Raw genomic sequence first — 69891 nt, 5'->3', positions numbered from 1 at the left:
ATCAAACAGGGTCAGTAGTTGATAGAGTTTTGACTGATGTTGATTTCAATTTCCGATTCGCGATCCAAGGTTTTAATTTTTCTTTATGCAGCTTTGTTGATATCGGTTTTAAGGTAACATTTTTATATACTGTGTAGACAATACGTTCACGAAAAGCATTAAAGCAAATTGAGGAATGATAACCTCTTCTATATTCAAATATATAATAAGAATGCGCCAAACCCCAAAACTAGGTAAATATTTCATTCTGGTAATTAATCCGCAACTCCCCAAAAGTATCGGTTGCACAAAAAGCCAAATTTCAATACTAGCCCTTTGGAAGGTCAAATCTTAAGGACGTTTTTGGAAGGCAGCCACACATGACCCTTTGAGACTTTACCTCTCGGCACAGCTGAAAAACCTCAACCCTACTGACCACACTGACCTTTTTGGAAGCAAGTGAATCAAACTTCTGTCTCTTGCCAAGAACTTTCCAACCACATTTTTATCATCATATGTATTAAGTTGAGACCGAAAAAATGTGATTCTAGCCAAAAATAGCAGATATAAATGCGGGGAAAACAGGAAAATGCGCCAATAATGTTTTCATTGATATATTGTAATTTGATAAAGACCAAAAAAGTGTCTCGAGAACTTTGTTTAAGTCAACTTTTGTCAGTGTTACTTTGCAAATATTCATTATCTGAATGCTTTTTTATGTGTCCAAGATGCAACAGTCCAAGAAATGATTAAAAGAGATGATTTCACGATACTAACAATTAGCTTCTAATAGGAAATATAACTGAGATTAGCGACTTTTCTTTTGATTTCCAAAACAGAAAAGGAAGTTGAAATGCAATATATATTGTAATGAGGTTGAAAAAAGTAACAAGACGTAGTTTAACCTAAACTAGGCTGTAATCAACGCATAACCACTAGTAACTCAAAAACAATTACGCTTCAATGCGCTAATAAGTTTGAACTAAATAGCAATGTGTTCTTTGTTGAATGTCAACACAATCTGTTCAATTAATTCTAAGGAAGGTGTCAACCAAACACAATGCGCCAAGCAGAATATGTATAGGCTAGTTTCACCACATTATCCCCCAGTAGGAAAAGTTACTCATGGACTTGAGGATCCATATCTCTCAGGTTTCTTTCTAAAACGAGTTGACCGACGAAGTTGCTCAACTGGTTCCACCATTTCACACCTAACATTCTCTGTTATTGGAACTTCGACGGTATCTAATTGGCCAGGAGGGATGGCATTAGCCCCGTTAAGCTGGTCTGAATTGGTTCCATCTTGTGCATTATCTGTGTTCCTTGGGCGAGGTGCAAGATCAGTAAGAGATACTGACGTTTCACGGGCACCTTTAAAGCGAATACAAGCATACATTGGATCCAAATGAGTCAGCTCAACTTCCTCCACCAAATCATCGTTTTTTTGAACGTACAAACTTTCTCAGGAAAATTGGCCCTGGAGATAGACATGAAGGTAAAGATATTCCTTGACTAGATTTCCTTGGGAAGCTGAAAAATCTGTCATGTGGGGTGGCATTTGTGGCGGTTGAAAGAAAGGATCGGATTGAATGAAGTGCGTCTGGCAAAACGCTCTCCCTTTGCCGATCTGGTAGCTTAGCAGAGGCCAAAGCGAGCCTCACAGTTTTCCACACAATACCATTGTATCGCTCTACTTGCGAGTTGCCAGTGGGATGATAAGGAGTGTTGTTGCTGCTGGCAATTCTTCTGCTTCTGAGATAGTTGATGAGTTCTGCGTAGAAAATGGCAGGTTCTTGGCTTTCACAAAATGAAGAAAACGAGTGATACCCGGATGACATAGCCGAGGATAGATTTCATCTAGACTTATCGAAGGTGCAGCACAGTGAGGGCGAGTAAAGGAATCTGGGCGACATTGTTCTTTCCTTCCCGGTATTGAATCGTATAACTGAATTCCGCAAGTTCCATGCGCCAGGATTGTATTTTGCTATTCTCAATGTTTGGTCGTTTCCTATTGTCAAACATGAAGGATACTGACCGTTGATCTGTTATTAAGATGAATGGCTGGCGAGATAGGAAATGGCTCTATTTCCTAACTGCTTCAAGGATGGATAGAGCTTTGTTCTCTACTGCAGAGTAACGACGCTCAGCACTGGATAATGTATTTGACATGAATACGGCAGGTCTCCCATTCTGGTTCAAAGATACAGAAATTGCAACATCAGATGCATCACATTTAACAACAAAAGGTATATCCTCATCAATCGGAGACAAAGCAACATGAGAAAGTTCGTCCTTCAAGGCATTGAACGATGCAAGAGCGTTTACCGTGTCTGCTAATGGACGAATTTTGTCTCAAAACTGTGGAATCCACTTAGAGTATTATGCGAACATCCCTAGAGCTCTTCGTAAAGATGAGACATTTGAAGGTGGTGGGTATTTCTGCACAGGTCGTAACCGTTCAGGATCTGGTTTAACGCTATCATGACTAATTCAGTGACCAAGTATATCAATAATAGGAACCGAAAAAACGGTTTTCGATTCATTGAGGGTAATATTCCTTTGTTTGATCATTTGAAGGAAGGCAGCTACATTTCTGTCGTGGTCGGCTTGATCGACTCCAGCTACAGTAACATTATCCAGGTAGGGAAATGTATCCTTTAAACCTTCTTGTGTAACTAAATTGTCTATGATTCTTTGAAAAGATGGGACTCCATTTGTCACTCCGAACGGTAAGACAACGAATTCGTACAGTTCACTAAGTGCTTGGAACGCGGTAAACTTTGTCTCAGACTCTCTAAGAGGTATCTGGTGATATTCACTCTTGAGATCAAAGGTGGGAAATTCTTTGTACTGCGAAAGGTATATGTTAGAGGTTTCTGTGCTGTTTCTGAAAATCATATCCTAATATGACATCACTGCCAAGGCTCTGTAGAATATCTAGCCTGACATTTTTATATGTATTTTCATTCAGCACTACTTTAACTGGCCGATTATATGAGACTTCATTGATGTCATTGCCATCGCTACTTTCTTATCTGATGGTGTTGCTGGTATTTGAAAACTTTTTGAATGCCTTCTCGCTGATGAAGTTTTCAGAGCTGCATGAATCAATTAAAGCTGTTAGGTTAAAAATATTATTGACTTTAACTGGAACTGAAGCATGTCTAAGACTTGAAGGGCAGGCGGCTGAAATCGTGCAGAGTGAAGGCTTATATATGGCATTAACAGTAGCACTCTTCTTTGAGGATTGACAAACTTTAGCAAAATGTCCTTTTTTGAGCAGTTATGACAAACAGCTTCACGGGCGGGACATGAACCTCGATTAGCATGAAGGAAACCTCCGCAAAAGTAGCAGGATTTTTTTGGAGGAGTTTGCTTTTTGATTGCAGCCAACAATTCTCGATTTGGATCAATAGGTAGACTAGCATGATCATTAGAAGAAACAGCAGCAACATTAGTGGGTATTAGTTGATGGCTTTGCTGCATGTGTAGTTCAGAGTTCTTCTGGGCAGTATGCAGTGTGCGAGCTATTTCATAAGCCCTGTCCAGTAATAACTCAAAATTTTCCAGAAGTCTTTGACTAATATAATAAGATGTAAGCCCATTAATGAAAGAATCCCTTATCATCTCAAATCGGTAAGTTTCAACGTTTCAACTGAGACTGCAGTGAGTTCACAATGTTTACTTAATTTCTTCAGCTCTTCGAAAACTTCATCAAGAGATTCAGCAGGCTTATGTTTACGAGTAGCAAGTTCATGAAGAGCAAAAATATTGCTTGGGATTTTCACGTATAAACTTTCAAGAGTAGTAACAACCGCATCATAGGTTGTGCACTCCTTGACGCAATCAAAGACATCTGCAGAAATGAATTTGATAATAGTGCGAAATCTATCAGGAGCTGTCTCTCCACATTCAGTGATAAAGTTATCGAACGTTCGTTTCCAATGTTTCCATTGTTTTGCAGCATTAGGAGCGTTCGGGTCGACATCTAGTCTTGATGGCTGCAGCGCCTTGCTTATTTTTAATTTATGCGTTGATTAGACTGTCACGAGGTTGAGAAAAAGTAACAAGACGTAGTTTAAAACTAAACTAGGCTCTAATCAACACATAAACACTAGTAACTCAAAAACAACTACGCTTTCAGTGGCGAATCCAAAGGTCCTGCTTGTCCTGTTGGGCAGGGCCACAAATTTCCAAAGATAACAATTTTTAAATAAGAAAAATTGATTATATGCCTGATTCAAAGGCATTTCTTGTCTTATTCTACACTTATACTTCGTGCCTGTGCCCTTTTTTGTAATTTTGAGACACTAGGCGACTGGAATGAAATTTCGTGTATCCCGTTGGTAAGTTTATTTTTATTTCGAGAAATTCTAGCCCTGTGGCCAGTCCTACCCTACAATCGTAGGCAGGACAAAACCCTATGTTTGGTCCTTCGGGTAGGAAAGGCCTGCACTGTCGTCACTTGATTTATACAAGAACTGATCGTTTCAAGACGAGTGGTACTTATGGAAATCAAATTGTTTAGAGTCGTTCTGTTGGTCCTATTTACTGTTCAAGTTAGGAATATCACAGACATGGCGAGAAACCTTACATTCATATAGTTTTCATGTAGCAGGAAAGTCGAGATGGAGGGGAGTTGGGGTGTACATGACAGAAAAACGGGCTTGCTTGAATTTAATTTCAGTTCGTCATCCTGCTTTAACAGGAACTACCATAAAATTCATAGGTCCCGATGAAAAGGATGCCTGCTTAAACAATGGTAATTATTGGGACCTTTGTACTCGGTGACTCAGATTATATTGTACAGGCAAAATGTCAGGGGTCTCGGCTGATGTTCAAACAAATAAATTCAAGACCCTATCTACCATGCATTATACCTATCCACGTTGCGACAAAATATTTTACTTTTTAAATAATTTGCATCAATTATGTTTCCCGTATGTATTACAACGTACAAGCAATTTCTTTTTAGTTAATGATTTCAAAAATTTTCAAATATTATTTATTTTAGAAAGACTCTTTGTGATGCTCTTTTGACTTCTTTAATGTAAGGCTGGAGGAACTTGAAAGAAACCGAACCCTCGTCCGCTTTTTACCAAAATGCGGCAGTGAAAAAGGTCTCACTGCAATCTTGATTTCAGCATACCCAGAAAGGCTTTTCTCCTTTCCCGATGTCTTTAGGGCGTGGCTTCACGCAGTTTTTCACCCAGACCCCCTTTCGGTGGGGCCGCCTTATAATGGCTTACTTCGCCACTGTACGCTTCAATGCGCTAATAAGTTTGAATTAAATAGCAACGTGTTCTTTGTTGAATGTCAACACAATCTGTTCAATTATTTCTAAGGAAGGTGTCAACTAAACACAATGCGTCAAGCAGAATATCAATAGGCTAGTTTCGCCACATATATTGATCATAATAATCTTGGACCAATCAGGTGATTGAAAACATATGACTTACTTTGGGACAAGGTAGGGGAAAAGGTTTCCGTCGGAAAAAGCTCAATCACATAACGTATTAATACGCCTCTTGTATTTTAAAGAATTGTTTTGTAATTTTGCTTACTAATCAAAAATATATTTTTGTTGTAAAATTGATGCCGAAAAAACATAATTTGGGTGAAAATTTTTCAGGTTTCCAGATGACAAGCAAGAAAGAAATGACGGTTGCCCAAATTTCACCTGCAAAAACTTTAAATGGCACTCGCAAAGTAAAGAAAGATTTTCTACTTGAGAAGGAAAAACACAAATCGTTGATCATATTACTTTCTGTCATTGGGCTTATAACATTGTTGCTTATGACTGCGTGCGCACTTGTCAAGTATCTTATCAAGAGAAGAAGTAAAGGAAAACCAAGAGAACTAAAGTATTTAGAGAAAGAAATATTTTGTCCATCCCAGGATAACGAACTTTTTGAGCTCGAAGATGTGGAGCCTAAAGCTTTAATATGAACTGTTTATGATTATTACAAAACAAAGCCTCCATCCATATTATCTTATTCACTTTTTTGTTTAAAAAGTATTAAGTATCTGTGCTAAATTCATTTTGTTTTCATAATACTTTTAAATGACTGTAATTTGCTTGCATGGACTTTATAAGTATATTCTATAGAAACGAAATAATTTTGGCAAGTTGTTTTGTCAAATGTTAGTCGTTTGATTGTCAACTGAGAAATTAATTTGATCTAACTTAACTTGATTCAAAAATTTTCTATTTCACAATTACCTAAAATATCTAGAATCTAAGTGCAAAAATATAACTCTTGTTTGCTATTTTCAAGCAAAGAGGACTGAATTTTTCAGCAAATTTACAATTTTGTTTTGATACAAACGAAGCATTGAACGTAGCACATATATTGACAATCTTTAAAGAATTTTATATTTGATGCAAATGTTATCAAGATGTCTTGCAAATGCTTTTGTAAAAGATTAGATTATAAAGTAGGACTCGAAAATTTCAAAAACCTTTCTCTGTCTCATCATTGCTTTATAGCTCCTCAACTCAATTGCCATGAGACAACTGGTCATCGGCATCAAGGTTCTCATCCTGTTCTATCTCTGTATTCACGTCATTGACTTCTTCATTTTTGATTTCACCTAAATCTTTAAAATAGACGCATTATCATATGCAAAGGCATTTAACTATCTTTTTTCCTTAAAGCTTTTACTAAAGGCAAGAATAAAGGCATCACGTAAAACGGCCGAAAATAATCTCAAAACAACTATTTTTTCATTACTTGTAATTCTTTTTTACATACATTCATTTTTCATACAAGTCTCATTTCTAATGAGACTTGTAATCCTTTTTTTCATAGGATCGAAATCAATTAAGCAACAATAAAGCTAACTGACTACCTGCCATCCATTTTGAGAAAGGAGGTTTGTTCAGGAAGTTTTAACTATGCATGAAACTTACAATGCATTATAAACTTTTCTAATAATTGACACAAAAAGATACAAACCATGCAGCGCATTTTGCCCAAAACAACGCAAAGTCAACATTTTCAAAGCCTTAGTGCATAGGGCACTCAGTATCTGCACGAGATCTAAATTTCTCGTTGAACAGGAAAAACATAAAACGACATTTCTGGACAACAGCTATCAAGAAAATGTCATTTTGCCTTATACTTAGCAGAAGATCGCAAGCTTTTCACCTGTTAAAAAGTTTGGTCCGCAAAAGAGCCCAGTTTATCTTAAAGTACCATGGGCTGAGGCAGCCTTTCCACTAGCCTGGGTTAAAACATATCCAGGTTAAAAGTTATCCGTTTTTAAAGTGAGTCAATGGAAACGGCATTTTGAACCCGTTTTTGATCGTTCACACTAAGCCGGGTTAAAATATATCCGGGGTGAAAATTTGTAAGAGAAATCAGTATTTGCATCAATAATCCTTCAATTTCTATCGTTGTTGGCCAATGGAAGCAACATTGACATCCAGGATTTTGTTTTTTGATTTTTGGCGCCATCTCATTTTTTAAACGTTGCTGTTGTTGCAAGTGGGTCAGAAGTTCTCCGGGTTCGGCGTTTTCATTAACTCGCAGGTGAGTCAAAAGATACCCGGGTAAAAACTGACCTACTTTGAGACCCGTTTTCAAACTTATCCGTTTTTCAAGTGGGTTAGTGGGAACGCGACGCAGAAACGAATAACTTTTAACCCGGATATGTTTTAACCCAGGTTAGTGGAAAGGCTGCCTGAGTACTCTTCCTTGCGATTCGAGAGACAAACAATCACAAATTTTTTAGCTGTTAAACCCCGTATTGTTTACAGCACTAGGAGAGCCCTTCCATCCATTCAGAAGGATTGCATTCCTACCACCCAGAAGAGTTCCATTGTTTATGAATTTTCGTGCCACTGTGATTCCGGCTATGTAGTACGCACTACCCAAAGATTGTGGGATAGGATAAAAGAACATGTTCCTTCAAAAATAAAAATACAAAACTGCCCCTATAAAGGGAACAGCTTCCTAGATCTGTAGGTCTAGAAACACCGTTAAAACAAGTGATTCTGCCATCGGTCAACATCTTTTAGATAACCCAGATTTTGTAATCGTCTTTTCATCTAGAAGTTTAGAATCGATATACATACAAACGAAAAAGCCGCTATTGTGTAGAAAGAAGGAGCTCGTTTTCTTTCTTGGACCCCAGTGGCAAAATGTGACCCCCCCCCTCTCAATCTTAAAAATAGCCGATTTCGCAGGGCAATCGAAGATTTCGCAGGGCGCCAAGAAAATCTTTATTGGCACGCAGAAACGCCACCTCTTAAGTTCGAAAAGGGCCGTTCACGAATTTTGAAATGGAAATATTATATTTGTTATGAACCTCCCTTCCTGACATTGCATTTTAGATAACGGAACAGTTATGTCAGGAAGAGCTCCGTTATTAGCAGAGCGAAAGCATTCCTTACCGAAAGTCATAGCCAATGGATGCATTGATTGATGCATAAGTTTATGAGGGCAAGATTGAGTCCACACAAATTAATTTAAGTTTTAAATTATTTTCATGACAGGTATGGCGCTTTGGTCAAGAGAAGAATGTTTTATCATTTCTTCTATAGCTTTTTAACAGTGTATGAAATAAAAGGAAAATAAACGTTTAAGATGCCGATTTTGTTTGATCTAATTGCTAACTTATTCACGTATATTTCTATTACTTTTATTTGCATTAATTCTGTAAATCACTTTTTGTATCATTGCAATATTGTCATTTTGGAAGTGTAAACATGGCCTTCTCGGGACAGGAAACTGCACATTTCTGTTCAGGAAATAAAATTCTCCCAATCAAAACAACATTGCTCTGTCATTCACAACTATGTGCAATCTGAAACGAAAGGTTACCGTTTCTTTCCTTCCACAACGTCTATCACCAGAGTTTTAGCATACCATCCCCCTCCCTATTTTTTCAACAAACAATAATCAGTTTTTTAGCAGTATAGTATTTTACTAAATTTTAATCTGAAAGATGCTTTTTACCCCTATTACCAGGTATAATGTCAAAAATTTTCTTCACGTCGGACCCAACCATGGTGGTTCCTCCTATATCACTAAACTTGATACGCCATTAAATACAAGCTTTATCACAAAGGAAAATCAAATTCGACATTTAATTTAAGCTCGCGTAAAAAAATGGATATTTCATAGGCAATGAAGTTTCAAGTTTGTTTTTATTGCTTAGAAGTTTGTCCTTGGTAAAGACTAATTTACACTGGTAAAGCTTTCACTAGTAACCTATAGACAAACCTTTGCTACGAGGTCTGCAGGGCAACATTCATTTTCGCAGGGCAGAAATCTTTTTCACCCCCCTCCCCCCAAACAAAACCTATTGGCCAAGTTACGCCCCTGAAAGCTTGCAATTCAGAATTTGCAAACGGTACTGACAAATATTTGAAAGCTTTAGAAGATACGAGCTTCTGCATAATCAGTAAATGAAAGGAGAAGTTGATTTTTTCAGTCGTATAAAAAAGAACAATTTGCAAACGGTACTGACAAATATTTGAAAGCTTTAGAAGATACGAGCTTCTGCAAAATCAGTAAATGAAAGGAGAAGTTGATTTTTTCAGTCGTATAAAAAAGAAAAATTTGCAAACGGTACTGACAAATATTTGAAAGCTTTAGAAGATATTAATTCATTCAAGTTGCTATTTATCAATGAATTCATCATTAAAAAGCAGATCATCACAATTTATAAATAAATAGAGCAGCATAAACAAACAAGACATGTTCAAAAAATTCATTTTTTCTCAATCAACATCAAAATACACAGACCAGATGACTTGAATCACAGATGGAGTAGCGAATAACCATGATCTTTTGAGTGTTTTTTACAAAAACAGTTTTTTGAGCTAAAACTAAAGGAAGAAAGTGCCTCTCTTCATTTTCATTATGAAAATATGTTTATAACTACAAACCCCTGCTTATTCAAGGTGAACTGACTACTGACTCGTGGTAAGGGCTAAATTCATGAAAATATGTACACAGCCAAGGAAACTTCAAATAACAAAATTATATGGAAAGCAAGGACTCAAAACAAATCAGAAGACCCTTGGCAAAGCCTTAGAAAAATATCACCAGCAATATATAAAAAAAAGCTACAACGTGACACTCAATCAAATTTATTTTTTTCCCTTCCATTTGTTTCAGGAGAGTAAACCTCTAACAGAGCTGGTTTTCAAGGGGTCCTTCACTATTGCAACTTTTAAAATCAAGTAGGTGCTATGACAATTCTAGTAAAAAAAATAAAAATTCCTTATGCAATCATTACGAATTAATATTTATGTACTTTTTGAGAGAATTACTCAAAGTATTTTATATTGAGCAGAGCAACATTTCTCGATTTCTCAATTAAAGGAAGGCCATTTTTGTGCAAATCATTGACAAAATTAATTGTTTTCAGCGTGCGTCTCAGCGTAAAAACTGCATTATTTCCACACTGATCACCTGCAATTAAAAGCATCCAAATGATATTCAAATGATTGCACATTTTACCTCATCAGAAGACATCTCGCTCATTTGAATGTCATACTTGTGTTAAGTAGGGGAAAACTTGCCTGGACTTGAACTACAAAAAGATCCTTTTGATTCCGTACCTAAAATAGCTGTAAACGTAACTCTATGCTTCCTCCACAGCAGAAGGGTAATTTTCTTATAAAAAACAATTGCTTTATGCGAAAGTAAAGAAGAGGGGACATTTTGAAGTAAAGATTTGAAGATGATTTATGGCCATTTAAAGGGTTTACAGATATCAGAAGTAGCAGAAGGACATATGAAATCCACATTTTGCTTGGAGACCCAACATTCAATGATTTGAGACCTGGAAGCTGTAGAAAAAGGCCACCTGTCTATAGCAGATAAAAATTGTTTGGATGGGGAACACATAAAGAAGGGATGGAACAAGTCAAACCTTATCTCGTCAGACAACAAATGAAAAATGTAAGAAATTATACAGTTTAGATTTGCTAGGCATAGACGACAGAAAGGAGCAGGACCGTCGAGAGGAGGGGGGGGGACCAGGGCAGTTACCAGGGGGCCCAGGGCCTTGAGGGGCCCAGGGCCTTGAGGGGCCCGTAGAAAGTAAGGTTTGTATTTTTGGCTATGAGTTTTCAATTAGCAGCATTGGCAGAGCGGGCCCATGACCCGATTGATATTCGAAATTTAATCTTTCAACATGGAATCAACAAGCTGGTCTATGATGAGGGCCTTTTCTTGTTAAGGTTTATAATTAAAACATTGACGATACGATCATAATATACTTCTCCGGAAGCCGAAAAATTCGATTGCACTGACATATATCTACTTTTAGGTCAAATGTTTTAATTATTCCTTGTGTGGACTTCCTTTAAACGTAAAAGTAAATCTTCCATTCACGTCGTACACCAGAGAAAAGGCACATGCGAAGAACCAAGACAAATCCAAACGCTATAAAAGTCTTTATCAAAATCACTAAGCGGGATCACGATCCAACCAACCCCTGCGATGTCATCTTGCAGGCACAAGTCTGGTGCTCAGAAAAGGCAGGAAAAAAAGATACGAGAAAAAGAAGCAAAGAAGGCCTCTCGCACATTGTTTGAGGTAGGTGCTTACAAAAGAGACAAGGAAGGTGATTCAACTTTAAATATACCTGGCGAAAGCTCTGTTCAAAGCATTACTGAAGAAGAAGAAGACACAAACGGCTTGGCTGCTTCGGTAGACCATGACACCACAGAAAGTAGAGAAAGCACTACCGATTTGTCATTAAATCAAGATACTGTTCATAGTGGATCATCTAGTTTTGATGTCGGCATATTGACCGGATTTCCAACGATAAAGGAGTTTGAAAGGGTTGTTAGAACTGGTCATTTGCCTCATCCTAAAGAGTTTCCCAAAGATTGCGACGGCCACAAATTTCCAACAACGGTCCTAAATGTGAAGCAGCAAAATGGGGAGGTAGTAAGAAGCTGGCTTGTTTTCAGTCCTACAAAGGCTGCACTCCATTGTTTGCCATGCAGGTTATGTTAGAATATACAAAAAATAGAGCTATTGTTTAGTTACGAACAATAACGTTTACTTCCGCTTTTATTGCACGCTGTCATGCTGTGAGCTGTAAGATGATACTTCGTCTAATTTTTTCGTTCGAGTTGTAATCGCCGTTATGTTATGGATGAATTTATCTTAAATCGCTTGTTTCTGTGCGTAAAACTCCTGATTTTAACAGGTTATGGGCCCAGGAGTTTTGATAAATTCGAATAGAATTTGCCACGAAGCTGACTTTCGACGTTTTTAAATTCAGTGCGAATTATGGCTGCGAAACCGATGGAGTTTATGTCACAGCACATTGATAAGTTCGATGGAACGAATTTTCATTTATGGAAGTTCAAAATGCAAATGGTTCTCGAAGATAAGGATCTTTGGGGTATAGTTTCTGGCGAAGAAGTGGAACCTGCAGGGGAAGGAACCACGGAAGCTTCTGTGCAGAAATTTCGAAAGCGTGCGAGGAAAGCACTGGCGACCATTTGTTTATCGATAAGTGACAGTCAGTTATCTTTGGTTCGATCAGCGAATACAGCTGGCGAAGCGTGGTCAAAATTAGAAAATCACTATGAAGTCAAATCACTGGCTAACAAGTTGTTTTTACGAAAGAGGTATTTTACTGCGACAATGTCAGAAAATGATACAACGATGGAACACATAAACAAAATGAGAAGTTTGGCAGAGCAAATGGCTTCAGTGGGAGCGCAAGTCTCTGAAGAGGATCAAGTGGCGACTCTTTTGTGCAGTTTGCCAGATTCCTATAATAACCTTATTGTTGCACTTGAATCACGGGCAGATCAACTCACCCTAGAATTCATTATTGCCAGATTGCTACATGAAGAAAGAAAACGATCTGAAGTTTCATCTGACCTTGGAATTGCGATGGAAAAGGCACTTGTTACCACGATGGAGATGTCTAGAGTTGCTGGACACCAAGTGAAATCCACCAACAAGAAAAGGAAATGCTACAATCGCGGTTTAAAAGGACATTGGGCAAGAGACTGTAAGAAACCTAAGAAGTCAAGCGAAAGGCCGAGACAGCAAGCTAATGTTACAGAAATGGAAGCCACGCATACTCTCTTTTGGATAACAGCCAGCACAGACAAGAAAGAAGCGAATACCTGGAATATTGACTCTGGTGCATCTCAGCACATGTCATGGTGCAAAGAAAGAACAGTGAATTTTCGTGAATTTGCTGTACCAGAGAAAGTACGCTTGGGTGACAACAGGCACAAGGTACAGGGTCAGTTTGGGTTAAGGTCAAAGTCGAAGGGAAATGGAAGCCTTTTGAATTGGCTGAAGTGCTGTTTGTTCCAGATTTGGCAAAGAATTTGCTCTCAATCAGTGCAATTGTCAAAAGGAATTTGTCAGTGGTTTTCAACGAGGACAAATGTCTAATCCTAAATAGCGATGGAGAAACCTTGGGTTTAGGAAGAAAAGACAGAAAGTTGTTTATTCTTGGCTGTCTACCAATGAATGAATTAGCACATGAAGCTAACAGTGCAGCTGATTCCTTACAACTATGGCATCAGAGGTTTGGCCATTTAGGAGTGAAGAATTTGAAAACGTTGCAAGATGAGGAACTAGTTGAGGGACTAAAGTTCAATGATTCAAAAGATATGCAATTTTGTGAGGCCTGTGTCGAGGGAAAACAAACACGAAACTCATTTCCTAAAGGTCAAGCTACACATGCTACTGAGCTTCTAGAGATTGTGCACAGTGATGTATGTGGGCCAATGCAAACAACCAGTCTGGGTGGACATCGATATTTTGTTACCTTCATCGATGATAAATCAAGATTTACTGCAATATACTTTGTAAAAAACAAAGATGAAGTTCTTCAAAAGTTCAAAGAGTTTGAAGCCATGGCAACAAATATCACTGGACAGAGAATCAAAAATCTACGATCAGATAATGGTGGGGAGTATAGTTCCAAGGAATTTAACGATTTCTTGACACTCAAAGGTATTTCAAAGCAGAGAAGTGTCCCAAGAACACCAGAACAGAATGGGGTCGCAGAGAGAATGAACAGAACCATTCAAGAGACTGCAAGGTCAATGCTGCATGCTGCTAAATTGACAAATGATTTTTGGGGAGAAGCAGTTGCAACAGCAGTCATTTTGAGGAATCGTAGTCCCACTAAAGCAGTGAAGGACATGACTCCATATGAAAGTTTTTATGGAAGAAAACCTGATGTTGCACATTTGAAAGTATTTGGATGTGATGCTTACATGCACATTCCAAAAGAGCTCACAAAGAAATTTGATTCAAGATCTAGAAAGTGCATCTTTGTTGGGTACAGCCTTTACAGAAAGGCGTATCGTCTATTTGATCCAAGAACAAAGAAACTTTATGATTCTAGAGATGTTGTTTTTGTTGAAAATGAGTTCAGAGGTCGTATTCAACATCAAACAGTGGAAACAAAGAAGATAGATTCTACTGTTAAACCAGTTTTCAAATCTGATGAAGAACAACTAGAAACTGAGTATGATGAAAGAGTTGTAGACCTTGAAACAGATGAAAACAATCGAAATGCGGAAAGTCAAGATGCTGAAGACTTGCAAGAGCCTAGACGCTCAAACCGTACAAGAAAGCCTCCAGAAAGAGACGGTTTCATTACTGGTGATTGGTGGGAATTTGAAGAGTCTTTAAATGCTGATACTTTAAATGAGAATACTGAAGAACCTACAACAATTCAAGAAGCATTGAATTCATCTGCAAAAGTAAAGTGGAAAGAAGCCCTTGATAGTGAATACACATCACTTATCAAGAACAGAGCTTGGGATCTTGTTGAACTCCCAAAGGGACGTAAACCAGTTGGATGTCGTTGGGTCTTCAAGATTAAACATGATGCTAATGGAGCAGTTGAGAGATATAAAGCACGTCTCGTTGCTAAAGGCTATTCTCAGGAAGAAGGTATTGATTATGAAGAGACATTCTCTCCTGTAGCAAGATACACATCAATTCGCTCAGTACTTGCTATTGCAAATCAGTTGGATTTAGAACTGCATCAAATGGATGTCCAAACAGCGTTTCTTAATGGAGAACTAGAAGAAGAGATTTACATGTTACAACCAGAAGGCTACAAAGAAAAAGGCAAAGAAAACTTTGTTTGCAAGTTGAATAAAAGTATTTATGGACTGAAGCAAGCATCAAGATGTTGGTTCAAAACAATGGATGCATACATGAAGAATAACGACTACGAGCAATGTCAAGCTGATTCTTGTTTGTATGTCAAGCGTGTGGGAGCAGAATTTATAATCATTGCTTTTTATGTTGATGATATGCTGTTAGCTTGTAGCAGTAACCAGCTTTTGCAAAATGAGAAAGAAGCATTGCAAAAACGGTTTTGCATGAAAGATCTGGGTGAAGCTCGTTATTGTCTTGGAATTCAGATTGAACGTAACAGAGCTGAAAAAAGGATGTTGCTGCATCAAAGCACATATCTTTCAAATTTGCTACGGAAATATGGAATGCAAAATTGTAAAGAAGTATCAACACCACAAGTGACAGGTTCAACACTACTTGCAAATGAAGGCGATCCTGTTGATAAGCAGAGATATCAAGCACTTATTGGAAGTCTTACTTATGCAGTTACAGCAACAAGACCAGACATTGCACAAGCTCTTGGATCTGTCAATCGATTTAGTTCTAACCCAAGTGGAGAACATTGGCAAAGTGTCAAACGTATCTTACGTTACATTAAAGGTACACTAGACTGGGGAATTCAATTTGATGGTTCAAAAGAAGAAGGAGTACAACTTAGTGGATTTGTTGATGCAGACTGGGGAGGTAACGTAAATGGGCATAAATCTCAGTCTGGCTACATGTTTACAATCTGTGGTGGAGTTGTCAGTTGGGCAAGCAAGAAGCAAACAAGCGTAGCTCTCTCCTCAACCGAAGCAGAATACGTTGCAGCCTGTCTAGCTACCAAGGAGGCAGTATGGCTTCGCTCACTACTTGCTGACTTGAATTTTACTCAAGAAGAGCCTACAGTTGTTCAGGAAGACAATCAAGGAGCAATCGCGATGTCTAAAAATCCGAAGTTTCATGCTAGAACAAAACACATAGACATCAAGCACCATTTCATCAGAGAAAAAGTGGAGAACGGTGAGTTAATTTTAAAGTACTGTCCTACTAACGATATGATTGCTGATATGCTAACTAAGGCACTACCAAGAACACTGTTTGAAAAATTTCGAATGATGATGAACATAACAAACAGAGTTTGAGCAGAGACTCATGAACAACCTTTTTTAATTGTTATAATCTATTTTTTGAGTGGGAGTGTTAGAATATACAAAAAATAGAGCTATTGTTTAGTTACGAACAATGACGTTTACTTCCGCTTTTATTGCACGTTGTCATGCTGTGAGCTGTAAGATGATACTTCGTCTAATTTTTTCGTTCGAGTTGTAATCGCCGTTATGTTATGGATGAATTTATCTTCAATCGCTTGTTTCTGTGCGTAAAACTCCTGATTTTAACAGGCTATTCGGGCACACTATTAATAATGGTTCAAAATCAAAATTGGCTTCTCCTGAATGTTGGGGAGAGAACGACAGCTGGAAAAGATTGTGGGAAAAGATTAAGGATTTCGCCTTGAGGAGAGCAAGAAAAGCAGTTTTTAAACATTAAATTAACTGTGATTTTTAAACTGATTTGTTTTAATGATTTGTTTTATATAGTCACTAATTACATGTTCTGTTAAAGACCTTAAAATACAAAATGAAGTATTTCAGGGGCGTTGATTTCAAAATTCATGCCTTTTACAGTCCATCTAACTGCATTGCTAAGGGCGTAATCCAATAATGGTTTTTGCAGCCTTCGACGGTGGGGCCCCATGACAGTCCCAGTCCTGGGGCCCGGCCCGTCTCTCGACGGCCCTGGAAAGGAGTATCAAAAGAAAGAATAACAAAGGAGTTTATTGAAAATTTGAAACACACCGAAGATTTTCAGTCAAGGAACCTTGAATAGATGGAAGGATACCACAAACCTCAAATGAAAAGAAGGAGAAGATTACGAAATATATTGTCAAAGATAAAGGAAGGAAATAGAGAAAGGCATCAGGAAATATTCAAAGAAAAGTTGTTTACATACCACATAAGCCAGAAATCATAGAGGAAGCCATAAGTACCAAATTAAGAATGGTCTTTGATACCAGTGCAAAGTCATAAGTTGATGTCTATTCCATCAATGAATTTATGAATCCTGGCCTCCATCCCTAAATAAAAGATGGAATGGGATTTTCTGATACGATCAAAAATGACAGCAATTTTTATTGTGGCCGGATTTGTGGGAGATGCAGAAAAGGCATTCCTGAAAATAGAGTTAAATAAATCTGACAGACAGGGTTCTAGATTTCTGTTCAAGATAAAATAAGGAACTGAGAAGCATTTCATATTTTTAAGAGCTCGATTCGGCGGAGAGGGCTTTTCTTCAATTTTGGGGGTATAAGTCAATATCATCTAAAAACAGTAAAAAAAGATGATGATATCAAAGAAACACGCAAAAGGACTAGGTATGTAGACAATGTAATGAGTTGAACCGATGCCAAATGCAAGGCCGTTTAAATGTATTTGAAAGTGGAGAAGGTCTTGAAAGGGCATAGGAAAGACCGCCACCATGGATGACGCGAAGAAAAATTCTAGAATTTTGGTGTCTTATACATGTTTATCATATGGTGATAAACAGAAACTGTGTCTAAAATGTATTTTGACTGATGGAATTTCCAAGGCAATTTACCTGAACATTGCTTTATCAACATGCCACATTATGTCATCTATTGTAATGTCTTGCTAAGTTTTGGAATGACCTTTGTAATATAGCTCGTGATGCTTTTTTTAGATCTTAAAAGGACCAAATATAAAAATAAAGAGAAAGATAAATGAAACAAGGTTTGATAAAAAATATTAATATTGATATTTCAATAGAAGAAATATCAACTAAAAATAAAAAATTCAAGCTATTTTGTACAGTTAGGATATTATTTTGTAACATATGATCTCAAATTTTTGGAAATAATGTGCTTTTTACAAAAAGACCCTAGATTTGAAAAACTTTCAAAATGGACTGATCAAAACGAGTCTTAATAGAATTTATTATTGAGCCTAGATTTTCTCTTTCTTAATGGTGATGGAATATCGTTACAATCAAACTTCGCAGTCTTCTTAATGATACTTTTGAAGAACAAATCCGCCGATTCTTGCTTTCTCATATCTTCAAAAGTGTTTTTTCCAGATGTCTCTTTTCCTTCAACAGCTGATTTCTCTCCTTTTGTAATGTTTCTCAAAAAGTTTTTGTAAACAATTAGACCTCCTGTGCCAATCTCAGCCCATTGAAAAAATGAAACTCTGTCAATTTGTACTAGCACCAAATTATTCTGGATCAGGTTTCTGGATCTATTTCCTGAGCCAAGCTGAAACTCGCTGTAAACATGCAAAATGACAGATTTCCTTGATCAAATCTCCATATTCAACTTTATATGTGTCTTCTATGGTTAAGACATAGCAACCAAGCTAAAGCTAAAGACATATTTAAGGGGTTACTAAGCAGTGTTACTTTCTGAATGATAAAGTACATTTCTTTTCTCTTTGCCTCAAAAATTGTTTAGCTGTTAAGAAAATTGATGGACCATGGCTCTCCAGTTTCGCTGGCTCTAAAAAATGATAAGGAAATATTTGTAAAAAAGGCCACCGAAACAAATGAGCAAATAAAAATACACCTTAGAGAAAATGAGCAAATTTTTGGCATTGGATGGTACAAGAATGAAGATATATGCTTTACAGATTGAACAGAAACGACGTTTGTCTGTCACAAAGAGAAAACTGTTGAAAACATTGTCTTCAATTTAAAGGCTTTGTCTTCAATCTAGGGATTTTGTTTGAAACAATGTTTAGGGAAAGCATTTGTTCAGATTAGCAGTAGACGAGAAATATTATTAAGGTTAGTCAAGAGTTCTGAGAGAAAAGAACAACATTGTTAAATGATCTGCAGAATTCTGAGGTGCCAGGAGCAATTGTACCATACCTGAAAGACGTTACAATGATTGTGCTACATCACTTGACGGATACAAATAAAGTATCTGCTTAAACAGTTGCAAATGTAGGCTAGTGCAAACAAGCGGGAGATATCAAAGGTTTATTATTTTCAGAGAAAAGAATTTCAAATAGGGTGTTTATCTTTGCTAGACAAGAGTTGCTAGCATGTCATATGGGGATCAAAATTACAGAGAGAACAAACCGAGCATCGAAAAGATGGCCAAACCGAGAGAACTATTGTTGGACAGAGAGCCAAACGAACAAAATCGATATAATCAGAACAACAAGAGAGCAAAATGAATGAAAGAAAAAACAGGAGAATTAAATTTATGCTTTCAAAGAAATTTGAACCATGCCTTTTACGGTACTAGGGGCACCACTGTTAAACAAATACAGAAAACAAGATTGGTGGAAAGGACCTGATTAGCTTGTAGATAAATGGAATTGGCCCGAGGAAAGGATTACTTTAAAAGATTGCAATCTAGAGATGATGAAAATTAAGCAAAACAGAGAATGTTCTGGTAACAATGGAGTAAAATGGAATTTTTAATGTTGCCTTCAAAAAAGGGTCTCTCAAGAAAGCTTAAAAGGTAATATTCAGGTGCAAAATCTCAGAAAATCCAACATCAGATATTTTCAGGGCCTTTGAAAACGTTGAATGTGTTAAACTATATTCATTTGCAAGATGGAAGCGATTTAGATTGATATCAGAACGCATGAAATAAACGCCATTTTAAAACAACGAGAATCATAAGTCAACATAATTAGCATAACAATGCAACACAAGGAAACAATGAGATCACAATCTAACAGAAAGTAGTCAAAGTAGCCAAGTGCTTGACAAGGTGATCTTAAGAATATGTTGATTTCCATTCAAAAGAATCACAGCAACTAGCGTTAATGAAATTTATAGACCGAATTATAAGATGTGTAGGTAGAATTCCAGATGAACAGCAGAGCCAGTTAATATACCTCAGAGATAGGAGTATGCAAACAAAGGTATGTGAAGAAGCAAATAAAGATATAAGCCATGAAGGAGCAACCATTGCTATGGCGAGAGTCAAAGAAAAGCTTTAGGTTTCAAGATTGAGAACAAGTCTAAAGAAAGTAAGAGGGAATAGTGAAAATGTAAAATTACACACGCTAATCAAAATCCTGCTCCGGACCTAGCTATTTTACTAGAGAAAAGAATAGCAGATATTTTTTCATTTACAGTTACAAGAATTGATTTCGGTGGAAAATTCAAAGTTAAAGAAGGAATCTGGCTTGCCTAAGCTTATGTTACAGTTTTCTTTTGTGCTCCATCAAGAGCCGTTTATTTCAAGGTATCCAAATAAGCGGAAGCAAAAGGGTCAAAATAAATAAAATTTTGCAGTTCAATCTAGGCTACAAGAGATTTTAAGTGACAATGTAGATACTTTTAAAGTTGTAGCAAATTTCATGAAAATCCTTCGAAAGAATGAAGAGTTACACGAGTACCTGGCAGACTTTATCTCAGCAAAAATCCCCTGAAGAGATACATTTTATGAGATTCCCCCAGAAACTTGGGAGAAGTCAGAATTAGCGATACACTTCAATAACAGACCGATGTAGTATGTTGTGGCAAAATCGGTTCCAAAATCCTAGCACGGACTGTTATCAATCGAGAAAGAAAGGAAAAAAGAGATGGAAAAAACATGTGTGTGGAAGAGATAGCGTACAGAGTGGATAATAGCACTAGAGAGTGACATTATATTACGGTCCATCTAAATTAGGTGAAGTTGTTCTGGTTCCCCAGAGCAGGACGGACTCTTGAAAACGAAAATGATTAGCCATAAACTCATTTTTCTTGCACTACACAATTCCAAAAGTCAAACAGCAAAAAACTAGTAAGGCCCTATTACACTATCACATTCAGGTACAATTTGCTTCACATTTTTTCTGTGGTTGCGGAAAACGAGAGAATGTAATAGTGTACGCTTCAAGTTGCTTGTATTTGCTTGTTGAGTGGAAATTTAATCCATCTTGAGGAATTTTAATCCGTCTTGAGGGGAAAACTTTTGACCGCTGTTCAAAAATATTTCCATCATCTTCAAGTTTTTTAAAATGGTCGACAATTAACATAAAATATTGCTCATATGATTAACACTTTGGCCCGCAAGTTTGTTTTGAGTAGGAGTTGAGTGAAATTGAAAAAGTGGAGGATTCGGAAGACGATTACCGAGAAAGAAGAAAGAAGAAGCAAGGCTGCAGCAGCATTGATAATTTATTCTTTGGTCAAAAAGGAGGTCAAAAATTCCTTGAACGTTTCTTTGGTGGGCCTTCTGTTGTTGTTTGCAACTGTGGCGTCGCTGTTTCCTCAACATCTTCATCCAGAATATCTGGATCTTCATTTCTAAGAAAAGCAAACAAGGATACTTGTCCCGTACGTTCAAGGAATTTTTGAATCGAATTTAGAATTGATCATATATCGTTTTTGAAATAATTTTTTTCAAAATTTAACTGATATCTTACCTGACATTTTGATACTGGTATCACAACTAGCAGCGAAAGTATCAGAATAAATGCTTTTAGGACCTGGGATTTAATACAACGGTTCTAAAGATTGGACTTGGGGACATTTCTCAGCTGGGATCTGCATCTTATCTTGCTCAGCGCCCAAAACTACCCTTGTGGACAAATTTTCATGCTTGTATCCAGTGGCGGACTGGCCCATCGGCCCATCGGTCCATCGGCCCGTGGCCGGTGAGCCCCCTTTAAAATTTGGCAAAGAGGGCCCCATCTTTGCAGAAAAAGGGCCCCATTTAAGGAATATGGGGCCTTAAGATGTCCCATTACGAATAATAAATATCATGGATTACATCAAAACTGAGGTTGAATGAACGTCATAGCATGTGGTTATAAAATGAATTTGGTCGACATTTTAAGGCCCCCTTCACACGGGAACGCAATCGTTCCGTTCAATTTTTGTTCCAGTTTCTTGAACGAAAAGGTATACTGTTCACACGGTAACGGAACGATTGCGTATCGATTTTTGTTTATGTTCAGACGGGAACGCAATCGTTCCGTTCTGCATTTTGCGCGCCAAAAAAAGCGAATGATTTTTAATGCGCATGTCTATAATGGAGATAGATTTCATCATTTCGATTTATCTCTGAGCCATCTCTGAATTTTTTGAACAATTTGAATAAATGGAGAATACAAAAGCGCCCCAAAATAAGCAAGCTCGTGGGAAAATTGAAGCCAACCCTAAAAGGAAGGAATTTCAATGTTTGCAGGATGGTGTTGAATCTTTTAAATGGACTAACGGCGAGATTCAACCAATAGTGTTTTTGAAATCCTCCATTTTCTTCGCTGAGTTTATTATTGTCACCTTTTCCTTCCCTCAACAACAACACAGACGCATGCGCCAAGGGCAAAACACTTATCGTTCCATTTTCTGGACCAGTTCTGCGCGTTCACACGGGAACGGAACGGAACAATTGCGTACCGTTCCACTTTTCGTATCACTTATTTTATCGTTCCAATTTTTGGAACGGAACGATGTCGTTTGAAGCGTTCCCGTGTGAACACAACCCCTGAGCGTTCCGCTTTTCGGAACGGAAAAGAACGGAAAGGAACGATTGCGTTCCCGTGTGAACGGGGCCTAAGATAATGGAATTTTCTGAATTTTTTTATTTTTCATAGACCCAGGTTCAGTTAATCTACCCGGCATTAACTGAAGAGTTCACTTAAATTTTTGCCAGTTAGCAAAAAAGTAAGGAGTGATTGAGTAACAAACTCGGCGTTAACTTTTTCTTTGACTCAAGCCATAGCGTTAAGATAATGCGATGTGAATGATACTTCAACGGGGTTTGCTGCATCGTCTTAAAAATTCGTTTACCGAATAATCTAGCTTTTTGCTTGTGTTGGACTGTCTAGTATAAAACATGAACAGGTAAAGGTATTGCCTCATGGAATGAAAAAATGACATAAAAAAGATGTCAATAAAATTACAAGAATTAGCCAAATTGCACATAATGGACGAATAAACTTCGAATCGCAAATGGTTCTCAGAAAGGAAGGCAAGTTGATGCAAAAAGGGGACAGGACTGATCACTAGTTTCTTGGAAAGCAAATTAAAGAAATGCAACTTCTGGTAGCATTTGATTGAAACAGTCTTCGAAATGACAAACCTAAAAGTGTTTTGTGAAAAATATAGTTTGTAAGCACGTATTAAGTCTAAAATACGGACAGCAAACCAATTTAGCGGCTGATTACACAAAAATTAAAGGGAACCTTCTTGCTATGATTTAGCTGTAACATCATGATTAAGATATCAAATTTTCGTATATAGAAACGATTTGGCTTTATTTGTCGCTGAGCACGTTTTTCCATTTTGAATTTTTGATAGAAATTTGTACAATCCAATAGACGTTCAATGTATTCCGCATGTGAGCCACAACTTCTAAAAATCGAATCAGTGCACCTTCCTTTCTAGTTTGCTATTTCTAGGTCTGCCATCTTTAGTTTAAGTTTCAGTAAAGATAAGGCTTCCTCACACCTCAGATATCCTGTAATTTAAACTTACTACCCTTTACGCATCTTAGGTTAGTTTTCTTATAACTTTTAACTTTGTTTCTTCGAGAAAGTCTCTTGTGCAAAATTACTGAAATCCAAATCAGACAGAATTTTTATTATTTAATGTTAATTTTCAATTAGTGTACTCAGCACCCATTTATAATCAACAGCTCAACTTTGCTGTTAGTGCTATATATGTTATGTTGCTTAGAAATTGATCGATTATGATGAAATGCTCACTTGGCCACGCCCTGATTTTCAGACCACACCCACCTGGGCCCCTCTAGGTTTTTGTGGCCGGTTAAAGATTCTGAGCCAGTCAGCCACTGCTGGTATCCGATTTGACTAACAGCCTTGAGAAATTCGCTTCAGTTTCTTGCTAATTATAGCCCTGCCTAATTATCCATCATGCTTTTTTAGAGATAAAAACGGAAGAATGCTTACGAATGAGAATTTAGTTCCATTTAAGACACAAAATTTTCCAGGCTAAGTATATTGCTAAAATGTGGATACAAATTGATGAAAAATGGCATCTAAGTCTGTCTATACGTTATCTTTGTAGTAATAGCATTCGTACGGACTTATCAACTACGCACATGCCAGTGCCGTGTCCATAGAGTTAGCGGACGAACTTTCCATGAAGGAATTTAACCGCCATAGGCACGGCGGCGGCGGTAATAGAAACGACGGCGGCGCACATAGGCAACACGGCGGCGGAAGACATAGGCACGACGGCGGCGGCGGACAAACGAACGATACCATGCATCTGCAAGGAGATTAACTTCATATCAATTTATTTTCAAAAGGTAATACATTTCATGATTTGGATTAAAAAGGAAACAAAAAAGACCATACATTTAACATAATTAAACTCGTGATTGCTATTTTCAAGAATAGAAGACAAACTTGAAGAACATTTCAGAAAATTTACAATTGTGTTTGCTACGAACGAAGCATTAAACGTAATGTTAATGCAAAACATATATTTAACTTTTTGAAATATTTTATGTTTGATACAAAAGTATTCAAGATGTCTTGCAAACATTTTTGTAAAAGATTTGATTATGAAGTAGGATTGGAAAATCTCAAGAACCTTTCTTTGTCTCATCATTGCTTTCTAGGTCCTCATCTCCATTGTCACGAGACAACTGGTTATCGGCATCAAAGTTCTCATCCTGTTCTATCTCTGTATTCACGTCATTGGCTTCTTCATTCTCGATTTCACCTAAAGCTTTAAAATAGACACGTTATCATAAGCAATGGCATTCAATATGAAAGCTCATGACTGAAGAATAAAGGCATCACGTAAAGCCGAAAATAATCTCAAAATAACTATTTTTAATGCGATTAAAGAAAGAAAGTCTGCTTATATCTATGTAGAGAGAAGTTTGTGAAATCTTTGTCAATAATGAACGGCGCTCATGACTGCTTAGTCACCAGGTGGATTCTCCTTTCTCGTTATCTGTTGGTTCGGAGAGACTTGTAATTTCTTATTCATAAGATCGAAATCAATTAAGAAACAAAAAAGCTAACTGACTACCTGCCATCCATTTCGGGAAAGGAGGTTAGGTCAGCAAGTTTCCACTATGCATGAAACATAAAATGCATTATAAACTTTTCCAATAACGGACACAAAAAGATTCACGTGCATATTGCTCTTAAAAAGTAACTATGGAAAGGACAGATATCCTTCAGAAGGGACATTGAGATAATTCAGGTCGTTGATTATTCTTTAAGTTAGAGGAGTCACCTAACTCCTGGCACAATCTTCTACTGTACAGGGGCTATACCTCAATTCATTGTAAAGCATTTGCCTCTTGATGCACCAGAGACAGTAAGGGCTGCAGAACACTAGCTTAATATTTTTTTCATTTTTCAGGGTTAGATCTTACCTTAACACTGGTCACCATAGTTGATGTCGGACATATAGTCGAGACCTGACAAGTTGAGGCCAGAAATATCGTTTGTACGTTAGATTAAGAGCATCAAGTTAGGTTAAGGAAATAGTTTGAATCAGATGATTCCGCGTATGCAAACTTCATCATGAATCGAAAATCAACTCGAGATATTTTGCTTGCTTCTCTTGTAAATTCGTTCTTTTTTGTAGGAGAGGTACCTTTTTTCCTTCTAAAGGTATCAAAATTCATTGCGTTGTCAGGCTCATATTATCTGGAGAATTTAATTAAATTCTTCGCTACCAATAATCTCATATTCAATCACTGCAAACAAAGTATCGACTGGAAATAGCCAAATGACAGTTTTCAAGTTGATGCAGAGGTCATTTAAATGGGAAAGAAGACATAAAGGGACCCATCACAGACCCTTGAGGTACTCGGGAATAACATCCCTCCACCCTGGAGACATCAAATTTAACACCATCCTTAGTTGTCAATTCTTCAAAAAGTTGCACAAAAGCAAACATAATACAATTACTCTATTACATCTAGACCCCATTGTGATGTACTCCAACAGAATCAAATCGATAAAATGTACCTCAAATCATAGAGTAGATGTTTTAAATCCATTGCAATGTTTCTCGCGAATAAAGTAATATAGAAAATTCCTCAAAATTAACATCTCATTACCTAATTTAAAGAAAAGACCAAAATATACTCGAGAAGAAGTGACGCTTACCGTTAATCTTCGAGTAAGTCCCCACGCTCGAATAAGCCCCCCCCTTTCGAAAAAGCCTCCTCCTAAAAATTCATCTTTGTTAAATAAGCCCCCATCTCGATAAGCCCCCATGGAAATAATAATTGCAAAATAATATCTTATTTCAAGAAAGCCCTCACAGGACAATAGCTATACAGTATTACTTCCTTCGACTGGAGACCAAAATTGAAAAAGGCCTTTTTGTAATTTCTCAATTTCTTCCATTAAGAAAATTATGTCGATTTTATGTCGACCTTTAAAGTGCCTATGCAGCGAAATTTACCATTCCAACATTTTAAAAGAAATCTATAGAATCCTTCGCCTTTGTTCTTATACAAAAAAACAGAATTCCGATAAGTTAAATGGTTCTTTTTTTATTGAGTGTCAAAGTATGCATATTTTGCAGTTGCATTGTGAAATTTTATTTCCAGCTGTGACGTCACAGTGATGAGTCGAGGCGAAACCATTCATTCAGACCAGTTAAATCAGTTATTACGTTGAATTGTGCATTTGTCGTCGAATTGAAAATTGCCCCCCTTGTTATATTTTTAGACTGGGGTAATATGCCCTAGACTTTTATTGACGGTATTATCGTATCTCAGTCTAACTTTGGTAGAATAGCATGAAACTGTGCAGTAAGAGGCAGTTTGGTACACTTAAAACGATAGGATATGGACCCCGACTGGATGTTTCCCCCTTTTTCTATTTTTAGAGTTCAAGATATGAGTAGGAACTATATCATATCTTGCACTATCTTTGTCAGCGTATCAAACTGCCTTTATATTGAGAATTTCCGTTCTCCGTTTATGGCCAATGGTAGAATTAGGGGTCTGTATCAGAGCACCCTCAGTCTAAAAATAGAACTTAGGGGCAAAGTATGATTCGGTTCTTTATGCAATCTTTTTCTGCATGTCAAACTGCCTTTATTTTGAGAATTCCAAGTTTCTATGGCCTGGGGTTCTCCAGTTATGGCCAGGGGTCTGGACCAGAGTATCCCAGTTTAAAAATACAATTGAGGGGGCATAAAATGATTTGAGTCTATTTTACATCTTTTTCGGCTCGTTAAACTGCCTCTTCTTGTGAATTTCAACTTTCTATGACCTGGAGTTCTCCATTTATGACCAAAGGTACAATGAAGGGTCTTGACCGAAGTACCCCCAGTCTAAAAATAGATTTTATGGGCAAGATACGACTTGGAGTCTATAGCACATCTTTTTCAGCGTATCAAACTTGGTGTTTTCTAAAATTTCGGTGCTTGTATCACAATTTGCACACTTTTTCTGTATATCTCCCTCACTAAAACATTTCTGTACAACCGCAGTTTTCTAATTGTTGTCGACCCGACTCATCACTGTGACGACAAAAACTGGCCTTGGTTTTCGCAAGTACTGAATAATTTCAAAGTCTGATTAAACACACATTTGCTGGTCAAATTAAGACAATTTTGTTGTCAAACGTATCAGAAAAGATGGGAAAATATAAGTCTAAAAAATACAAGACATGAGATTTCGTTACATAGACACTTTAAGGAAAATACTAAACTTTGAAATAAGCCACCCTGCGAATAAGCCCCCCTCCCCCTTGAATAAGCCTCAATCAAAAAATTCATTTTTGCAAATAAGCCCCGGGGGCTTATTCGAGGATTTGCGGTACTAGTCTCCTTGAGAATGACACTAACTGAATTTCCAATATTATAGGATAAAAACATTTTCGGTCTTTTCGCAGTTGTTCACGCCGGAAAAATTTGCGGTGGGCTTGCTTAGGCTATCTCCAACTTCTGTGCACATTTTGCTCCAAAAAACAAAGCTGAATTCAAATATTACTAATGGTTGGTCATCGAAAATGAAGATCTTTATGCTCCTGTTACAATTTGGTGCACACAAATTGGCAAAGCTGATATCGCTTCAATTATAGTTGGCGGCTGAATAAAGTCTTCGATTACGTCACATTCTTATAGATCCAGATTGAGAAGCAGAGGAAAACAATCCTCTGCTTCTCAATCTGGATCTATCAATAAAATCTTGTCGTCACTCATTGACAATGTCTGATATGTAGAAAGGTATTCTGTAGTGTCAATGTACCCATTCTCATTACATCACACTCATCTGTTAAATTTTTGAAGCGATCAAACGTTCATCTCGTACTCTGAGCCTATCAGCCAGGGCTTGAAATGCATCATCAACATGTCTTGCCGATGACAATAGGAATTTCCCCCAAGAGAAATTGATCGATGCACATAAAAAAATATAAATATATAAATATATAAATAAAAAAATATATAAAGATATAAAAATATATATAAAAATAACGGAGGAAAAGTTATAAAAAGTTTGTTATATTGAGGATTATTATGACGAAGGGACCCATAGTTTGGTTTGTTATATCGAGAGTTCATTTTATCCGGCGTTCGTTATACCGAGAGAGTTCGCAAAGGGGTCGCAAAGGGGGGTCAAAAGCCGTATCTATGCCGTTTTCACAGGGCGTGAAGGGTTTCGGGAACTGATAAGGGGTTGAGGCAAAAGAAAAAGGTTGAGTCACAAATTTGTTCTTATTTCCTAACTGTTCTTTAGAACTTGAGCCACTAGTCAGAGAACTCGAGTAGCTGATTAGATGTAATAGTAATAATAACTGACACATTTTCTTCTTTTGTAAGCAGTTTAAACTTTGATGCGAAATGGTGTTTTGCAAGACATGCCTGTTCCCTAGTACCTCATCCTCCGTTAAAATGGGACAATTAATTTCAGCCAAATGATTTTTTAGTCACACTCCCAGCTCCCATGACCCATTTTTTCTGGAATTCTTATTTATGCGCCCAAAAAGCACAGTATAATTTTTTTTAATGCACATTGCAAAATTGCTTTTACCGCCGTCTTGACAGGACTTTGTTTGTTTTTTTGATATTGCTAATTCCCCTCGCTGTTGCGATTTTATTTGTAATAATAGAAAAGAAAACTTTGGAGAAACGGCATCAGTTTTCAAACAAAGACGATTCCTTTTTTCATAAGCTTAGAAGTTTTTGCAATCTCTTAAAGAATGCTGGTTCGAAGTTATCATGACATAAAAATAAACTTAATGTGAATACCAGCGTCTTAGCAGACCTGCAACTATGATTTTTTAGCTTCTTAAAACTTATAAATGACAGGTCTGACAATTTTTTGTCTTCTTATTGCAGATTAATTTCAGTAATACACGAGATTTCGCTTTGACTTTCACCGTTGCGATGAAAAACTTTAAAAAGCCATTGTTAACATGTCAATTGTGATAGCCAAATCCTGGCTAAGACGTAATTGGCCGATAAAAGTCCACAAAAAATAGAAACAGCGAATCTGAGAAGAAACATTTTACCAGGTTTGAAGTCAGCGACGCATTCTACCCAGGAAAAGCCAAAGTATTTTTGCGTGTCAGTTCTCCTTTTATCTGAACGCGAATGACCTTCAATGCATAACTTTATTGAAGTTACACCAGTGTCGATAGATCTAAATCTTTGGTTAAAAATATTCCCAATGAAAGATTGAAAGCCGATATAAGACTTTTATACCCTTGAACTGGCTTCTTACACCACTACTACTGCTCCTCAAACCTATCTGGCCATTTCGTTTACAATATGTTTACATCACTTTTAATTTCTAACGGATTTCACTGAAAAATAATTTACCTCACTGAAGCTTATTCCTGTTATACTCGTCAATATAATGTCTTAATAAACTTTTGCAAAAGTAAACACGGTTTGTTCTTGTTGATTAGCAATATTTAGACGAAGTTAAAAAATGAGACCCTTACCGTTTGTAAATGCTGCAAAGACTGCACAAAGCAGGAATAACAGAATCAGGCTCCTCATCGTTCACACTAAGAATACAAACACATTTCATTTGAATATGGACTTTAAGTTGAAGCAAAGGATTTGCTAAACGTACTCTACTTAAATCTTCCCGGCTGTAATTCCATTTACATTCTTCATTTACCATTTACAACCATTTGACTTCAACTAGCCAAGCAGAGATCCAAGGCTTTTATTATTGACTTAATCGTGTATGTCATCTGTATATTTACCAACGAAAACAGCTTTAGTATTCCTTGTTCGGTTTTATTTCAATGAATGCCTGCATAAAAAGTACTAGAAGAAAGAAGAAAGAAAAACCTCTAGACAGAAAGAAATACCTCTAGGAGGCTGTGCTCGGTAAATGTTTCCTATGCAAGGCCATTAGTTTTTGACAATATGTTCTAACTTAAAATTTACTTCACTTGAAATGTCTCTTCTTGAGATCAACTAAATTCAGCGGAGATGCTATTACATCTATTTTTGCGACGAGTTAGTCCCGGTTGTGACTTCCATTGACGATGCATTTTACCACCTTATAAATCTTCAATTGCTTTTTAGGAAGTTACTTTTTGCTTTGTGTAATACTTACAAAACTAAAAGTGTTGAATCAAAATTTCGTATGAAGTACAAACTCAAGAAATCATAAAAATGTTCTTGAACTATTGAATTATTTATAGTTTCAAGACAACTGGATGAATGATCCGAGCAAGATTTCAAGTACAAAAGTGCTCAAAATGTGAGAATGTATGCTATAGCTATGTATTTGTGATTCAGAGGTACGGTTGTAGAAGAGTTCAAACTTCTTCCTTGTTGTTTGGCTTTGTTGAAAACAGAATATAGCTATAGACTGATTAGAGAACAGAAATAGTTTCTAAGACATAAACAATTCTTTAACGTTTTTTAGAGCCTAACTTTTAGCTAAGAACAATCCAGGAAAAGATAACGAGAGCACGAAAAAGTGCTAAATTCATCCTACGAATAAATAATGTTTAAAAATGTTTAAAAGAAAATAATCAGATGACCAAAAGCTTTTCAGTACTACAACCTTTTCACAGTCAGAGAATTCTTATTTGCAAATAAATTATATACAAAAAAGAACGAAATTTAATGCAAGTATTAAACAGAAAAATACGCTAAATAATAGATATTTGTTGAGTATATTTTCGTGAAAAGAGGTTTCGAATTAGTATGAAGCAAGTTAAACAGTTGGAATAGAAGAAATGAGATGCCAAAAATGTCCAAACTTACCTCTAACTCTGCAACCATCCAATCTGACGGATATTTGCAAATCGCAAGTTTTATGCTCCTGTGTGTTAATTGTGCGTGTAACCGCTTTTTGGATATTTCTACAAAATAGGACTTCAGCGAATTAATTCATATTCCAGACAAACAAGTTCATTTTTAGTTGACAATACTGCTTTCGAAAGAGTCTGGACAATAAGAAATAAGTTCTAAATATTGCTATCCACTAATCAGATTGCAAATTCTATAGAATAACAAATCGTCTTTATGGGAAACCAGACAACCATAAAAACAGCTTTAATGCCCCTCTGGCTTGAAATTGTTCCTTCTTCTAATACAATTAAAAGTTTTATTGTACAGTACCCTGTGGTAGGATGTTTTCAGTCATTCTTACGATTGACTCAATTGGTTCTTTTCAGAAAAGCAAATAACTTTTTGATTTGGCTTCAAAAACAGGTAACATTATTCAAACTTTTCGCAGTCCAATCGGCTTATTTTATTACGCTTTCTCCAGTGGCGTAGCGTGAGAGCTAAAACGTTTAGCATGAGATGTGTTGAGAGGGGGCAAAAACATAGAACTACGTCTAGAAGTCGCGTATACAACATTCCTATACGAAAAGCTAGTTCAGGGGCCTCCCTTCATACATTTAATTGGGGGAGGAGGTAGCGCTCAATTTTTACAGCAAACTCTCGATATGCATTCTAGCATTTCACAGAATTCGTTGCCATAGATGTAAAATTACTTTACACAAACGCCAATCTGGCAACACAAGATTGAAAAACCTACAGGAATCGTTACAATAAACCTTTATCATCCAAAAATATCAATATAGACATAAAAAACAGTAAAGAGTTGGCTCCTTTTATTGTCACTCCGCTTAAATTCACTCTAAAGGTGTACAGTCAGACCAATATTGAACCAAATATGCAAAACTATTCAATCAAATGTAGACCCCAATTGCCCCGTTCACAGTGACACATTCGGTTAAAAGGGGCAAGTTCTCAAGCAACATTTAGTATTGCTATAACAGGAATGTACTGTGGTATTTTTCTGACACACCCCAGGGGAGTAACTTATTCCATGCTTATACGGGGAGGTCCATCCACAAATCAAAATTAGCCCAAAAGTATCAAAAAATGTATTTTATACAGACCCAAAAGTATCCGCTAAAAAGTGTCGATCAAACCCAAAAATATCACTTTAGAAATTCGTGTTTTTGAGCACATAGGAGACCACTAGAAACTAATTTAGATTGTTCCCTTTAACAATCAGTTTAAACTCATCTGTTTTTTATTCATGTGTTTGATATTGCTAAAATTTTCAAAATCTGCACCAGTGTTTAACCTAAATGTATTCAAAAACTTAAATGTTTCATTTCAAGAATCATAATTTACTTTCGGAGAGTTGTTCCCTTTAGCGTTCAAAATTCCATGGATTCACCAGACGCGAAAGCCTGTCAAGAGGCACTTTAAAAAACGGGAAGTTCTGAAGTTTATTGTCCGCACTTTTCGCGTATCACGCCGATAACTGAAATTTTTTAAGACGGTCACCAAATTCAGGGCGGTAGAGGCAAACTTCAAAACATAAATTGAAGAGAACACTTTCCGTATTTGCGAACTTCTACTTAGATCTGAAGATTTCATTCCATGTAAGTTGAGGGTGTAGAAGTGGGATACTTCTAGTCATTAGTCAGACGTGACGATAAAGGTCCCGACAAAGGAGTCAAGCCCTGATAGCGGTAATGTCAACTTTATAGACAGGTCCCAAACGAGAAAAATCGGAAAAATTGTCCAGTCAAAGTTCAGAAAACGGTTTTAGGGCCGCTAGGCATTGCAGAATCAAATTTCACTTGGGGACTTTTGAATTTTTTCCTTATTTTCAAAATGGCGGCTCAGTTGCAAAATGGCGGACTTTTAACATAAATTTAAGAATTAAAAAGGCATATTCTTACATCAAACGCAAGTTTTTGATATCTTCAAGCAGATAACTATATCTTTTAGTAAATATTCCGTAGAAATTATCTTTTACCATTTCCCTTCATAATGGCGGCATAAATTCAATATGGCGGGTATTCAGAAATTACCATTTTGATCTTGCACTAATCCTTTTTTCCAACTATCTGTGAATGATGTCACCCTTGCAAGCGAAAACGATCTGTAGACAAGGCAATAGAGGTTCGTCACAATCAGCGTAGTGTTAGACTCCACAAGCAATCATTTGAAGCACTCTTGCATTTCAGAATCAAGCAGCTAGCCAGTTTGCACGTTCTTGATAATCATTTGAAGCAATCAATTGCAGATTTACGGGTAAATCAGTCTCCAGTAACGCTTACATCAGTCTTGGCACAACCTGCATTTCAGCTCCTCTTCGAGAGTGCATTATCAAATCATAACGAAACGCAAGCGAAGATGATTGTGGAGTATCTAAAAGATGTTTCGGCAATGCTATGTCTGATAAGTTCAGTAAGGGAAAATACAATTGAGCGGCATCTTGCAGCCGAGAGGGCATTGATACCCAAGTGTTCTGCATTTGGCCATCCGAATTATTTGCGGTATCTTTCATTCCAGCATGTCAACCATCTAGACATCAAGAGGAACCATGCAACAATTTGGCAAGACCTGTTGGAAAACGGATACGGCGGATCGGTCTCTGGCGAGTCATTTTCTACCATGAATGGCGATTTAATTACAGAGATGACAATAAACAGAAAGGTAACAGCCAGAGGAGGCCCAATGCAAGGAGGCTTCAGCACAGATATAACTGCTGTAGACACCTTCATGAAAACAAGTCACTTTTATAGCAAACTTACGGATGAAGCTGAAAGAGAGGTTGAGAGTATTTACAACGTCGTCACACAAGGAAAAAAGTGTGGGCGCTCGAAAGAAGCACGAAATAATGATACAATTCCTCATCAACAAATTGGACAGCTACTTTGACCCTTTTTTGGCTGGTCCCGCTCGACATTTTAAAAATTGATGAAGCAGTTATAACAGGTCTTCTGTCGTCAACCCAAATGGGAAATGAAATGTTTAAAGAATTTTTTCAAAAAAGGCCGAAAGACGCTAATGACAGGGTCAGCATTTTCGAAAGAGTTTGTAACCCCAAACTGAAAACAGGTCTGGAAAAAGTGAAGAAAGTGCCAAAGATGATAAGCAATGATAGCAATAATTTGGTGCAATGATAGGCAAAAATAAGTCCACAAAGGAATTGCTTTCATATCCACTCACCAGTGTTCTCTTAGCTCTAGCATCGCCAGATAGTGATCTTAGACAAGGCTCAAAATCGGCACTAAGAAATCATCTAATTGAGGAAGCAAATGCTTCGACGACACAACCAGAAACGGGGGCATTTTGGATCGTGGATGGCATGGCTGTTGTAAGGACAATTCTACGTAAAAATACATGGGGTGAGTACGCAACAGCATTCTTCAGTTTTTGCACACCAAGTAGAGACTCGTCTCCTTTAAGGTTAGGCATTATCTTTGATTGCTACAAAGAAAGCATCATAAAACAGCTAACACAGTTGCGCCGTGGAATGTCAGGAAGACGGACCTTCATAACAAGCCCCCAGCAAAATATGCCCAGGCAGAGTGAATGGAACTCTTTTCTACACAACCCTGAAAATAAAACTGAGCTGATCCACTTTCTCGACACTTTTCTCAAAGAGAACCGGTCACGTCTCATCAGAATACCAACAATTATTACAGAAAATGAGAAGTCATGGCTTCTAACAACCACAAGCATCACCGAATTATAGGACTGTAATCATTTCGAAGCTGACACCCGTCTAATCTATGTTACTACACAAGTCGACGATATGCCCGTCATTATTAGCGCAACAGACACCGACGTCCTGGTTTTGATGGTGCATATCTATTCATGGAGGGATATCGATCGACCATGGCAAATGAAAATCGACCATCAAAATTTCGTCAACGTTGCCGCAATTGCTGATCACATCGGTTCGGAAGATGCAATGTCTTACCAGCTTTTCACAGCATAACTGGATGTGACACGACATCATTTCAATTTAGAGTTGGTAAAGTTGCCCCATGGAAAAAGCTGATGAAAATGCGTTTATATGACCTTCTTTCGACATTTGGCTGCAGATTTCTGACGGATGATAGCCTGCTAGCAGCCAAAGAATTCTTTCGGAATATCATGTATAATGGAGAAATAAAAGAAAGCTACCTAGATACAAGAGTAAGAATATACCAAAAGCAAAATTTGTAGTCTAGTGAGGGAATAATTCCGGATGAAAACAGTGCCATGCAACACCTTAAGCGAAGTTGGCTGCAATGCTATGTTTGGTGTCATTGTACTGAGAGTCAAATTGATTTCCCTACCATTGACGAAACTTTTGGTTGGAGTCAGAATGTCGGTTTCCTCAAGCCATTGTGGTATTCGTGCAGCCAGTTTCCACCAGATATGACAGACATTAACGAATAGGCAGGAGTTTATGGTAAGCAACTAAGCAGTTAATATTAAAAGTTGATTAGCAATTTTTCTTTTCTGAATCTTAGCAGTTCTGCATTGTCGAAATTTATCTACTAGTTGTTTCCAGAATAGCTCTACCAACCTGATTCCAATTTCTTATCGTTGATTGGTCTTCCTGCTTTACTTCATGAGACTGATTTTTTTAGACCCAGGAGTGCACTTAGATGGAGAGATTTGGTCGCGCGATGAACAGGATCCCCCAGAAAAACGAATCAGAACAAAAGAGGCAGAAGAACGGCGACGGAATGTGGAAGTCGAGAGTCTGTTTACGACTTTGACTTCAGAAGTTGAATTTGATGAAACAGGAGAAAAAGATGAAGAACAAGAGGAAGAAGCAGAGGAAGAAGATAATTATGAAGATGACTGGGATTCACACAGCAGTTTTGGGGACCTTCACTAACAATACTGCTTTGCACAGAAAAACATTTGTTTTGTTGGCAGAAGGACCATATCATTAGTTAGAATAGTTATTGTGGCAGAATGCACCATTTTTCAAATCTACCATTATGTGTTTCATCTGGTATCGACTATAGCGACTTAAAGCACATTCAAATGCTTGGCAAAAACGGATATGTGCAAGCAAATTCTGAATACCCGCCATATTGATTTTCTCCCGCCATTATGAAGGGAAATGGTAAAAAATAATTACTACGGAATATTTACAAAAAGATATAGTTATCTTCTTGAAGATATCAAAAACTTGCGTTTGATGTAAGAATATGCCTATTTAATTCTTAAATTTATGTTAAAAGTCTGCCATTTTGCAACTGAGCCGCCATTTTGAAAATAAGGAAAAAATTCAAAAGTCCCCAAGTGAAATTTAATTTTGCAATATCTAGCAGCCCTAAAACCGTTTTCAGAACTTTGACTGGACAATTTTTCCGATTTTTCTCGTTTGGGACCTGTCTATCACCCGTTAGAGTGAAGTTCCGATTCTTGCATGAGACGTACACGGGGCCACCACCGCAAGAAACCAAGTGTCGACCTTGAACATTCTGTGTGATTCATCTAACTCTTAGAACCCTAATATTTCTGGATAACATTTCACAGAATTCGTTGCCATAGATGTAAAACCACTTTACACAAACGTCAATCTGGCAACACAAGATTGAAAAACCTACGGGAGTCGTTACAATAAACCTTTATCATCCAAAAATATCAATATAGATATAAAAAACAGTAAAGAGTTGGCTCCTTTTATTGTCACTCCGCTTAAATTCACTCTAAAGGTGTACAGTCAGACCAATATTGATCCAAATATGCAAAACTATTGAATCAAATGTAGACCCCAATTGCCCCGTTCACAGTGACACATTCGGTTAAAAGGGGCAAGTTCTCAAGCAACATTTGATATTGCTATAACAGAAATGTACTGTGGTATTTTCTCTGACACACCCCAGGGGAGTAACTTATACCATGCTTATACGGGGAGGTCCATCCACAAATCAAAATTAGCCCAAAAGTATCAAAAAATGTATTTTATACAGAGCCAAAAGTATCCGCTAAAAAGTGTAGTTCAAATCCAAAAATATCACTTTAGAAATTCGTGTTTTGAGCACATAGGAGACCAATAGACACTAATTTAGATTGTTCCCTTTAACAATCATGTTAAACTCATCGGTTTTTTTATTCATGTGTTTGATATTGCTAAAATTTTCAAAATCTGCACCAGTTTTTAACCTAACAGTATTCAAAAACTTAAATGTTTTATTTCAAGAATCATAATTTACTTTCGGAAAGTTGTTCCCTTTAGCGTTCAAAATTCCATGGATTCACCAGACGTGAAAGCATGTCAAGAACCGCTTTAAAAAACGGGATGTTCTGAAGTTTATTGTCCGCACTTTTCGCGTATCACGTCGATAACTGACATTTTTTAACACGGTCACCAAGTTCAGGGCGGTAGAGGGAAACTTCAAAACATAAATTGAAGAGAACACTTTCCGTATTTGCGAACTTCTACTTAGATCTGAAGATTTCATTCCATGTAAGTTGAGGGTGTAGAAGTGGGATACTTATAGTCATTAGTCAGACGTGACGATAAAGGTCCTGACAATGGAGTCAGGTCCTGATAGGGGTAGCGTCAACTTCACCCGTTAGAGTGAAGTTTCGATTTTTGCATGAGACGTACACGGGGCCACCACTGCCAGAAACCAAGTGTCGACCTTGAACATTCTGTGTGATTCATCTAACTCTTAGAACCCTAATCTTTCTGGATAACATTCCACAGAATTCGTTGCCATAGATGTAAAATCACTTTACACAAACGCCAATCTGGCAACACAAGATTGAAAAAACCTACAGGAATCGTTACAATAAACCTTTATCATCCGAAAAGATCAATATAGATTTCAAAAACAGTAAAGAGTTGGCTCCTTTTATTGTCACTCCGCTTAAATTCACTCTAAAGGTGTACAGTCAGACCAATATTGATCCAAATATGCAAAACTATTCAATCAAATGTAGACCCCAATTGCCCCGTTCACAGTGACACATTCGGTTAAAAGGGGCAAGTTCTCAAGCAACATTTGATATGGCTATAACAGGAATGTACTGTGGTATTTTTTCTGACACACCCCAGGGGAGTAACTTATACCATGCTTATACGGGGAGGTCCATCCACAAATCAAAATTAGCCCAAAAGTATCAAAGAATGTATTTTATACAGACCCAAAAGTATCCGCTAAAAAGTGTTGATCAAACCCAAAATATCATCACGTTAGAAATGCTATTTGTTGAGCACGTAGGAGATGACTAGACACTTATTTAGATTGTTCCCTTTAACAATCAGTTTAAACTCATCTGTTCTTTTATTCATTTGTTTGATATTGCTAAAATTTTCAAAATCTGCACCAGTGTTCAACCCAAAAGTATTCGAAAAATTAAATGTTTTTATTTCAAGGATCATAATTTACTTTCGGAGAGTTGTTCACTTAAGCGTTTAAAATTCCACGGATTCACCAGACGTGAAAAAATGTCAAGAGCCGCTTTAAAATCGGGAAGTTCTGAAGTTTATTGTCCGATCTTTTGGCGTATCACGTCGATAACTGAAATTTTTTAACACGGTCACCAAGTTCAAGGCGGTAGACGCAAACTTCAAAACATAAATCGAAGGGAACACTTTCCATATTTGCGAACTTCTCCTTAGATCTGAAGATTTCATTCCATATAAGTTGAGGGTGTAGAAGTGGGATACTTCTAGTCATTAGTCAGACGTGACGATAAAGGTCCCGACAATGGAGTCAGGTCCTGATAGGGGTAGCGTCAACTTCACCCGTTAGAGTGAAGTTTCGATTCTTGCATGAGACGTACACGGGGCCACCACCGCCAGAAACCAAGTGTCGACCTTGAACATTCTGTGTGATTCATCTAACTCTTAGAACCCTAATATTTCTTGATAACATTCCACAGAATTCGTTGCCATAGATGTAAAATCACTTTACACAAACGTCAATCTGGCAACACAAGATTGAAAAACCTACGGGAGTCGTTACAATAAACCTTTATCATCCAAAAAGATCAATATAGATATCAAAAACAGTAAACAGTTGGCTCCTTTTATTGTCACTCCGCTTAAATTCACCCTAAAGGTGTACAGTCAGTGTTAAGTATTCTTCAAGCGCTAGTTCAAGATACGTATTTAATTGCAGAGTTGTGCTCAAAAAGAAACATCTTCCAGGTTCAACATCAAAAATTTCAATTCTGAGACTTCCATTCTGTTAACTCTAGTCTCAAACTCTCTACTCTAAGTTAAATCACACGTGCATATATACGTTTTACAATAAGTATAAAAATAGCGTAACCAATAGGAATTAAGAAAAACAATTCGTCAAACCAATCAGATTTTACCAAATCATAAAAAGTTAAATCTCTCTAACAATAGATTGACGCCAATACTCAATTCCTAACGACTCTTGAAACGAGGTTATTACGTGCATTACGTGCATTAAAGTCATGTGTAAAGAAAATACCTTGAGTCACAAAGCTAAAGCCGATAAGCTCAAACTGAATAAATGAAATATTGTTAACTACATCCATACAAAAATAATAATTGCTGTGCGTGGAGTTTTCCCCGACATTCCCCCCTCCTTGACCCAGGTTATGGGTCAAGCATAAGCCTAGCCCGCCAACGCGCATCCAGGGCCGCAGCACGAGTGGGTCTCCCTTCTGACTTATCACCACTCTTCACACCATCCTTCTTCCCATCTTCTCTCAATTCATCATTCGCCTTCAACATAGATTCATCTTTCCTCTCTTTTTTGGCATTGTCTCTTACTGAAATTTCAAGTGGAATTAGTCGTTGTAAAGGTCTACTAAGAGTTTCTGGTTTGCCCCTACCTGTTTTCCGAACTACGGCTCCTCTTACTTTCCCATCCCGTCCCATCAGTAACTCCTCAATGATGGCTGTTTTCCACTGTCCGCGTTTTATGTGGTCCTCCTGCAGCAAAACCAGATCTCCTAACTTCACCTGTAAATCAGCGTTCAGTTTCAGCTTATGGAATTCCCTCAGATCTGTTAAGTATTCTCTTTGCCATCTACTCCAAAAATGAGATAGTCTTCTAGTAACATACAAAAATCGTTTCGTTAATTTATCTTTAATATCCTCCTCGTCAAAAATTGGATCGATTCCCTCTGAAAGAGATGACAATCTATAACCATAAATAAGATGAGATGGTGTTAAGGTAGTTTCTAATTCATCATATAGATAAGTTAGAGGCCTAGAATTCAAAGTATTTTCAACCTCTGTTAATACTGTTTGTAGTTCATCAAATGATAATCTAGCATTCTTTAAGACCTTCCTTAGACAACGCTTCACGGATCCTACCATCCGCTCAAAGTATCCTCCCCACCACGGCGATAGGGGTAAATTGAATGGGAATTAATCAGTTAATTCGAGTTAATACCCGCGGGGAAGGCACACATCCTCTCTCAATGGGCATGTCAGTATGCACGTTCATCCTTTCAAGGCTGTCAATTACAGTTAGCAACCTATTATTATGCAAATTACATCATGGTGCCATTGCAAGGCAGTGCCCTAGCATATCCAGTTGCAGGCCATTACACAGCACGTGGCTCACGCCACGTTGTATGCGCTGTTTCCTCTGGTTCATGGTTCCTGGACAAAAGTATACTCTTCTGCGAAACAGGAACTTCGTTTGATTCTTCGCAACGATGAAAAACTGCGTTCAAAGGACATTGTTTCGCCGTCAAATGGCCGGTCGTTGTCTTGTGAGGTGAAAGGTGAAAGTTCATGATCTTGACCCTGGCTCTTAACCCTCTCCATTGGCAACGCATGGCATGAAAATCTTGGCTATTGGCCTCTTCGACATGGCAGAGTCATCCTATTCCAAGCCACCTTATTGCAGTTCCGTTCTAGCGCTGCCGTGGCTGCTGTCAACTGTTCTACAGAGCCCCTTCTATCCTGCAGCTCGTGTCTACCACGCCCTCCAGGGGAAAGGTTGTGGCTACCTTTATTTTCTACACTGGCTGTAGCATGGTTTGTAGGTTTTTTGCTTTTATCTGTCGATCCACTATTTTTCTGCCGATTGCTATCAAATCCTGGCGCCTTTGTATCTCAAAGTTTTTCGATGCAAAAAGGGGAAACTCGGCAAAGTGGCATGCCTGCTCGCTCTAACATGATAGCATTCCTCCCGAGTACACGTTTATGGCTAGTTCTCTAGGTAGAGGAACATTCCTAGCGATCTTTTCGCTCAAATACTGATCCAACAGAAAGCTATCGCATAAGACAACTTTACCCAGATATCACCTTTTGCATTTTGTGAGCAAAGCTCGATTATCATATCTTTCAATTTGGAAATTGGCACCAATTACAGTTGTACAACATGACCAATTAAGGCTGCAATGCCCAACTGAAATGTTAGATTCTCAACAACCTTTGGTGCTGCTGTCCAGTATGAATTGTGTTTAAAACAGAAATGTGTTGTATTGTTTTATCCAAACGTGCTAAATCAATGCAGAATCGGTTTGCTGTATCAATATGTTTAAGATATAATGCAATTTGCTAATGTGTGGCAAATTTACTTGTTAAATACAAAATGGTTTGCTGTGGTTTAATTTACAAATCCGCATGGTAAGTGCATGATAGTTTGCTGTGGTTATGCAGTCACACTTGGTAAGTTCAGGGTAGTTTATGCTGTGATTATGCAAACTCATTTAAGAAAATGCAACATTAGTTGCTGTGTTATGCAAATTCACCTACAAGCGTTTTAGCATGTGCAAAACAGTTCGCTTTAGTTAGGCGAACTTGTTCGCCTGCTTGGTGCGGAATAGTTCGCTTTGAGTTAGCGAACAAGTGACTTGCGTTGGTTATGCAAATTTACATGGTGCGCTCTGAAGTAGCTTGCTGTGACCATGCAGATTTATTTGATAGATGCAGGTAATTTGCGGTGGTTATGCAACTGTATGGGGGTATACTCAAAAGGTGTTCGCCATGGTTGTTGTGCCAACTTATTTGATAAACGCAGGTGATTTGCCTCAGTTATGCAAATGTTCCAGGGTATATGCAAAAAGTAATTCGCTGACTTTATGCAATCTTCCTTTATAAAAGCAAAATGTTTGGCAGTGTTTATGCAAATTCACGATGTTTGCTTTTGTTATGTAAACTTATTTGATAAAAACAACATCAGTTGCCATGTTATTCAAATCAACATGGTACATGCAAAATTGTTTGCTGCAATTATGAAAGGCTACTTGGTAAATGCAAAGTTGCTTGCTGTGGTTATTCAAATTTACATTACAGTTTACTGTGGTTATAAAAATTCACATGGTATATGCATAATCATTTGCTTTAATTATGCAATGTTGCTTCATAACTGCAAGATGATCGGCAGGGTTTATGCAATCTTCCAACCTAAATGCAAAATTGTTGGCGGTATATATGCAAATTCACCTTGTTTATGCAAAATGATTTGAGTTAATTATGCAAACTTCTTCGAAACATGGATGCAATTTACTGTTTCTAGTTTGCAGTGGTTATGCAAACTTCTTTGATAAATGCAAGTGATTTGCCATGGTTATGCAGATCTACATGGTATATGCAACATGATTTGCTTTAATTATGCACTCTAACTTTTTAAATGCAAAATGATTGGCAGTGTTGATGCAAATGCACCTGGTTTATGCAACACGATTTGCTTGAATTATGCAAACTGACTTAATAAGGGCAAGTGATTTGCTGTGGTTATGCAAATTCTCATTTGGTATGCAAAGTAGTTTGCTGTGGTTATTCATACTGGTTTGATAATGCACGTTATTTGCTGTGGCTATGTTATTCACATGGTATATAGGACAGGATCCAGAATTTAGCAACTGTAGCTCGAGCTATAGTTGGATTTGTCAAACTTAAAGTTTCCTTGCAGTCCCTAAAAATGTGTTTATCCCTGCAAGTGTTTATTCTTTCTTTGCTATCAAGCCTATTCATTTTTGAAAATATTGTACCCTGTCAACAAATGCAATTTACAACCACCAAACGCTGGCAATGTTTCATAACAATGTCTCATAACAATGAAATATTTCAAATGATGCTCAGATTAAGATATAGCTAAAACACTAAACACAGAATGGTCTAATGTTAAAAATTTTGATGAATCAAAAGTTCTTTTCTATGTTGATGGTAACCAATCAGAATTGAGCTGTAGTGGATATCTGGAGCTATAGTCGGTCTAGAGAACTTGCTCTGGTAAAGGCATCAAAGACAATGTAACCTTTACTACAATTTTGGCGCAAGCTATAGTGTAGCCAAAGTCAGGCTTGAGAATGCCAGTTTAACCGATAGAATATGAGAACCTACCGTATTTTATCACTCTGTCCCTTATAAAGCAGCATTGGACTATATACTGTTTTTTTTTCACAATCTATGCCCTTTGTAATGTACCTTCAAAGGCTAAGATCTACTAGGAAATAGGAAAAAGAAGTTCGGTGGAATATTTATGGATTTAAAGCCACTATGAACAAATATAGTTGCAGCATTTGCCCATATAGCGGGCATGTACCCCAAATGAAAAAGTGGTGGCCCCAACCCCAAAGTTTTGGGCTAAAGTTATAAAAAAAAAAAAAAAAAAAAAATTTTCTTGGCTCTGCCCGGGAATATGCAAAGTAGTTTTGCTGTGGCTATGCAAACTTACTTAATAATGGCAAGTGATTTTCTGGGGCAATGCAAATCCATTAGGTATATGCAAAGTAGTTTACTGTGGTTATGCAAACTTACTTAATAATGGCAAGTGATTTGCTGTGGCAATGCAAATTCACAAGGTATATGCAAAGAAGTTTACTGTGGTTATGCAAACTTACTTAATAATGGCAAGTGATTTTCTGGGGCAATGCAAATTCATTAGGTATATGCAAAGTAGTTTACTGTGGTTATGCAAACTTACTTAATAATGGCAAGTGATTTGCTATGGCAATGCAAATTCACAAGGTATATGCACAGTAGTTTACTGTGGTTATGCAAACTTACTTAATAATGGCAAGTGATTTTCTGGGGCAATGCAAATTCACAAGGTATATGCACAGTAGTTTACTGTGGTTATGCAAACTTACTTAATAATGGCAAGTGATTTGCTGTGGCAATGCAAATTCACAAGGTATATGCAAAGTGGTTTGCTGTGGTTATGCAAACTTATTTAATAATGGCAAGTAACTTACTGTGGTTGTGCAAATTCACAAAGTATATGCACAGTAGTTTACTGTGGTTAGGCAAACTTATTTAATAATGGCAAGTGACTTGCTGTGGTTATGCAAATTCACAAGGTATATGCAAAGAAGTTTACTGTGGTTATGCAAACTTACTTAATAACGGCAAGCGATTTGCTGTGGCAATGCAAATTCACAAGGTATATGCACAGTAGTTTACTGTGGCTATGCAAACTTACTTAATAATGGCAAGTGATTTGCTGTGGCAATGGAAATTCACAAGGTATATGCAAAGTAGTTTGCTGTTGCTATGCAAACTTACTTAATAATGGCAAGTGATTTGCTGTGGCAATGCAAATTCACAAGGTATATGCAAGGTAGTTTACTGTGGTTAGGCAAACTTACTTAATAATGGCAAGTGACTTGCTGTGGTTACGCAAATTCACAAGGTATATGCAAAGTAGTTTGCTGTGCCTATGCAAACTTACTTAATAATGGCAAGTGATTTGCTGTGGCAATGCAAATTCACAAGGTATATGCAAAGTAGTTTGCTGTTGCTATGCAAACTTACTTAATAATGGCAAGTGATTTGCTGTGGCAATGCAAATTCACAAGGTATATGCAAAGTAGTTTGCTGTTGCTATGCAAACTTACTTAATAATGGCAAGTGATTTGCTGTGGCAATGCAAATTCACAAGGTATATGCAAAGTAGTTTGCTGTTGCTATGCAAACTTACTTAATAATGGCAAGTGATTTGCTGTGGCAATGCAAATTCACAAGGTATATGCAAAGTAGTTTGCTGTTGCTATGCAAACTTACTTAATAATGGCAAGTGATTTGCTGTGGCAATGCAAATTCACAAGGTATATGCAAAGTAGTTTGCTGTTGCTATGCAAACTTACTTAATAATGGCAAGTGATTTGCTGTGGCAATGCAAATTCACAAGGTATATGCAAAGTAGTTTGCTGATGCTATGCAAACTTACTTAATAATGGCAAGTGATTTTCTGGGGCAATGCAAATTCATTAGGTATATGCAAAGTAGTTTACTGTGGTTATGCAAACTTACTTAATAATGGCAAGTGATTTGCTGTGGCAATGCAAATTCACAAGGTATATGCAAGGTAGTTTACTGTGGTTATGCAAACTTACTTAATAATGGCAAGTGATTTGCTGTGGCAATGCAAATTCACAAGGTATATGCAAAGTAGTTTGCTGTTGCTATGCAAACTTACTTAATAATGGCAAGTGATTTGCTGTGGCAATGCAAATTCACAAGGTATATGCAAAGTAGTTTGCTGTTGCTATGCAAACTTACTTAATAATGGCAAGTGATTTGCTGTGGCAATGCAAATTCACAAGGTATATGCAAAGTAGTTTGCTGTTGCTATGCAAACTTACTTAATAATGGCAAGTGATTTGCTGTGGCTATGCAAATTCACATGGTATAACAGCAACCTTCTACCTTAACCTTCTCTTTTGTCTCACTCTTTGCTTTCCCCCCCCTTTTTAACTAGGGAAGAGTCTAGTTTTTCTAAGATTTTTATCATTCAAGGGGTTCTTAGGTCTGTGTTTGATGGGTAAACATTATCATGTTTTGTGGCGGGTTAAAAAACTGAGATAGTTTTTTCCCTGAAATCAAACACCGACCATAAATTACGTCATTGCTCAGGCAATACAAGGGCTGATGCACCGAAAGCCCAAATTGTTTTTCCTGAGATAGGGATTTAGTTTTAGAATTAATAAGGGGCCCCGCGAAGGAATTAAATGGGAATTAATCAGTTAATTCGAGTTAATACCCGCGGGGAAGGCACACATCCTCTCTCAATGGGCATGTCAGTATGCACGTTCATCCTTTCAAGGCTGTCAATTACAGTTAGCAACCTATTATTATGCAAATTACATCATGGTGCCATTGCAAGGCAGTGCCCTAGCATATCCAGTTGCAGGCCATTACACAGCACGTGGCTCACGCCACGTTGTATGCGTTGTTTCCCCCTCCCAGTCCCACCCCTCTCTTTAGTTTTTTCTCTACCTGCCCCTATTACACTTCCTTCTCCCTCTCTTCCAGCTAGTTCTCACACAGTATTCACTGCGTGACAGGTGTATCAGTCTGATTGGCGGGTTAAAAAACTGAGATAGTTTTTTCCCTGAAATCAAACACCGACCATAAATTACGTCATTGCTCAGGCAATACAAGGGCTGATGCACCGAAAGCCCAAATTGTTTTTCCTGAGATAGGGATTTAGTTTTAGAATTAATAAGGGGCCCCGCGAAGGAATTAAATTTCCATTTGATCCTTCTATGCACTAAATATTCAACAAACGTATGATCCTTGGCAAGTTTGTTGAGCAGCTTATTTGCAGCCTTAAAGGTTTTAGCATTATCTGTGTTTATGAGTCTCGGTGTCCCTCTTCTAGAACAAAATCTTCGAAAACAATTCATGAATGTTAATGTATTCAAATCATCAATCAATTCTAAATGAATAGCTCTAGTTACGCAGCATGTGAACAGAGCTATATACGCTTTCCGCATGTCTCCCTGGCCTGTTTTTACAAACAAGGGTCCTGCAAAGTCTATCCCTGTGTTGCTAAAGGGTAAAGATTTAGTAACTCTAAAATCTGGCAGTGGCGCTGTATTAGGTGCAGGAAGCGCCTTTGCATCAAACCATTTACATGTTAAGCATCTATTTAATACTCTCTTAACTTGTTGTCTACCTCTTGGTACCCAAAACCTAGATCTGAGTTCTGCAAGGGTTGAACGAAGTTTGTTATGAAATACCCTTTTGTGGCAATCTTCAATCACAAGATCAGTAAATCTATGATCCCTAGGTAAGATTATAGGATACTTACTACCTATATCTAAATCTGCATTTTCTAACCGACCTTTGCATACTAAAACACCAGATTGATCAACTATGCCAAGTTGCACTGACAATGCTTGAAAATCTTGCCTATTTCTCAATGCCTTCTGCACATCCTTAATCCATACATGCTCTGCAGCTTCTATCTCCTCTGTACTCAAATTTCCAATGTTTAGGACTTTATTCATACTCCTTCCCCTTAAGTTATTTATAAACCTCAACACATATGCGGTCACTCTTAAAAGTTTACCAAGAGTTCCATGTCGTTCTACATCTACTATACTACCCACTCCAACTCTATCTGTGTTAGTTGTAAACAATGATGTAGCATTCTTCCTTCTTTCTACTTCAATATCCGCAGAGTCTACTGATGGTGAAAACTTAGGCCACTTACTTTCATCCTCACAAAGCCAAGTGGGGCCCTCCCACCATAATCTGGAATTCTTAAGGAGCGTAGCGGAGACTCCCCGGGAACCCAAATCTGCAGGGTTGTCTGTGCCAGCAACATGAGCCCAATCTTCTTTGCTAGTTAACGAGAGAATCTCGTTAACTCGGTGCTGGACAAACTGTTTCCATTCCCCATTATTGTATATCCAAAACAGGGCTGTCTTACTGTCTAACCAATATTTTACCTTATCAAACTGAATCTGTGGGCTTAATGCATTCTTAACTGTATCCATTAATGTGGCTAATACTCGAGCAGACATTAATTCTAGACGGGGTATGGACAATGCTTTTAAAGGCGCAACCCTGGTCTTGGCACTTAACAATTTAGTATATGTCCCTTGTTCAGTCACACAAACGAGATAAACCATGGCACAATAGGCTTTCTGACTGGCATCTGCAAACCCATGTAGCTGATAACTTAAAACATCCCCCTTCCTGTCCTCTAAAACACATCTAGGAAAGGAAATTGTCCTAGTTTCCCTAAGATCTTCAAGCCATGTTTGCCAAACCAAAACCTTTTCTTGTGGAAGAGTATCATCCCATCCCAATTTTTCTAAGCACAGCTCTTGGAAAAGAATTTTTGCCGTGACAACCACTGGACTTATCAACCCAAGTGGATCATAGAGTGATGCTAAAGTACTAAGAATACCTCTCTTAGTTGCACAAACACTATCGTCTGCTTCCTTGCCTACCTTATAGAGATCAAGGTCTAGTCTGTCCTTCTCTATTTCCCAACTGATACCTAAAACTTTTGTTTTTCCTTCTAAAGTATCTAACCCTAGTGTTTCCTTAGCATAAGACTCTTCTGATGATACACTGACATCCTTTACTTGCATTTCATTGCCTTCTGTATCTGCTATTTCCTTAGCTACCTCACTACTGTTAGTCTTCCACTTTCTTAATGTAAATCCTCCATCTTTCATTCTACTCTTGGCCTTCCTATAGAGATCTACTGCCTCAGAACTATCCTCACACCCAGTCACTAAATCATCAACAAAGAAACCTCCTATCAACTTGCTAACAAACTCCGGATCTTCTTCCTTATACTTCTCTATATGATTCCTAAGTACACAATTAAGCAAAAATGGAGAAGAATTACATCCAAAAACAACTCGATTAAATCTATATACTATACCTCTGAATCAGCATCATTTATGTCCTTATACCACAAAAATCTAAGACAATCTCTATCTTCCTTATGTATCTCTATATTGAGAAATGCCTTTTCTATGTCCCCTACAAGAGCAACAGGATTAATTCTGAATCTGAGAAGGACATCAAGGATCATTGGGGTAAGTGATGGGCCAACGTGCAAACAATCATTGAGGGATACTCCCAACTTCCTATCCTTACAAGAAGCATCATATACTATCCGCACTTTGGTTGTTTCAGCATTTTCCCTTATCACAGCTCTATGTGGGAGATAATGCACTTTCCCCTCAGGTTCAAGTTCTGCTACTTGTTCTATTATGCCCTCCTCTACTTGCTGGGAAATTATTTCATCATACTTCTTGAGAATTATTGGGGTTTGCCTTAACTTCCTAACCTGGCTCTTCATTCTTAGCATACTGATATTGTAATTGGTTGGTAAAGGCTTATGACCAAGCTTCCATGGAAGACCAACTGAGTATCTATGACCTGTAAACTTAATATTATCGAAAACACCTTCATGTACCTTATTGTCCTCTCTAATGCCTATACTATCAAGATCCCATAATCTATTAAGCTTATAATCAAGGTCTAAGTTCCCTACACTGGAAAATTTAGAAGTTTCATCAATGCAAAAATTAACCTGGCAATCTGAAGAGTAAATATGATCAAGTTTCTTACCTTTGAGAGGTCCAGATAGCACCCATCCAAGACTAGTCTCTACAGCTACTGGTTCTTGTTGCCCCCCTCGTATTGTTCTACCCTCTTGGAAAGACCAAATCCAATCTGAGCCGATGAGACAATCAATTTCCAACCTATCTTGTTTCCTGCAATAGTCTGACAATCATACATGCTTTAAATGCTCATAATCATGCTTAACCGATTCAACATGAATGTTAGGAATTGAAGAAATGTCTTTAACTACAAAAGCCTCAATAAAAACATTCTTCCCTCCATTCAGTGGACTGAGCGATAACTCTACTACATCTCTCTCAGCCACATCTGCTTCTCTACTCCCAAAAGCCTTTATTCCTAAAATCTCTTTCCGCACTGGCCTTAATTCATTTTCGCAAACAGCTTTTTCTGTGATGAATGTTTTGTGACTCCCTGTGTCAAACAAAACTCTCACTTTACTTTCCCTTTTATCATTCACCAAAGCCAACGCTGTTTGCAAGGCCACTCCCCCTTCAGATCCAGTACTTCCCACCCAGGAAGATGCTTGGGGGTTGAGGGGTGCGCTGGGAGCAGTATCATTACGCAACGAGTCCTTAACATGGCCTAAATTAGGACAAATCGAAACATGGTGATCGTTTTTCCTACATAACGAACATTCTTTTCTAAGCTTACATTTGAAGGCTCGATGTCCTTGTTTAAGACATACAAAACATCTAGCAGTCTTAACTAAAATTTTCTTACGATCCTCCGGATCTTTGATCTTCTGGCATTTGGTCGATTCATGGAAGGCATGGCAAAACAAACACTTCTTGTTATCATTACCACTGGGGTTTTCCCTTTCGGTCAACAGTGCTGCGGTTGTGGTTGTAGAGTGGTGCTTCATTTCTGCCCTCCTTCCAGCCCCTGTCTGGGGGAACGGTTGGTTCATTATTGGGAAATGTCCTTCCAGCACGTCCAATTCCTTCTCAAATGCTACCAACATTTCGCCCAAATTCCATTCCATGTGATTGTCGCCAAATCTTATCATATTTTTCCTTATGCTCTCCGGGATCTTCGACATCAGCACTGGCACAACAACGCTGGAATATGACTCCTTGCCGATCTCTTGTGCCTCCATCGCACGAAACTTCGTCTCGATTTGATCATGGAGATTACGTAATCGATTTGCGTTTTTTTCGCTGAATACGGCTGGCAGATTTATTAGGTCGTTGATTAATGCTCTTTTGATGACATTTGTCTTGCCAAACCTCTTCGTTAACAAATCTACTGCAGCATCGTAATTAGCATCGGTTAACGCAAATCCCGTGATCACGCTCCGGGCTGGCTCTTCAAGGTAACAGCGCAAGTATTTGAATTTATCTACCTTGGCTAAATCTTCATCTTCGTGGATTGCACTTTTGAAGCCATCCCAGAACTCTTGCCATTCAGGAATATTCCCCGAAAATTTTTTCAATTCCAGCTGCGGCAGTTTGACTTTCCTATGATATCCTCTGGCCGAGCTTGTGGATGACTCAATGGAGCTTACACTTTCCAAAGACGAGCTTCTCTGAAAATTTGGTTTGGTCTGCGGGGTTGACGATGAATTCTTTTTTAATGCTTCTTCCAACAAGAAAATGTTGTATGTGACCTTCTCTCTAATTTCATTTGCCTCTTCTGCTTCCTTCTCGCAGGCCTCGTCGTCATTGTTCTCAAACATTATCTCTAAAATGCCATCGTCCAACTCTTTCAAAGTGCCCAATTTCTCTCTTATATCACTGAGCAGTTGCTGAATCCTGATAACATCGACATCCTCTTGCTTTAAAATATCGTCGATTTTGTTCACTGTTTTCGTTGTCGTTGCACGATACGTTCTTCGTTTCTTCTTCAGCTTCTCGAGAGCGTCTGCCATATCCAACTCTGAAATTTCTATCCGGCTCGGTGGACCAGTTGTTAAGTATTCTTCAAGCGCTAGTTCAAGATACGTATTTAATTGCAGAGTTGTGCTCAAAAAGAAACATCTTCCAGGTTCAACATCAAAAATTTCAATTCTGAGACTTCCATTCTGTTAACTCTAGTCTCAAACTCTCTACTCTAAGTTAAATCACACGTGCATATATACGTTTTACAATAAGTATAAAAATAGCGTAACCAATAGGAATTAAGAAAAACAATTCGTCAAACCAATCAGATTTTACCAAAACATAAAAAGTTAAATCTCTCTAACAATAGATTGACGCCAATACTCAATACCTGTGAAGCTTCAATCTTGAGTCAGTTTCCTAACGACTCTTGAAACGAGGTTATTACGTGCATTACGTGCATTAAAGTCATGTGTAAAGAAAATACCTTGAGTCACAAAGCTAAAGCCGATAAGCTCAAACTGAATAAATGAAATATTGTTAACTACATCCATACAAAAATGATAATTGCTGTGCGTGGAGTTTTCCCCGACAGTCAGACCAATATTGATCCAAATATGCAAAACTATTCAATCAAATGTAGACCCCAATTGCCCCGTTCACAGTGGCACATGCGGTTTAAAGGCGCAAGTTCTCGAGCAACATTTGATATTGCTTTAACAGGAATGTACTGTGGTATTTTTTCTGACACACCCCAGGGGAGTAACTTAAACCATGTTTATACGGGGAGGTCCATACACAAGTCAAAATTCACCCAAAATTTTCCCAGAGGGGTGTGAGGGGCGTCACACCCCCCTGGAAAAAGTATTGTCGGTAAATCTGGTCTACCGTCGGCTAATCTGGTATACCATCGGAAATTCTGGTAGACCGTCGGCAAATCTGGTATACCTTTGGAAAATTTGGTATACCGTCAGCAAATCTGGTCCATCGTCGGGAAATCTGGTCGGCCCCTTGTGTGTTTGTGGCGCAGGTGATGAAGACAACGAGCAATTTTTCCTGCTCTGCTATTTGTTCCAAGCAATGCGGAACGATCTCTTTGGTCAGCTTTCTGAAGTCCCTGAACTCAAAATTTCAAACCTCTCCGCAACGGAAATTTGTGAAGTAATACTTTACCGAAGCTCCAAATCAAATGTACTTGCCAATAGACATCTTATGTAGGCCACACTTCAATTCATCAAAAATACTAAGAGATTGTTTTAATTGAAAAACACAACAGCAGCAACCCCTTTTTTATTTTATGTAAAAAATTTGTGTGTAAACTTTTCTAGAGGTACTTTACTGTTCCTGATTCAGTTTCTTTTCCTTCTTCTTCTTATTTTTGCGTTAATACCGCAATTGATGTAATTGAAAATTGTAAATGTCTCTCATAATGGAGACTAGATGATCTTCCGTCCTTCACTACTGTGAGTGGCATGTATTTGAGTTGCTTTGGTTGTAGTATAAAATTTTAAATGATAAAAAGTCTGGTCTACCGTCGGCAAATATTGTGATATGTTGGAATGCAACCAGAGGTGGCAATAACAGTGTCATGTCATATCCAGCGTCTGTGTTTTTTTATTGTTTTTTTCTTGAGGAGTGTTCCCTTGTTGGTAATTAACAACCATTCATGAAAAAACTGCCCTAGTGTAAATAGACAGTTCATTTAAACAATCGCTTATATGCTGTTGCTGTTGTTTTGTTCGATTATTGATATTGCTGCATGTCATGTGACGGCTACATACCAGCATTGCATCAGACATCAGATCACACGTTGTACTTTGTGCCGGGTTCATGTACATTGCATCAGATATTTTTCTATCGCTTCCCTGATTGGCCAGGAACATTAAATACATTTCTGTTAACCATATTTAGTAAAGACATATTATTTTCCTAATTTTAACCTTTGCCCCTAGTTATTCATATATATATCGTGTAGCGTAGTTTTTAGAGAGACTCGCCAAAAGCTGTAGATTAATAAAGTTGCTGTCGAAATAATTTGCTGTTTTAGACGAGACGTGTCTTTATTCGAGTTCTTCTGCTCAAGGTCGTACGTTAATTCTACTTATTATTTAGAACTCACGCGTTTATGTTAGATCAAAGTAGTGATTTAACACTAGTCCACGGGCAAATGTTTAAATTGATTGCAAGAGATGACTGCAAGAAATATTCTGAAATGCATTTTAAGACAATCTAAAAGGGCAGATCGCAAAAAATTTCTATTCGGTCCGCTTGCAGGGGGCCTCTTCTGTCAGTTTTGCTGCAAGGTCTCCTACGTCTCTCGGAGGTCCTGTCAGAAAGGTCAACGTGCTAAACCATTTGAATTAATGGGGTTTTCTCATTGCTCAAAACTTGACTTCTAGGATAAAATCAAAGAAAGTGCCCTCAAGCGTCAATTAAGAAACTGTAGCACAGAGGGGTGACAAGAAAGTGCAGGGGAACGATTTTAGGTCACGGCCTTGATATGGGATGCGACGCTTGTCCTGAAAGATCGCGATGACAGTGAAAATATCTGAAGAGAAATAATAAGGAAAGACAGTGATTGCCTTTCGTTTTTCCAATCGAAATGTTGCGAAACTGTGTATCCTTCACCACGAACTTCTACCCAGTCCCTTTTCGATCTACGCGTGAGTGAAATGTTGGATGAAATGTTGGATCGTTTGACCACCATCGTTGGGACAATTTCCAACATAAAAGAAAAGTGTTGGGCGAAAGGTTGGGCGAAATGTTTGATCGTTTGACCAGGGCTTTAAGGGAGGATATAGACAGGGCATATAGCTTGACAATCTGACATTCAAGCTAATGTTTACTTTCTCAACGGATTCTGGTAGTAGGGAGTTCAGGCTTTATAATCTGCCAGGTGACTTTTTTGAAAATGCCTGGATGTCACGTGACTGATGACGTCATTTAACGGCAAAAAGTCAGACAAAATCATCGTTAGCTCCTCACTGAAGGGTTATTTTTTAACGCAACTTACATATTTTGACTCGTCTCATTGCACGCTTTCAAATGATATATATTTAAGCAAGATTTGCCGACATAATTATCTTCATTATGACGTCATAACAAATTTTGCATGACGTCATTAAATATTTTATTGTCATAAAATGATACGTTAGCATAATTTTGTTTTAATATGACGCTGGCTGTCAGCAAAAGCTGTTCTTCCATATGTTTTTCAATGAAGCTGCTTTCCTGTGAACCTGTGAAAAAATTTAGACTTTAAACGATCGAGTATGTCGTCCAAATTTCAACATCAGGCTTTTGGGACATGTCTTGTAGTAATTGCACCTAAACAGTGTAGCCAAAATAACCTTGTTAAGTTGATACAATTTAATTCTTTTCTGATTGAGTGATTATGGATCTGCTGGAACTGCTGCAGATGTTTTTTTTCAGATTTGATAAATATCTTTGTCCCTAAATAGCTTTTATATGTTGTTCCACTATATTCTGCTGTTTCGCGAATGTCTTTGCTTTTGCGATAACTCCTTCGGAGAGACTTTTAATGATGACTTGTTTCTGGTTCCTCGTTAGCTTTTTTCACAGTAACCTTATCAATGTTGTGCTCATATGCAGTTGTCTTTGCCCACAATTCCATTAATCTGTGATAAAATACAGCAAATTTTGGAACCAAAAGTTTCAGCGATACTTCAAATCTTGACGATTTGTTTGTTATTTATGCACATAAACCACTAATTTATGGGTTTGCATTTCTGTGTTGCATGAACAAGCAGCACACATAAATCAGTATCTTTTGCAACAGCAACTACTTTTGCATCTTTCGAGTTACCATGCAAAATATTCTGGTTTCCGCCTTTTTGTGGTTACATCTTGGAGGGACTTCTACTTGCTTTTTGAAGTCTCCGATGCTTCTCCTCCTTAAGCTACGATAAATTGAATTGTCAGGGGCCTGTGACCCTCAGCGCTTCGAAAGAATTCGGGAGCAAGTCTCATAAGATTCTCTTTTTTTCATCAATGTAAAAATACTCTTTTGCTCTCCACTTTTTTTATGCACTTGCCTTGATGCCTCTCTTTTGCCGTTTGCTTGCTCGTGTGCTTTTTCTAAATTTTTAGCGTTGACTTTGTTTCCACTTTCATTGCTTTAGCCCCATAAGGAGGATTAGCACATCCATGAATGTTCTTGAACCAAACACTGAATGTTTCCTTGGGTTTGATGTTACGAACTCAGGCCGTCTCATCAAATCTCCATCTGGCGTTTTCTGGTGGCGTTTTTACAAAATGTTCTCACGGACTGATGACACTAGCGCTAACATGGAAGAAATATCTCGAAGAAATGAGCTATTTTGCTCGAATTGTAGGTTGTTGCCGGTGTCATATGCGTTTCGGTAACCTTATGCATTTCGGTCCGGGTACTCAAACGCATGGCAATTTTGGGTATGCAAAATCGTACCCAAGCACTTAAACAAAAATGGTACCAAAACGAATGGTGGAATTAAGCATGCAAAACGGTCCCGGTACACAAACGCATGACTATTTTGCTTATAAAAAATGTACCAAAGCTTTTAAAAAACAGGGAACCGAAACGAATGGTGGAATTTAGCATGCGAACCGGTCTGGGAACACAAAAGTTCTGGTTCATACTGTTCAGAATGTAAAGAACAATGGAACTATTTCTAACAAGAGGCTACTAACAAGAAGCGGTGCTGTGATTTCCCTTGTTAAGTTTATGCAAAAAAGTACAACATTAATGGCGACTCCAAAGTTTTCTTGATTGAAAAATGTGAAATTTTAAACTCAAAAAGCATTGTGTTCAATATGTTATTTATAAAGTGTCATAATATCGCACTACGATGAAATCACATGATTTGAAACACATTGCGTTTCACAATGTTACATATTTGCATAGGGTACCAAAACGCATATTACACCGGCAACGAAAGTATAATCAGAAACTTAAGCTGCATTCTGGGGCACAAAGATCCAAGAAAACAGCGAAAGTAGTCTCAATAATGAACGAAGACCACCAAGCTTTCGTGATTGGCAAGGCTGCCTCTATCGAAAAGGTATTTGCATATCCCATCAAAACCATAGCTCTAGTCTTGCAACTCCTGAAGGTGTACTGTGACAAGGAGATAAAGCTGTTCTTCTTAATTTCACGTGTAAGGAGCCAAATCCATATATAAATCCATCATTAGAAAAATGCCAGAAGGAGTATTTTATTTATGAGATGGCCTCATTTCGCAGCAGAAGAAAGCCTTATTGAAAAAAGTCATGCACCTTCAGCACATCGGTAGGACATCTTGGATAGCCTATATTGCCAAGACATTCTTCCGATTTAGTTTAACATTCAAATGCGGATGCAGAGAAATCATTTTCCGGTTCAAAGTGGGAGCAATACTTTGCAACTTCGGAGGAAGAAGTGACTCACTCGTCAGATAGTAACGACTTCTTAAACTTTGGCTATTGCGGTTGGCACAAATTCAATTTAAATGAACTAAATACCAATTGTTTTGATTGAAAAACATATGGAAGAAAAGCTTTTGCTGACAGCCAGCGTCATATAAAACAAAATGATGATTTCTTTCTGTGCGACTTGCTCTAATTGTGCGCGAATGTGATTTCATTCTGTGCAACTCGCTTGATTAGTTTTTCTGTCAGCGTGAATCAGTTTCTTTCAATGCGAATCTGTTTCGTTTGTATGCGCAGGCACGTAAATACTGGGGTGTGACAATCTTTTATCCAGTCGGAAAATTTGATGACAGTAGCAGCTCGCCTCTTATCAATGATGTTTTCAAATCGTGACGCCTTCTAAAAACATTTTTTATATGATGCCTACTACAGGGAACTTTCAACGCAAATGGAGGGTTATCAATCATGGCATGATATCTCATGGTTTAAAATCGAAAAACATCAAACACAATAAGGGTTCAAAGGGCTACCTTTGAAACACGGAATCCGGAATAAGGAATCCGGAATACGGAATCCGGAATGTGGAATGGTATTGAATATGGAATGGTATATCATTTATCGATGTTGATAGACAGGATATGCAGATAAAGTGGCATGCAGGATATGAGATATTATGTCATATAACGTGATTTAAAGTTTAGCACTAAGTATGAATAAAAACAAGGAACGAGGTACAGTTGTGTGAATACATGAATCCCACTCGCAATGTTAGAAAAGAAAAATCAGAACGTTTTATCATTTATCGTTACTTTCATATTTCAAAGATGCTTAGGTAGAGACAACATTGAAGGGACACAGGGGGTTCAACTTTTTTTTTAACAATAATCCTGGAGGCCTCCTTGACAGTAAATTGTCCCTCGGGATACATGTCGTGGAATATACTTAAGGAATTTCGCTTTTATCGTTCTGAATTTTGCAAGGTGCCGTGATGCGAGTTGATGAATAGAAAGAGCAGATTTAATTACTCATTGCCTTGGAATGAGGTTAGTTTTCTTTTTCGTGCTTGTTTCTTGCAGTTTTTAGTCATTTCCCTATTTGACCCCAAATGTCGATTTCCCTATTTGACCCCGAGCGCGTCGATCACTCAGCTGATTTATTTAAAGAAAACTTGTAACCCTCGTTGCAGGAGGTGTGAAATTTGGATGAATATGAAGAGAATGTGTTTTTTATATTGATATTTCTACCTTTTGCTATTTATTTTTAGTTAAATCAATGCTTTTCAACGTGTTTTGCCTATTTGCTCCCGTCGCTACGGAGGAGACACGCATCAAGCTAACGTAGAAGAAAAACATTATCATTTATTCTGTAAAAATTGCCGTAGTTGAATTAAATAAGCATCTAAAAGGTAGATTGAGGCATGCCGAACCCGATTCTGAGGTTTGTTTTGAGATATCTGTCCAATTTTTGGAGTTATTAACGATTTCCCTATATGTGTTAGAATATACAAAAAATAGAGCTATTGTTTAGTTACGAACAATTACGTTTACTTCCGCTTTTATTGCACGCTGTCATGCTGTGAGCTGTAAGAATTTACTTCTTCTAAGTTTTCGTTCGAGTTGTAATCGCCGTTATGTTATGGATGAATTTATCTTAAATCGCTTGTTTCTGTGCGTAAAACTCCTGATTTTAACAGGTTATGGGCCCAGGAGTTTTGATAAATTCGAATAGTATTTGCCACGAAGCTGACTTTCGACGATTTTAAATTCAGTGCAAATTATGGCTGCGAAACCGATGGAGTTTATGTCACAGCACATTGATAAGTTCGATGGAACGAATTTTCATTTATGGAAGTTCAAAATGCAAATGGTTCTCGAAGATAAGGATCTTTGGGGTATAGTTTCTGGCGAAGAAGTGGAACCTGCGGGGGAAGGAACCACGGAAGCTTCTGTGCAGAAATTTCAAAAGCGTGCGAGGAAAGCACTGGCGACCATTTGTTTATCGATAAGTGACAGTCAGTTATCTTTGGTTCGATCAGCGAATACAGCTGGCGAAGCGTGGTCAAAATTAGAAAATCACTATGAAGTCAAATCACTGGCTAACAATTTGTTTTTACGAAAGAGGTATTTTACTGCGACAATGTCAGAAAATGATACAATGATGGAACACATAAACAAAATGAGAAGTTTGACAGAGCAAATGGCTTCAGTGGGAGCGCAAGTCTCTGAAGAGGATCAAGTTGCGACTCTTTTGTGCAGTTTGCCAGATTCCTATAATAACCTTATTGTTGCACTTGAATCACGGGCAGATCAACTCACCCTAGAATTCATTATTGCCAGATTGCTACATGAAGAAAGAAAACGATCTGAAGTTTCATCTGACCTTGGAATTGCGATGGAAAAGGCACTTGTTACCACGAAGGAGATGTCTAGAGTTGCTGGACAGCAAGTGAAATCCACCAACAAGAAAGGGAAATGCTACAACTGCGGTTTAAAAGGACATTGGGCAAGAGACTGTAAGAAACCTAAGAAATCAAGCGAAAGGCCGAGACAGCAAGCTAATGTTACAGAAATGGAAGCCACGCATACTCTCTTTTGGGCAACAACCAGCACTAACAAGAAAGAAGCGAATACCTGGATTATTGACTCTGGTGCATCTCAGCACATGTCATGGTGCAAAGAAAGGATGGTGAATTTTCGTGAATTTGCTGTACCAGAGAAAGTACGCTTGGGTGACAACAGAGTTGTATTGGCACAAGGTACAGGGTCAGTTTGGGTTAAGGTCAAAGTCGAAGGGAAATGGAAGCCTGTTGAATTGGCTGAAGTGCTGTTTGTTCCAGATTTGGCAAAGAATTTGCTCTCAATCAGTGCAATTGTCAAAAGGAATTTGTCAGTGGTTTTCAACGAGGACAAATGTCTAATCCTAAATAGTGATGGAGAAACCTTGGGTTTAGGAAGAAAAGACAGAAAGTTGTTTATTCTTGACTGTCTACCAATGAATGAATTAGCACATGAAGCTAACAGTGCAGATGATTCCTTACAACTATGGCATCAGAGGTTTGGCCATTTAGGAGTGAAGAATTTGAAAACGTTGCAAGATGAGGAACTAGTTGAGGGACTAAAGTTCAATGATTCAAAAGATATGCAATTTTGTGAGGCCTGTGTCGAGGGAAAACAAACACGAAACTCATTTCCTAAAGGTCAAGCTACACATGCTACTGAGCTTCTAGAGATTGTGCACAGTGATGTATGTGGGCCAATGCAAACAACCAGTCTGGGTGGACATCGATATTTTGTTACCTTCATCGATGATAAATCAAGATTTACTGCAATATACTTTGTAAAAAACAAAGATGAAGTTCTTCAAAAGTTCAAAGAGTTTGAAGCCATGGCAACAAATATCACTGGACAGAGAATCAAAAATCTTCGATCAGATAATGGTGGGGAGTATAGTTCCAAGGAATTTAACGATTTCTTGACACTCAAAGGTATTTCAAAGCAGAGAAGTGTCCCAAGAACACCAGAACAGAATGGGGTTGCAGAGAGAATGAACAGAACCATTCAAGAGACTGCAAGGTCAATGCTGCATGCTGCTAAGTTAACAAATGATTTTTGGGGAGAAGCAGTTGCAACAGCAGTCATTTTGAGGAATCGTAGTCCCACTAAAGCAGTGAAGGACATGACTCCATATGAAAGTTTTTATGGAAGAAAACCTGATGTTGCACATTTGAAAGTATTTGGATGTGATGCTTACATGCACATTCCAAAAGAGCTCACAAAGAAATTTGATTCAAGATCTAGAAAGTGCATCTTTGTTGGGTACAGCCTTTACAGAAAGGCGTATCGTCTATTTGATCCAAGAACAAAGAAACTTTATGAATCTAGAGATGTTGTTTTTGTTGAAAATGAGTTCAGAGGTCGTATTCAACATCAAACAGTGGAAACAAAGAAGATAGATTCTACTGTTAAACCAGTTTTCAAATCTGATGAAGAACAACTAGAAACTGAGTATGATGAAAGAGTTGCAGACCCTGAAACAGATAATGAAAATAATCAAAATGCGGAAAGTCAAGATGCTGAAGACTTGCAAGAGCCTAGACGCTCAAACCGTACAAGAAAGCCTCCAGAAAGAGACGGTTTCATTACTGGTGATTGGTGGGAATTTGAAGAGTCTTTAAATGCTGATACTTTAAATGAGAATACTGAAGAACCTACAACAATTCAAGAAGCATTGAATTCATCTGCAAAAGTAAAGTGGAAAGAAGCCCTTGATAGTGAATACACATCACTTATCAAGAACAGAGCTTGGAATCTTGTTGAACTCCCAAAGGGACGTAAACCAGTTGGATGTCGTTGGGTCTTCAAGATTAAACATGATGCTAATGGAGCAGTTGAGAGATATAAAGCACGTCTCGTTGCTAAAGGCTATTCTCAGGAAGAAGGTATTGATTATGAAGAGACATTCTCTCCTGTAGCAAGATACACATCAATTCGCTCAGTACTTGCTATTGCAAATCAGTTGGATTTAGAACTGCATCAAATGGATGTCCAAACAGCGTTTCTTAATGGAGAACTAGAAGAAGAGATTTACATGTTACAACCAGAAGGCTACAAAGAAAAAGGCAAAGAAAACTTTGTTTGCAAGTTGAATAAAAGTATTTATGGACTGAAGCAAGCATCAAGATGTTGGTTCAAAACAATGGATGCATACATGAAGAATAACGACTACGAGCAATGTCAAGCTGATTCTTGTTTGTATGTCAAGCGTGTGGGAGCAGAATTTATAATCATTGCTTTATATGTTGATGATATGCTGTTAGCTTGTAGCAGTAACCAGCTATTGCAAAATGAGAAAGAAGCATTGCAAAAACGGTTTTGCATGAAACATCTGGGTGAAGCTCGTTATTGTCTTGGAATTCAGATTGAACGTAACAGAGCTGAAAAAAGGATGTTGCTGCATCAAAGCACATATCTTTCAAATTTGCTACGGAAATATGGAATGCAAAATTGTAAAGAAGTATCAACACCACAAGTGACAGGTTCAACACTACTTGCAAATGAAGGCGATCCTGTTGATAAGCAGAGATATCAAGCACTTATTGGAAGTCTTACTTATGCAGTTACAGCAACAAGACCAGACATTGCACAAGCTCTTGGATCTGTCAATCAATTTAGTTTTAACCCAAGTGGAGAACATTGGCAAAGTGTCAAACGTATCTTACGTTACATTAAAGGTACACTAGACTGGGGAATTCAATTTGATGGTTCAAAAGAAGAAGGAGTGCAACTTAGTGGATTTGTTGATGCAGACTGGGGAGGTAACGTAAATGGGCGTAAATCTCAGTCTGGCTACATGTTTACAATCTGTGGTGGAGTTGTCAGTTGGGCAAGCAAGAAGCAAACAAGCGTAGCTCTCTCCTCAACCGAAGCAGAATACGTTGCAGCCTGTCTAGCTACCAAGGAGGCAGTATGGCTTCGCTCACTACTTGCTGACTTGAATTTTACTCAAGAAGAGCCTACAGTTGTTCAGGAAGACAATCAAGGAGCAATCGCGATGTCAAAAAATCCGAAGTTTCATGCTAGAACAAAACACATAGACATCAAGCACCATTTCATCAGAGAAAAAGTGGAGAACGGTGAGTTAATTTTAAAGTACTGTCCTACTAACGATATGATTGCTGATATGCTCACTAAGGCACTACCAAGAACACTGTTTGAAAAATTTCGAATGATGATGAACATAACAAACAGAGTTTGAGCAGAGACTCATGAACAACCTTTTTTAATTGTTATAATCTATTTTTTGAGTGGGAGTGTTAGAATATACAAAAAATAGAGCTATTGTTTAGTTACGAACAATGACGTTTACTTCCGCTTTTATTGCACGCTGTCATGCTGTGAGCTGTAAGATGATACTTCGTCTAATTTTTTCGTTCGAGTTGTAATCGCCGTTATGTTATGGATGAATTTATCTTCAATCGCTTGTTTCTGTGCGTAAAACTCCCGATTTTAACAGGTTATTCGGGCACACTATTAATAATGGTTCAAAATCAAAATTGGCTTCTCCTGAATGTTGGGGAGAGAACGACAGCTGGAAAAGATTGTGGGAAAAGATTAAGGATTTCGCCTTGAGGAGAGCAAGAAAAGCAGTTTTTTAAACATTAAATTAACTGTGATTTTTAAACTGATTTGTTTTAATGATTTGTTTTATATAGTCACTAATTACATGTTCTGTTAAAGACCTTAAAATACAAAATGAAGTGTTTCAGGGGCGTTGATTTCAAAATTCATGCCTTTTACAGTCCATCTAACTGCATTGCTAAGGGCGTAATCCAATAATGGTTTTTGCAGCCTTCGACGGTGGGGCCCCTTGACAGTCCCAGTCCTGGGGCCCGGCCCGTCTCTCGACGGCCCTGGAAAGGAGTATCAAAAGAAAGAATAACAAAGGAGTTTATTGAAAATTTGAAACACACCGAAGATAGAAGATTTTCAGTCAAGGAACCTTGAATAGATGGAAGGATACCACAAACCTCAAATGAAAAGAAGGAGAAGATTACGAAATATATTGTCAAAGATAAAGAAAGGAAATAGAGAAAGGCATCAGGAAATATTCAAAGAAAAGTTGTTTACATACCACATAAGCCAGAAATCATAGAGGAAGCCATAAGTACCAAATTAAGAATGGTCTTTGATACCAGTGCAAAGTCATAAGTTGATGTCTATTCCATCAATGAATTTATGAATCCTGGCCTCCATCCCTAAATAAAAGATGGAATGGGATTTTCTGATACGATCAAAAATGACAGCAATTTTTATTGTGGCCAGATTTGTGGGAGATGCAGAAAAGGCATTCCTGAAAATAGAGTTAAATAAATCTGACAGACAGGGTTCTAGATTACTGTTCAAGATAAAATAAGGAACTGAGAAGCATTTCATATTTTTAAGAGCTCGATTCGGTGGAGAGGGCTTTTCTTCAATTTTGGGGGTATAAGTCAATATCATCTAAAAACAGTAAAAAAAGATGATGATATCAAAGAAACACGCAAAAGGACTAGGTATGTAGACAATGTAATGAGTTGAACCGATGCCAAATGCAAGGCCGTTTAAATGTATTTGAAAGTGGAGAAGGTCTTGAAAGGGCATAGGAAAGACCGCCACCATGGATGACGCGAAGAAAAATTCTAGAATTTTGGTGTCTTATACATGTTTATCATATGGTGATAAACAGAAACTGTGTCTAAAATGTATTTTGACTGATGGAATTTCCAAGGCAATTTACCTGATCATTGCTTTATCAACATGCCACATGGTGTCATCTATTGTAATGTCGACTTAAAATAGGAAAGGTTATGCTAAGTTTTGGAATGACCTTTGTAATATAGCTCGTGATACTTTCTTTAGATCTTAAAAGGACCTAATATAAAATTAAAGAGAAAGATAAATGAAACAAGGTTTGATAAAAAATATTAATATTGATATTTCAATAGAAGAAATATCAACTAAAAATAAAAAATTCAAGCTATTTTGTACAGTTAGGATATTATTTTGTAACATATGATCTCAAATTTTTGGAAATAATGTGCTTTTTACAAAAAGACCCTAGATTTGAAAAACTTTCAAAATGGACTGATCAAAACGAGTCTTAATAGAATTTATTATTGAGCCTAGATTTTCTCTTTCTTAATGGTGATGGAATATCGTTACAATCAAACTTCGCAGTCTTCTTAATGATACTTTTGAAAAACAAATCCGCCGATTCTTGCTTTCTCATATCCTCAAAAGTGTTTTTTCCAGATGTCTCTTTTCCTTCAACAGCTGATTTCTCTCCTTTTGTAATGTTTCTCAAAAAGTTTTTGTAAACAATTAGACCTCCTGTGCCAATCTCAGCCCATTGAAAAAATGAAACTCTGTCAATTTGTACTAGCACCAAGTTATTCTGGATCAGGTTTCTGGATCTATTTCCTGAGCCAAGCTGAAACTCGCTGTAAACATGCAAAATGACAGATTTCCTTGATTAAATCTCCATATTCAACTTTATATGTGTCTTCTATGGTTAAGACATAGCAACCAAGCTAAAGCTAAAGACATATTTAAGGGGTTACTAAGCAGTGTTACTTTCAGAATGATAAAGTACATTTCTTTTCTCTTTGCCTCAAAAATTGTTTAGCTGTTAAGAAAATTGATGGACCATGGCTCTCCAGTTTCGCTGGCTCTAAAAAATGATAAGGAAATATTTGAAAAAGAGGCCACCGAAACAAATGAGCAAAGAAAAATACACCTTAGAGAAAATGAGCAAATTTTTGGCATTGGATGGTACAAGAATGAAGATATATGCTTTACAGATTGAACAGAAACGACGTTTGTCTGTCACAAAGAGAAAACTGCTGAAAACATTGTCTTCAATTTAAAGGCTTTGTCTTCAATCTAGGGATTTTGTTTGAAACAATGTTTAGGGAAAGCATTTGTTCAGATTAGCAGTAGACGAGAAATATTATTAAGGTTAGTCAAGAGTTCTGAGAGAAAAGAACAACATTGTTAAATGATCTGCAGAATTCTGAGGTGCCAGGAGCAATTGTACCATACCTGAAAGACGTTACAATGATTGTGCTACATCACTTGACGGATACAAATAAAGTATCTGCTTAAACAGTTGCAAATGTAGGCTAGTGCAAACAAGCGGGAGATATCAAAGGTTTATTATTTTCAGAGAAAAGAATTTCAAATAGGGTGTTTATCTTTGCTAGACAAGAGTTGCTAGCATGTCATATGAGGATCAAAATTACAGAGAGAACAAACCGAGCATCGAAAAGATGGCCAAACCGAGAGAACTATTGTTGGACAGAGAGCCAAACGAACAAAATCGATATAATCAGAACAACAAGAGAGCAAAATGAATGAAAGAAAAAACAGGAGAATTAAATTTATGCTTTCAAAGAAATTTGAACTATGCCTTTTACGGTACTAGGGGCACCACTGTTAAACAAATACAGAAAACAAAATTGGTGGAAAGGACCTGATTAGCTTGTAGATAAATGGAATTGGCCCGAGGAAAGGATTACGTTAAAAGATTGCAATCTAGAGATGATGAAAATTAAGCAAAACAGAGAATGTTCTGGTAACAATGGAGTAAAATGGAATTTTTAATGCTGCCTTCAAAAAAGGGTCTCTCAAGAAAGCTTAAAAGGTAATATTCAGGTGCAAAATCTCAGAAAATCCAACATCAGATATTTTCAGGGCCTTTGAAAACGTTGAATGTGTTAAACTATATTCATTTGCAAGATGGAAGCGATTTAGATTGATATCAGAACGCATGAAATAAACGCCATTTTAAAACAACGAGAATCATAAGTCAACATAATTAGCATAACAATGCAACACAAGGAAACAATGAGATCACAATCTAACAGAAAGTAGTCAAAGTAGCCAAGTGCTTGACAAGGTGATCTTAAGAATATGTTGATTTCCATTCAAAAGAATCACAGCAACTAGCGTTAATGAAATTTATAGACCGAATTATAAGATGTGTAGGTAGAATTCCAGATGAACAGCAGAGCCAGTTAATATACCTCAGAGATAGGAGTATGCAAACAAAGGTATGTGAAGAAGCAAATAAAGATATAAGCCATGAAGGAGCAACCATTGCTATGGCGAGAGTCAAAGAAAAGCTTTAGGTTTCAAGATTGAGAACAAGTCTAAAGAAAGTAAGAGGGAATAGTGAAAATGTAAAATTACACACGCTAATCAAAATCCTGCTCCGGACTCAGCTATTTTACTAGAGAAAAGAATAGCAGATATTTTTTCATTTACAGTTACAAGAATTGATTTCGGTGGAAAATTTAAAGTTAAAGAAGGAATCTGGCTTGCCTAAGCTTATGTTACAGTTTTCTTTTGTGCTCCATCAAGAGCCGTTTATTTCAAGGTATCCAAATAAGCGGAAGCAAAAGGGTCAAAATAAATGAAATTTTGCAGTTCAATCTAGGCTACAAGAGATTTTAAGTGACAATGTAGATACTTTTAAAGTTGTAGCAAATTTCATGAAAATCCTTCGAAAGAATGAAGAGTTACACGAGTACCTGGCAGACTTTATCTCAGCAAAAATCCCCTGAAGAGATACATTTTATGAGATTCCCCCAGAAACTTGGGAGAAGTCAGAATTAGCGATACACTTCAATAACAGACCGATGTAGTATGTTGTGGCAAAATCGTTTTCAAAATCCTAGCACTGACTGTTATCAATCGAGAAAGAAAGGAAAAAAGAGATGGAAAAAACATGTGTGTGGAAGAGATAGCGTACAGAGTGCATAATAGCACTAGAGAGTGATATTATTACGGTCCATCTAAATTAGGTGAAGTTGTTCTGGTTCCCCAGAGCAGGACGGACTCTTGAAAACGAAAATGATTAGCCATAAACTCATTTTTCTTGCACTACACAATTCCAAAAGTCAAACAGCAAAAAACTAGTAAGGCCCTATTACACTATCACATTCAGGTACAATTTGCTTCACATTTTTTCTGTGGTTGCGGAAAACGAGAGAATGTAATAGTGTACGCTTCAAGTTGCTTGTATTTGCTTGTTGAGTGGAAATTTAATCCATCTTGAGGAATTTTAATCCATCTTGAGGGGAAAACTTTTGACCGCTGTTCAAAAATATTTCCATCATCTTCAAGTTTTTTAAAATGGTCGACAATTAACATAAAATATTGCTCATATGATTAACACTTTGGCCCGCAAGTTTGTTTTGAGTAGGAGTTGAGTGAAATTGAAAAAGTGGAGGATTCGGAAGACGATTACCGAGATAGAAGAAAGAAGAAACAAGGCTGCAGCAGCATTGATAATTTATTCTTTGGTCAAAAAGAAGGTCAAAAATTCCTTGAACGTTTCTTTGGTGGGCCTTCTGTTGTTGTTTGCAACTGTGGCGTCGCTGTTTCCTCAACATCTTCGTCCAGAATATCTGGATCTTCATTTCTAAGAAAAGCAAACAAGGATACTTGTCCCGTACGTTCAAGGAATTTTTGAATCGAATTTGGAATTGATCATATATCGTTTTTGAAATACTTTTTTTCAAAATTTAACTGATATCTTACCTGACATTTTGATACTGGTATCACAACTAGCAGCGAAAGTATCAGAATAAATGCTTTTAGGACCTGGGATTTAATACAACGGTTCTAAAGATTGGACTTGGGGACATTTCTCAGCTGGGATCTGCATCTTATCTTGCTCAGCGCCCAAAACTACCCTTGTGGACAAATTTTCATGCTTGTATCCAGTGGCGGACTGGCCCACCGGCCCATCGGCCCATCGGTCCATCGGTCCATCGGCCCGTGGCCGGTGAGCCCCCTTTAAAATTTGGCAAAGAGGGCCCCATCTTTGCAGAAAAAGGGCCCCATTTAAGGAATATGGGGCCTTAAGATGTCCCATTACGAATAATAAATATCATGGATTACATCAAAACTGAGGTTGCATGAACGTCATAGCATGTGGTTATAAAATGAATTTGGTCGACATTTTAAGGCCCCCTTCACACGGGAACGCAATCAATCCGTTCCATTTTTGTTCCAGTTTCTGGAACGAAAAGGTATACTGTTCACACGGTAACGGATCGATTTTTGTTTATGTTCAGACGGGAACGCAATCGTTCCGTTCTGCATTTTGCGCGCCAAAAAAAGCGAATGATTTTTAATGCGCAATGATGTCCATAATGGAGATAGATTTCATCATTTCGATTTATCTCTGAGCTATCTCTGAATTTTTTTAACAATTTGAATGAATGGAGAATACAAAAGCGCCCCAAAATAAGCAAGCTCGTGGGAAAATTGAAGCCAACCCTAAAAGGAAGGAATTTCAATGTTTGCAGGATGGTGTTGAATCTTTTAAATGGACTAACGGCGAGATTCAACCAATGGTGTTTTTGAAATCCTCCATTTTCTTCGCTGAGTTTATTATTGTCACCTTTTCCTTCCCTCAACAACAACACAGACGCATGCGCCAAGGGCAAAACTCTTATCGTTCCATTTTCTGGACCAGTTCTGCGCGTTCACACGGGAACGGAACGGAACAATTGCGTACCGTTCCACTTTTTGGAACGGAACGATGTCGTTTGAAGCGTTCCCGTGTGAACACAACCCCTGAGCGTTCCGCTTTTCGGAACGGAAAAGAACGGAAAGGAACGATTGCGTTCCCGTGTGAACGGGGCCTAAGATAATGGAATTTTCTGAATTTTTTTATTTTTCATAGACCCAGGTTCAGTTAATCTACCCGGCATTAACTGAAGAGTTCACTTAAATTTTTGCCAGTTAGCAAAAAAGTAAGGAGTGATTGAGTAACAAACTCGGCGTTAACTTTTTCTTTGACTCAAGCCATAGCGTTAAGATAATGCGATGTGAATGATACTTCAACGGGGTTTGCTGCATCGTCTTAAAAATTCGTTTACCGAATAATCTAGCTTTTTGCTTGTGTTGGACTGTCTAGTATAAAACATGAACAGGTAAAGGTATTGCCTCATGGAATGAAAAAATGACATAAAAAAGATGTCAATAAAATTGCAAGAATTAGCCAAATTGCACATAATGGACGAATAAACTTCGAATCGCAAATGGTTCTCAGAAAGGAAGGCAAGTTGATGCAAAAAGGGGACAGGACTGATCACTAGTTTCTTGGAAAGCAAATTAAAGAAATGCAACTTCTGGTAGCATTTGATTGAAACGGTCTTCGAAATGATAAACTTAAAAGTTTTGTGAAAAATATAGTTTGTAAGCACGTATTAAGTCTAAAATACGGACAGCAAACCAATTTAGCGGATGATTACACAAAAATGATAGAGAACCTTCTTGCTATGATTTAGCTGTAACATCATGATTAAGATATCAAATTTTCGTATATAGAAACGCTTTGGCTTTATTTGTCGCTGAGCACGTTTTTCCATTTTGAATTTTTGATAGAAATTTGTACAATCCAATAGACGTTCAATGTATTCCGCATGTGAGCCACAACTTCTAAAAATCGAATCAGTGCACCTTCCTTTCTAGTTTGCTATTTCTAGGTCTGCCACCTTTTGTTTAAGTTTCAGTAAAGATAAGGCTTCCTCACACCTCAGATATTC

The 69891-nt window shown here is 37.7% G+C and overlaps 2 protein-coding genes across 5 annotated transcripts; both read right to left on the bottom strand.

Annotated features, from left to right (window-relative positions):
• Positions 1–24031: 24031 nt before the first annotated feature.
• On the bottom strand, positions 24032–53654 carry LOC135687840 (uncharacterized). 4 transcript variants are annotated; one of them, XM_089116216.1, is made up of 7 exons: positions 49555–53654; positions 48860–48960; positions 38433–40394; positions 31275–31372; positions 29987–30052; positions 24648–24785; positions 24032–24320 (listed from the first exon to the last, which is right to left on the bottom strand). In XM_089116216.1, the coding sequence occupies exon 1, from the start codon at positions 51434–51436 to the stop codon at positions 49718–49720; it is 1719 nt and encodes a 572-aa protein (XP_088972342.1). In that variant the 5' UTR covers positions 51437–53654; the 3' UTR covers positions 24032–24320; positions 24648–24785; positions 29987–30052; positions 31275–31372; positions 38433–40394; positions 48860–48960; positions 49555–49717. The 4 variants fall into 4 exon arrangements, with proteins under 4 accessions (XP_088972342.1, XP_088972344.1, XP_088972343.1 ...); XM_089116218.1 differs by having other exon boundaries at positions 24648–24779; XM_089116217.1 differs by lacking the exons at positions 38433–40394; positions 48860–48960.
• LOC148960174 (uncharacterized) lies at positions 39862–40590 on the bottom strand. Its single transcript, XM_089108592.1, has one exon. It carries the CDS (start codon positions 40588–40590, stop codon positions 39862–39864), a length of 729 nt encoding a protein of 242 aa, XP_088964718.1.
• Positions 53655–69891: the final 16237 nt, after the last annotated feature.

This window comes from Rhopilema esculentum, chromosome 5 (genome assembly GCF_057945365.1).
Source record: "Rhopilema esculentum isolate cy_ngs chromosome 5, ASM5794536v1, whole genome shotgun sequence".
In the NCBI taxonomy this organism is placed as follows: domain Eukaryota; kingdom Metazoa; phylum Cnidaria; class Scyphozoa; order Rhizostomeae; family Rhizostomatidae; genus Rhopilema; species Rhopilema esculentum.
The sequence above is the reverse complement of the archived record's forward strand: the minus strand, read 5'-3'. Positions and strand labels throughout refer to the sequence as shown.

What these genes read in the sequence shown, in the direction of transcription:
- LOC148960174 (XM_089108592.1), bottom strand. Translation starts at nt 40,590, where the DNA reads ATGGTAGGATCCGTGAAGCGTTGTCTAAGGAAGGTCTTAAAGAATGCT.
- LOC135687840 (XM_089116215.1), bottom strand. Translation starts at nt 48,647, where the DNA reads ATGAAAGATGGAGGATTTACATTAAGAAAGTGGAAGACTAACAGTAGT.